Below are 72,089 nucleotides of genomic sequence, written 5' to 3'. Positions count from 1 at the left end.
ATCTATAAGTTGATCAACCTTCATTTTAAAAGACTCTGGCTATAACTTCAGGTGCATCAGCAACATCAACACCAGGCATATGTTTTAACATACGCTGAATTTCGGGCCATTTTGTATTAGTGGTCATAGTAAGGAACAATGAAGGATGTCCTAAAGTTCGACATATTGCTAATGAGTCTTTAAAATACTGAGTCATATAGCGCTTACATCCGGTGAATGAAGCGGGAAGAATGATTGCTTTACCAATATTGGATGGATTTCTATCTCCCTTTTGCATTGCATCTCTGATATTATGGTAGAGATCAGATCTTATAGTAGTTTGATGGTCTTTAATCTAGTCCAATTTGTACTGCTCAATTTCGGTGAAAGCATCCACAACATATTGCTGCCATAAACGACCTCCAAGATGTGGTGTCAAACCTGTTACAGTAAAAGGTATAAATGAATCGAATATAAACTAATTATCACAAAGTTGAACAGCTGAATGAGAAATTATACTTCTGTTAAATAGCAAATTTGTACCTTCTGAAAGACGTATCATTAGTTTATAATTATAAAACTCTCTCATTGTAATATACTCTCTAGCACCTTTTTCGTCATGATCTTCAGATTCGGTAACTTCTACGTCTCTCTTAGAATGCTTCACAGGTCTATTTAATGGGATCTCACGGTAATATATAATATCTCCGTGAGGGAAAAATAATGGATATTGAAGTTGCATGAAACGTGGATCGGTCTCAAAAATCCTCTGTAATCCGTCAACTCTAGAATCAATGACAGTATCTCGACAGCCTTTTGCCTAAGGAGAAGTAACAATCAATCCTGCTACCTCATTTGATGGAGCAATGTGATTTGGTCTGCCACCTGCTGAACTCGATGAAATCAGAACCAATTTAAACTCATCTACTGCATTTTGCCTAACCCTTTCACGAGCCATACGAAAACCTTTAACCAACCTGTTATGCTCATCCAACATATGCAACAAAGATTATACAAATTCTTCATTAACAGCATCACTACCACCATTAACTGTATTGATCATGTTGTTGATTTCTTCCTCTGTGTCATAGATATAAAGCTGACAAAACTTTGGAGTGTTATCGTCAGTTGGGACCAGACTTCCTATATTGTGGTAATTAACACCTTGGACCTTGAAGCAATATGGCGCACCACCTCTATTTATTGAATGGTCAATCTTTCCTCTAGTAGAACTCATGGCAAACATGCAGTTGTAAAACCTTATGTTTTGTTTCAAATGCTTAAAATGAACACCACCGGTAAGGAGAGTAGCCAGAGGTTCAGGAGGCTGTTTCTCCTTATCCAGTACGACTTGACCATTTTTACAACAAAGAGAAAATGTTGGTGGCTTATTAAGAGAACTCTTATTGTTTTTTTCGTGATTCCACATGACAGCATCACACTTCGAACAGATTTTATCAGAAGGGGGGTTGAATGGAATTCTTGAACCTTTTTCTTAAAATAAAAATGTTCAAACTCAAATACAAATATAAGTATTTTGATTAGCACAATGCGGAATAAAAGACTTAAGTGAATCAAAACATAAGTAATAAAAAACAAGAGTCTTTAAAAACTTTCTGGTGGATTTAAACAATTCCACCAGAGATATATATTATATCGAGAGAACTCTGTGTAATGAACACAGTTGCTTACAAATGTTGAACTACTGAGAATACAGAGAAATGCTAAGAATTCTGCTTACAAATGTTTCTCTATATGTATCTCAGATCCTTTTTTTATTTGCTACTTCTTGGTTTATATATTACCAAGATTACAAAGTCAAAAGATAGAATCATTATAAAAACTATCAGTCTTTATCCTTTGCTACTTTGTTCTCTATTACCCAGTTAATAGGCTTCCTCATTCCGTTTGCATACATCTCGATGGATGTGACCAGTTGTCACTGTCAAATGATGTTTGAATTCTTTATCCGTTAGGTTCATGATCATCCGTCGAGTTAATGATCATCCGTTGGATTGTTGATCATCCGTCGGGTGCTTTGTAGATTATCCGTCGGATAGCAATCAGGCACTTGACGTCATTTCACTTATGCAAAATTACAAGACATCATCTATGTACAATTAATCAACCTATCCTGCATATCTAGTTAAAGTCAACAAGACTTATATGCTACTACAGAATCTATACAAAGGTGTATGCAGAAATGTGCTACAGACTCATTATTACATAAGCTACTCACTCGATGGATAATAAGTCATCATCCGTCGGGACTATAATGAGTTATCCGTCGGGACTATAATTCTTATCCGTCGAGTGCTACATTATTTCACCAAGTAAAATCTACTTAGGTGTTTTGTTTATGTAATCATCAAGTACACAACATATGCACAACAATCTCCCCCAATTTATGTCTACTGGAATTGTAGCCATAAATTAAGAGATACTTGATGATAACAAAACATCCTAAACATATAGCCTTAAAGAAAAGTAGATAATACTGAAAGTGCTTCAAATAATCAAAATGTACAAAGTTTTGGCTCACAGTCATTTCAAGATGCTCCTCGAGCCTGAGCAGATTTTTCTAGTTTCTTGAAGGTCTGGATCTTCTTCCAAGCTTTCTGTTGTTTTCATCAATCTGATTTTAGAGCTGCCTGTGGAATTCCAGTTCATCAGATTCTGAGAGATTTAGCTTTCCTTGAATTTCCAAGAGAGTCTCATTGCTAGAGATGCTCAATTGGTCTTCAAATCTGAAGAATCTTCTCACACCTTTGTCATCCATGAACTCCATCAGCCAGTAGGGCCTTAGATGCACTATTTTCCCTGTGTATGGGATGATTAGAGTTTTTGGGAGTGCATCTTTAGCTCTAACACTCCTTAGTTCTTCAATCTTCTTCAATACTAGTCTTCTTGCAGTGACATTGAATCCAAAGTTCTTCTTGAAGGATGAATAAACTTTAATCAGTACAGCTTGGCTCTCTTGAAGAATCCTGTGAAGTGGCCACTGAATCTCCCTTCCTCCTTTGTACTTGAACACTAACCTTTCAGGTAGGTTTCTGTATGCATCAATTCCCCTCACTTCATCCAGTTCATCCAGATAGAGGTTTAGATCAGAAAATTCTTTGATGTCACACAAGTACAAGTAGTCTCCCTTGTTGACTTTGGGTTGAGCTTTAACTACAGATTTGGATTTGAGAGGTGACAGCTTCACTTTCTTGACTGCCCTTGACTTTGTTCTTTTTGGCTTGCTAAGGTTTGGTAGACTGAAGTCAGGAATTGGTATGTTATCCCTTTCTATTGGTTCATCCTTGGGCACAATAGGTTCACCATGAATATTCCTGTAGGGATCCACCACCCTTATATCTTCAAATACCACAGAGGGCTTTGATGCTTGAGTTGTAGCTGGTGTGGGTTCCTTAGGAAATTGATCTTCCAATTCCTTGTCAACAATATCCAGTTTCCTTTTTGTTCTTTTAGCCAATTCTTTCTTTCTTTGAGATTTCTTCTGTTCTTCAACTTGCTTTCTTGATTCAGTAGCTTCAGATGGTTGAGAGGGAATTTGTTGAGATGAATTCACAGCCTGTAGCTTGGCCAAGATAGCAATCTGCTCTTTCTTTTGTTTAGTCTTCTTTGCATCTAGAGCAGCTTGCTTCTTTTCCTGCTTCAATCTGGCATTTTCTTCTCTCTTTGCTTGAGCAAATTGTGGATGTCCAGCTACCACACAAATTTCCTACCCATTTCTGAATATTTTAGAAATTCTTCTTTTTAAAGCCGAATCAGCTGGATCTTTATAGAAGGTAATTGATCTTGACAGAAGCTTCTTTTCATCAGACTTGGGTAGGCTTGGGTGTCTCATACACAGTGTCTAAGGGGTTCTTCAAGGATGATTTTGAATAGTTTGCCCTTGGTTTAAGAATCATTTCAGCCTTTGGAGACTTGATGCAGGAAGATTGTCCTCTTTCCAGATAGTTCATGCTCATCTCATTCACATTGATTTGCTTGACTTGAGAGTGATGGATGGTTGACTTAACTGGCTCCTTGACAAGTTGGAATTTATTCTGTATCTCCTCATCAATCTTCTCCCAGTTGACTAAACTCAACTTTTCTTTCTCAGCAGCTTTCAAGTTGGCTGCTGCTGCTTGAATCAGATCTATACCATCTGCAACTGGTGGCTTTGAGACAGTAATTGAAGGCACAATTACCTTAGTGATTTGTATCTGAAGCTTTTCCCCCTCACTTGGTCCTTTCTCCCCCTTTTTGTTATCATCAAGTTGAGGAGTTAAGCCTTGTACTTTAGCCAGTTGCATTAGAAGATTGGTCTGAGACTGTTGATTTTGAAGAATGGTGACCACAGAGTTTTCAATAGCTTGAACTCTGTCCTCCAATTTGGTCAGCTTCTTTTCAGCATCAGATTCTCTTCTCGGTCTCAGTAGTAGATCTTGCATGGTACCATAGGGCATGATTGAATCCAGCTTCTCAGAATTGTAGGTCTTCAAGTCAGCTATATCATTTTTAAGCTCATCCACACTCAGATTCTGTCTTAATTGCTGTAGCTTCTTGAGATGTAGAGAATCTAGGTGAGCTTGAAGAATAGCCTTGGTACCGGCATTTGAGGTGTTCTGAATGGCCTTTTGGATAGACATGATTTGTTTGACTAAGGATACATTGAATTGTCCTGGTGTAGACTCCTTTGTCAATGCCCATTCAGGTAGATCTAGAATAGAACTTGGGCCTTCATCTCCCCCTAAGTTCATGCTTCCATCAAATGAAACAGAGTCATCATCATTAGAATTTACTCCAAATTCTTCAGATGGCTCACCAGCTATAGGAGGCATCAAATTGACAGCAGCTATATCCCTTTGTAGAGATTCTGAAGTATGGACTAGATTCAAAGTCTTTTCTGCCTCCTCATTGCCCTGAGCAGCCAACAGTTGATAGGCTGACACGGGATGAGTAAAAGTGTCAGCATCCAAGGAAATGTTATCAATTACAGCTTTGTAATGTTGCTAAAATTGTCTTCCCTTTTCAGCATCATCCACAATCATTGACTCATGAGCAATGGCTGGATCCACCCTTATACCCTCTGTACCTGCTTTTCTCTCATGTTCACTCTTTTGTTGCATCAGGGTCTCACCCTGGCTCCCCACCCTCACACCCTCACCTTCACCTTCTAAGATGGGACTCTTCTCACTCCCTTTTGCCAATCCTTGAAGAAATGGATTGCAGATTTTCACTCATTTCCTCTCATTTTGCCTGGGAGCAACCCATCCTCTCACTCAAGACACTCTCCTCTCTCAATCCTAAGAGTGACTGTACAACCACTAAATCTTCTGCACTTGAAATAATTGAAGTTTGAAGCTGTGCAGAGATACTCGACGGATGAGTGATATCCATCGAGTGAGTGGTTTTGCTATCCGACGGATAACTGCTGTTAGGCTTATCCGTCGGGATATAAGCACTACTCGATGGATGAGCAATATCCGTCGAGAGAGTAGAAATGAATGAGGTGGGAAGAGAAACTATTGTTGACTCTGTGCTGATTGAAGATATTTTGGGCACAGATGTCACAATAGTTTCTGAAAGAATTGGCAAGTGAGCCAACAAATCATCTAAAAGATGATGCTCACTTGCACTAGATTTTGGATTCCCCAACAGAGTTAAAGAAGGGGAATCAGGAATTGATGTGTTTATCATATCCACATCCAGAGAGTTTGTTGATCAGTATGGTGTACGAGGTGCTTCTATAACTAGAGATTTTGGCTGTGACTCCACATTTATTGGAGCCACATCAAACTGAACTTGAGAAGGTGTAGTAAATGTGTCTTTAGCACCAGTTTGCACAGTGTGTGTACCCTGTGCATCCCCAGAGGTTTTAGATTTCTTCTTTCTTGTATAAGTTTGGGGTGGGCTTGTGTCCCTAACCCTCTTGGCCTGTGCTCTTGGTTGAGAGCTTTGTTCAATAACTACATCCTTTTGGGAGGATGCAGCTACAAGTGAGCTTTTATCCTTTTTAAGCACTACAGTTTGTTGGGAAACTGCAGTGTGGCTAGGCTGGGATTCACTCAACTCTCCAACCTTATTCTTGGGGTTTCTTTGATGTTCACCCCTTCCCTCACCTGACTTTCCCTCCTTCACACTCCCCTCTTTGGCTTTGGAGGATTTTTCAAATGGCATCTTTTGAGAGATACCAGAGGGGGTTTTCTTTGATTTAGATTTGGAAATAGTAGTAGGTTTGGAAGCTTTGGTAGGCAACTGTTTGGTCATTGGCACAGTTACCATAGCTACTCCTGAATTCAAAGAAATTATGGAGGTTGGAATAGTTGTAGGGATGGATGAACTTACCTCACTTACCTGAGGTGCCTGCATTACAGGAAAGTAGAACATTGGCACATCCTTGTGATGATTGGCCCTGTTCAAATCTGCAATGAGTCTTCTCTCTTGAACCCAACAATCCAGTTTGTTGTTAGAGTTCTCAAGCATAATTTCTTCACAAATGTGGTTAGCCAATATCATGAGAAATCTGGCATAATACACATTTTTACCTCTTTTATTTAACTCTCCTAATTTGAAACCTAACTCAAACAAGACAAGGTCACTGAAATTATAAAATTTATCTGTAACTAGCATGTATAGCATGTTAAGCATGGAAATATTCACTGAATCAAAATTACTGATTTTTCCAGAGAAAACCTTAGTAACTACATCACACATGAAACTCCACTCCTTCCTAAGACCCATTCTCCTAATATCACTCAGTTTAGAAGTAGGAAGTGCATAGTGCATGGAATTAAGCATATTGATAATATCAGTGTCAGTGTGTGGTGAAGTCACATTGTTATCAGGTATTTTAAAACATGCTTTTATCACATCACTATTGATACAGAATTCTTTACCTTTGATGGTTAGAGTGATGGTCTTATCTGTAGAGTTGTAGGTAGCAGTGGTCTACATCTCTTCAACAACTTCACAGAAGATTGTGGGTGATTCCAGCATGGCGTAATTTAGCTTGCAATTCTTCACAAAGTCCATCATCTTGTGATAGTCCTCCGATTGCTGAATACCCTTGTTGACTAACGCAGTAAAGTTGTTCTTCTCATAAATGAACCCAGTTTGTGACATAATCTTTACTACAGGTGCCATTGTTAGAGAATGAAAGCTTAAAGAGAAGGAGAGTAAGTGCTTGAGAGAGAATAAAATTAGAGCAGTTGAATTTGAGAATGATAAAAGAGAACAATTGCAATGAAATAAGCTTTTATACTATCTCAAAAATAACTGATAAAAATAATAAAGTAAAGTAAATTAATCAATAGAAATTGCCTAAAATAGCCGTTTAAAAATAAACTGTAAAAATTCCACTCATTATCTGTCGTGTAATGCTTACAGACTGTAAGTATACTCGATGGATAATGTACAGGGAATTAACGGCTTAGATTAAGATAATTCGACGGATGAGGATAAACTGTTATCCGTCGAGACATTAAATATTCCAGAGAAGAAATTGATTTTTATTAGCAAATTGTATATCGACGGATGACCAAACTCGATGGATAAAGGTCATCCGTCGAGATGTAAATTTTTACTTAGCCAAAATTTCATCCAAGACTGAAAAATCAATTAAATTTCTGGCTGCATATCAACTTGCAAAATAACTCAGATAGATTTAAGAGTAATTAAGCATACCCAACTCACTTACCAACCTTGAAAAAGTGGATTCATCCAGTGGCTTGGTAAAGATATCTGCAAGTTGCTTCTCACTTGGAACAAAATATAGTTCCACAGTACCATTCATTACATGTTCCCTTATGAAATGGTACTTGATATCTATGTGCTTTGTCCTTGAATGCTGCACTGGATTTTCGGTGATGGCAATTGCACTTGTGTTATCACAAAAAATTGGAATCCTCTCAACTTGCAAACCATAGTCCAGCAATTGATTTTTCATCCATAAAATTTGTGCACAACAACTTCCAGCAGTAATATATGCAGCTTCAGCTGTAGAAGTAGAAACTGAATTTTGCTTTTTACTGAACCAGGACACAAGCTTGTTTCATAGAAATTGACAGGTTTCTGTTGTACTTTTTCTATCAATTCTACAACCTGCATAATCTGCATCTGAATAACCAGTTAGATCAAAACCAGAATCTCTAGGGTACCAAATGCCAAGGTTTGGTGTTCCTTTGAGATATCTGAAAATTCTCTTAATAGCTATCAAGTGAGATTCTCTAGGATCAGCCTGAAATCTAGCACATAAACAAGTAGCAAATATTATATCTGGCCTACTAGCTGTTAAGTACAGAAGTGAGCCAACCATGCCCCTATAACTTGAAATATCCACAGACTTTTCAGTAGTGTTTAATTCAAGCTTAGTTGTTGTGGCCATGGGAGTTTTTGCAGATGTGCAATCCATTAGATCAAACTTCTTTAAAAGATCAAAAATATATTTAGTTTAACTAATGAATATTCCATCACTAACTTGCTTAACTTATAAACCAAGAAAGTAAGTTAGTTCTCCCATCATACTCATTTCATACTTACTTTGCATCAATTTGGCAAACTTTTTGTAAAGTTTCTCATCTGTAGAGCCAAAAATAATATCATCTACATAAATTTGAACAAGTATACTAGAGCCATTAACATTCCTGAAAAATAAAGTTTTATCTACAGTACCTCTTGTGAAGTGATTTTCCAAAAGGAACTTTGATAAAGTGTCATACCAGGCTCTAGGTGCTTGCTTCAGTCCATAAAGTGCTTTCAAAAGATAATAGATATATTCTGGAAAATTTGGATCTTCAAAACCAGGAGGTTGACTGACATACACTTCTTCCTCCAAATCTCCATTCAGAAAGGCACTTTTGACATCCATTTGATAGACTTTGAAATTGGCATGGGCTGCATAGGCTAAGAAGATTCTGATGGCTTCAAGTCTTGCAACAGGAGCAAATGTTTGATCAAAATTTATTCCTTCTTGCTGACAATAGCCCTTAGCAACCAATCTAGCTTTGTTCCTGACTACTATGCCATTTTCATCCATCTGGTTTCTGAATACCCACTTGGTGTCTATTGGATTCTTTCCTTTAGGCTTGGGTACCAGCTTCCATACATTATTCCTTTCAAATTGGTTTAGCTCCTCCTGTATAGCTAAAATCCAATCAGGATCCAACAAAGCTTCTTCTACCTTCTTTGGTTCTTCCTTGGAAAGAAAGCTGCTGTATAGACATTCTTCCTGAGTTGCTCTTCTTTTTTGAACTTTAGAGGAAACATCACCAATGATAAGCTCAAAGGGGTGATCTTTTGTCCATTTCCTTTGTTGAGGTAGATTAGCTCTAGATGAAGAAACCTCATTGTTGTCTTGATGTGTGATTGAGTTTTGATTGTTAGAAACTCCCCCTGAGTTTGTGGATCTTTGATTTGAGAAAGGGGAACTTTCTATAGGTGATCTGTCTTGACACCCTGCTTCTTTTGATAACTCGACGGATGATGAATTTTGAGTATCGACGGATGAGGCAGGTTGTCTCCCGATGGATAACGCAGATTACCTCCCGACGGATGAAGCATTATGCAACTCGACAGATGTTGAGTTTTGTGCTTCATTGGTAGTAGATTTATCTGCATTATCCTTAGACACTGTTTCTTGATCACTTTCATCATCACTGTCATCACTAACCATCTCCACATTGTCAAATTTGAGGCTCTCATGGTAATCTCCATCTTTCAGTCCTTCAATCTTTTTATCATCAAACACAACATGTATAGATTCCATAACAATGTTGGTTCTTAGATTGTAGACTCTATATGCTTTACCAATAGCAAATCCAACAAAAATTCCTTCATCTGCTTTAGCATCAAACTTCCCATTTTGATCAGTTTGATTTCTCAGAATATAGCATTTGTAACCAAAGACATGAAGAAAGTTTAGAGTTGGTTTCTTGTTCTTGAACAATTGATAGGGAGTCATGCATCTTGCTTGATTAACCAGAGAAATATTCTGAGTGTAGCAAGCAGTATTTACAGCTTCAGCCCAGAAATATGTTGGCAGTTTAGATTCTTCAAGCATTGTCCTTGCAGCTTCAATAAATGATATGTTCTTCCTTTCCACTACTCCATTCTGTTGTGGAGTCCTTGCTGCTGAAAACTCATGCAGAATCCCATTTTCCTCACAAAATGCTCTCATGACAGAATTCTTAAACTCAGTTCCATTGTCACTCCTGATTCTTCTAACTTTGAAATCAGGATGATTGTTAACTTGCCTTATGTGATTGATGATGATTTCACTATCCTCATCTTTAGACTTTAGGAAATATGTCCAAGAGAACTTTGAGAAATCATCTACAATTACTAGGAAAAATCTTTTCCTTGAGATGGACAATACATTGACTGTTCCAAACAAATCCATGTGAAGCAGTTGCAAAGGCTCTTCAATTGTTGAATCAAGTTTCTTCCTGAATGATGCTTTAATCTGCTTCCCTTTTTGGCAGGCATCACATAGTCCATCCTTTGAAAACTCCACTAGAGGAATGCCTCTTACCAGTTCTTTCTTTACCAGCTCATTCATGGTCTTGAAGTTTAAATGGGATAGCTTCTTATGCCATAGCCAACTTTCATCTTGACTTACTTTACTGAGAAGACAAGTTACAGATTCTTCATTAGATGAGTTGAAATCAGCTAGATACACATTTCCTCTTCTCACACCAGTGAGAACCACTTTGTTGCTTCTTTTATTAGTCACAACACAGGCTTCTGAGTTGAAGGTTACTTAATTGCCTTTGTCACAAAGCTGGCTGATACTCAACAGATTGTGTTTGAGACCATCCACTAAGGCAACCTCCTCAATGATGACATTGTCCTTTGAAATCAAGCCATATCCCACAGTATAACCCTTGTTGTCATCTTTAAAAGTAATACTTGGGCCAGCTCTCTCCTTAAACTCTGTGAGCAGGGTAGAATCACCAGTCATGTGTCTTGAACAACCACTATCCAAGTACCAAAGATTCTTTTTATTTCCCTGCACACATCAAAATCAAATCAAGTTGATTTTGGTACCCAAGTTTCCTTGGGTCCTGCCTTGTTAGCTTTCTTTTTCTATTTCTTAGGTCTTATCTCATTTGACTTAGGAATTTCAGATTCATCCTTAGTCATTTGGGTTGGACCTTTGAAACCATTCATTGCAACAGAATTATCATGCATATTATGACTAACAGGAAATGGCATGCTTGGTGTAAACATGTTATTCCAGTAAGGCATGCTAAATGGCATTTGTGGCATACTATATGCAGCATAATAAGGATTAGGTGCAAATGGCATATTAGCAAACTGTGCATTCATGTTCTGTGTGGACATAGCACTGACTGGCATGGGAGGCATGGCATTCATGTTAGGAAATTGAGACTGAACAGACATGGGAGTAGGCATGGCAGATTTGTAATTAACAGATAAATGATTTACACTACCACACTTGACACAGATTTTTCTAGGAGCATATTTATCAGGTGTGTAGTTATTGTGTTTGTTAATCCCTACTTTACCATTCCTATTTTTTTCCTTTTAGTCTCTGTTTTTACCTCAATTTTCTCAAGTCTGTCACTTAACTGTTTGACAGTCATGTGACCAACATTAGCCTTTTTCCCTTTCTTAACTTGATTTGACTCTCCTGAAACAAAGTTCTTGGAAACAGACCCATACTTCTCATTCAGCTTGATTAGTTTGGCTTTGCTAATGGGCTTGCTCACAGCCGACGGATGAGGATTTTCATCATTCGATGGATAACACTTTTTGTTATCCGACGGATAGTCCTCATCATCCGTCGAGTCTACATCTGTTAGCAGCCCATCTACCAAATTAGGTTCTAGTTTCTCTTTGTTCTTTTTCCAAGCTTCATCACAGAAAGACTCAATTCCTTGAACTTTGGTGATTTGAGCATGGACATCCCTGGATGTTTTCAATGCTTTAATCACCTCTTGTTCACGCTCGAGCTGCTTCTTTAAAATCTCTTCCTTTTTCAAGGACTCAGTTAATTCCTCCTTGGCAATCTTACACTCAATTCTTAATTTCTCAAAATCAATAAACTGAGACTCAAGCACATTATTCCTCTCACTTAAAAACAAATTGTTTTCTTTGATTTTAGCATTTTCTTTAGTAAGAGACTTAAGTGTAACACGCAGATGATATAATTCTGTAGACATGTCATTTATAGCATCATTACACTCAGCTTTAGATAAATGTGCAAGGTTTGTAGTAATTACCTGATTGCTTGAGGAACTTGTCTCTGTCTCATCATACTTGGCCATAAGGGCTAGATTGACATAGCTGACATCTTCATCTTCATCCAGACCATCTGCTGCCCAGTCATTTTCTTATGTAATAAAAGCCCTTTCCTTTTGTTTGAGTAGATCAAAGTATTTTTTCTTATAATCCACAGACTCAAACTTTTTCTTACTAGAATCTGACTTCCTACACTCACTGGCAAAATGCCCTGCCAAGCCACATTTGAAACATTTGAATTTTGACTTATCCACCATGTTTCTATTTGGCTTGGCTGCTCCAAAGTTCTTCTTGAACTTGAGCTTGGCAAATCTCCTGGAAAGAAATGCTAGGTGCTCATCAATGTCCTCCATGTCATCTTGGCTCAATGAATCTTTACTTTCTACTGCAAGCCCCTTGCTTTTGTTCTCACAGACCTTTGAAGTTGATTCATCAGCTTCCATCTTCACTTTCTTCTCCTTTTCCAACTCAGCAACTAGTGCAATGGATCCTTCTTTCTTCTTTCCTCTCTCCATCATTTTATCCTGCTCTATTTCAAGCTCATAGGTTTTCAGGATGCCATACAGTCTCTCCAAAGTAAACTCCTTATAATCTTGTGAGTTTCTTAATGAGACTGTCATTGGTTTCCATTCCTTTGGAAGAGATCTAAGGAATTTCAGATTAGAGTCTTTAGTCTGATAGACCCTTCCATGCAACTTGAGAGCATTTAGTAGTTTTTGAAACCTACTAAAAATGTCAGTGAGAGACTCACTTTCCTCATTGTGAAAATGCTCATATTGCTGAATCAAGAGCTGCATCTTATTTTCTCTAACTTGCTCAGTGCCGTCATAGATTATCTGTATAGTATCCCAAACCTCCTTGGCAGTTTTACAGTTGATAATGTTGTCAAACATGTCTGCATCAACTCCATCAAACAGAATATCCATGGCCTTTTTATCCTTCCTGACTTGTTCAATGTCAGGATCAGACCATTCATGCCTTGGCTTGGGGACTGATGGCTCGTTTCCTGTTACAGCTCTCATTGGAGCATGAGGGCCTCTTTCTATGCAGTCCACATAGGCTTCATCTTGAGAAAGCATATGAAGATGCATCTTTACCTTCCAATGATGGTAATTATCTTTATCCAGAAAAGGAATCTTGACTCCAACATCTTTCTTGTTCATCTTGCTGTATTGTTTTGATCTTTAAACTCTTTGTAAGTTAAGAGCTTACTCTGATACCAATTGTTAGTCCCTTAATAATATAGCAAGAATTACAGAAGGGGGGTTGAATGGAATTCTTGAATCTTTTTCCTAAAATAAAAATGTTCAAACTCGAATACAAATATAAGTGTTTTGATTAGCACAATGCGGAATAAAAGACTTAAGTGAATCAAAACATAAGTAATTAAAAACAAGAGTCTTTAAAAACTTTCTGGTGGATTTAAACAATTCCACCAGAGATATATATTATATCGAGAGAACTCTGTGTAATGAACACATCTGCTTACAAATGTTGAACTACTAAGAATACAGAGAAATGCTAAGAATTCTGCTTACAAATGTTTCTCTATATGTATCTCAGATCCTTTTTTTTATTTGATACGTCTTGGTTTATATATTACCAAGATTACAAAGTCAAAAGATAGAATCATTATAAAAACTATCAGTCTTTATCCTTTGCTACTTTGTTCCCTATTACCCAGTTAATAGGCTTCCTCATTCCGTTTGCATACATCTCGATGGATGTGACCAGTTGTCACTATCAACTGATATTTGAATTCTTTATCCGTTAGGTTCATGATCATCCGTCGAGTTAATGATCATCCGCTGGATTGTTGATCATCTGTCGGGTGCTTTGTAGATTATCTGTCGGGTAGCAATCAGGCACTTGACTTCATTTCACTTATGCAGAATTACAAGACATCATCTATGTACAATTAATCAACCTATTCTGCATATCTAGTTAAAGTCAACAAGACTTATATGCTACTACAGAATCTATACAAAGGTGTATGCAGAAATGTGCTACAGACTCATTATTACATAAGCTACTCACTCGATGGATAATAAGTCATCATCCGTCGGGACTATAATGAGTTATCCGTCGGGACTATAATTCTTATCCGTCGAGTGCTACATTATTTCACTAAGTAAAATCTACTTAGGTGTTTTGTTTGTGTAATCATCAAGTACACAACATATGCACAACAACATCGTTGAACTCATTCATTAGATTTTTTTTCCTGGAACTTTCACCTTTTTCAAATGTACTCTTTACATTTGTTGTATTGAAAGACGAAGGACCTGGTGATAGTTTTCCACAAAACTTTTTTGAATAATTCTGTTCTTCTTCACTGTCAGCAATAATTTTTTTTGACACCTTTTTGTTTGTGAACGGTTGTCACACAGGATTCAGGAATTGAGAATATGAGAGAACTGTTTCCACTGCTGTTAATATTCTGAATATCTGCATTTTTACTATTATGTTCTGCATGATATACATTAGTAGATGTAGAGTATTAAACATGACATATTGTTTAAATAATCCTTTAGAGTTTTGTAATTCAGGAATAAGCCGCAAAATTTGATACCTTTGACAGGAACGTTTGGCGATATTATGCGTTGAAATTGATTTTTACTTTGTTCAGGTGTTTGAGAAGAGGAATAAATTCCTGAAAAAATATTTTTTTAAATACTGAAATTTTTAAAATTTGACATAATTTCGTAATCAACTGATACATCCGAAATTGCATTTTATTGTTTAAAAAATTACATGATGACTGTGTATTAGTTGCAGAAGAAAACTGAATATTAGGCGATAATGTACATTGTCCGGATATTTTTCTCAAATCTGGTAAGGTGCTACGAAATGCACCGAGATCTTCTTTGTTGAAATTATTTGGACGAATCCTAACTTTATGCACTACATAGAAGATGGGAAACATATTTTAGCATCTGCACTGATAAACACTCATACATAGACTGAAATAAGAAGTTAATGAAAGTAATGAAAATTAACCTGATTTTGAATTTGATGGAATATTAGGAGATATATTTTGATCAAATCTTGATAGAGGACTCTGTAGACACGATTGTGATTTTTTTACCGCAACAGGTTGCATCATAGATCTATTGTTCATTGCTGCAACTATTCACACAAAATCCATAATTTCAAAAGCAATTTTATAACAGATGTATCAGAAAAATGAGATATATCAAGAATTATACCATTAGGTTCTTCTGAACAAATTATGTGGCTTTCAAGATTTTCTGCAAGAGAGGTCTACGGAACACTTTGTGTCTACTGTGTTAACCGTGAATTCTGAGATGAAATACTACCTGAAGCATGTCTCCGCTATCAATTCTGGCAATTAGATGTTAAAAATAATAATCGTGAAATAAATCCAACTAAATTTTACCTCTTGACGATCTTAACGATATATTAGGCGGCACACGTTCATCAGTTCTTAATAGAGGAGTTCTCATTGGATGGCCTATATTATTAACTGAAACACAACAGATATAGGCAAATTGATGGCACAATTATAAAAAGGTATGATACATGTCAGAATGGAGTAAGAATGATACCATTATTGTGCTCGGGTGTCATTCTATTGATTTCTCCATCTGTTAAGGTGTTACGAAAAATACCGAGATCTTGTTTGTTCAAATTCTTTGAACGAATTCTTACTTTTCGCACTACATAGAAGATGGAAAATAAATGGAAGCATGAAACATGACCAACATCTCCTAATGGACTGGAATAAGATGTTGATCAAACTATTTTAAAATTAACCTGATTTTGAGGCTGCTGAAATATGAGGAGATATATTTTTATCAAATATTGAAAGAGGACTTTTTAGAACACTTTGCGGCTGCTGTTTTAAACGTGTAAACTGAGATGAAACAGTACCTGCATGAAGTTGTTAATAAAATTCAGAGAATTAAAGTTAATAATTAGTAGTAATGGGTAAAATCCATCCTTATTTTACCTATTGATGATCTTAACAATATATTAGGCCTAAATTATTAACAGCAACACAACAGATATAATAAATGATCGAAGATAAAAATGCAAAAAATGTATAATACCAATCAGAATGGATAAAGAATGATACCATTATTGTACTCTGATGTCATTCTATTGCTTTCCAGATTTGCAGCAACTTCGCTATGCAAAACACCTTTCGAAAACTGTCTTATTCCTGAGTTAATAGAAACTTCAAGTCACAATTATAAATGCACGTATAAAAAGAATCAGACGGATAAACAATGATACAAATACCTTGTTCTAGTGTCACGCTTTGATCAATCATTGATTGCGGAGTTGTTACAGAATGACCTATTTTATTATTAACAGCAACACGACACATATATGCAAACTGAAGACATCATTACAAAAACTGTAAAATAACAATCAGAATGGATGAAGAATGATATCATTGATGTACTCTGATGTCATTCTCTTGCTTTCCAGATTTTCCGCAACTCCGCTATGAAACACACCTTTCGAAAGTTGTCTTATTCCTGAATGTTAATAGAAACTTCAGGACATAATTATCAATCCATGTATAAAAACAATCAGGCGGATAAACAATGAGACCAATACCCTGTTCTGGTGTCATGCTTTGATCAATAATTGATAGCGGAGTTCTTACATAATGACATGTTTTATTAACATAAGCACATCAAATATATGTATAACAATGTACATTATCCTAAAGGTTTGAGAAAATTACCATTTGCGCGATGAACCAAAGTCTCTGGGAACTTTCTTAAATATTCTTCGTTGTTATGTAAATTCGGAGTAGTATTTTCTTTATCATTACTCATATGCTCAGTCGGAGAAGATACATGGTATGTTACATAATATGGTCTGTCAAACGTATATACACATCAACCAATCTGAAATTCTATAGAGAAAGCTTACGTGTATCATATCTGTTCGCTAAATTTGTGAGATTCTTGTCCACATTCTTCCCACGCGTACAACATTTGACGACTGAATTAATACATGAACATCATTATCACTTTCAATAAACGAATCAGAAATGGAATTAAAGTGTACACTACCTTGATTCTTTGGTTCTGATGGATTTTTAAACACATTATCAACATTGCGTCCACAAACACGTCGTTTTGAACCTATAAGAAAATCATGATCAAATCAGATATCTGCAAAACGATGTTATTATAAGTAAACTGACAAAGGAGAAGAATACATGATGTACTTGTTCCTCGAGAATCCATCTGGATATATTCAGTAAATCATGAACCTGGTTTTAACAGATGAACAACATATTTTGTAAACTTGTATGACGAACATGATACACATCAAATCTTCATTGAGAATTTTATGAAAATTAGGTCATGCTTGCAAAGAATGAGAGAGAATAAGGAAACCAATAATTATAATTGAATTAATGTTGTAACAGATGTGAGCAAATCATGCAAATCTTTCCTTAGATAAGATGTTTAAATTTTAAAATTCAAAAAAAATCCATGTTTAGTGTTGTGATGGGTAAAAAAATAGGTAAATTTATATGGATATATCCATGGATATATAGATTTTATACTTAATATGGATTATGGGTAAATTTATTACCCATTGGATAAATTTTGTAAATATATCCATGGATCTAGTGAATTTATACTTAATATGGGTTATAAGTAAAAAATTTACCAATTTAAAAAATGTGTAAATTAAGAAGTACAATTTAAGAATATATAGATTATTTACATGATACAAGGCCGATTTGGGTTGGATCGGTCAGTTTCTGACAACTCATTTTCACCCTAATAACAGCTAAACAATATTTGGGAGCATTCACGGAAGTCTACAATTTTTCAAAACAAATACATTCAGTCCCATATATACAGATATTGTTTGGAGAAAGCTTCTCAATATTAATGAACTTCAGAAAGAATTTGGAATTGACGAATTCCAAAAAATATATTTTTTTATTCAGAATTACGAAATTGACAAATAATTTCCGAATTTTTTTTAACAGGCTAAACGATTTAAAGTGCTTCAATGACGTTTATTGTGTTCAACTTTCACAAAACTTGCTTAGGCAAAAAAAAAAAAACTTTGTCAAAACTTTGATTTGTGAGTTCACTGGATTTGAATTCCATCACAGTGTAATTTTACATTTTAACCAAGCTGAGAGCTTTTTCATTATGCTTGGCCTTAATGACAAAGAAGTGTTTCACTGACATTGAACGATACAGCGGCTTGTCGAGTTCGTTCAAGGGCTCAACAAGTGAGTCCAGGCTAGGACCATGGAAATAAGCATATGATATCCGGTGCTTGTTTTCGCTCACCGTCACGCGATGATAAGCACTCAGAAATTTACCATTGGATAAAATTTGCAGAATGTCGCCCACATTTACGACAAATGCACCAGAGACTGGAGGCACGGAGATCCAACCAACATCGTCTCGAAAGATTTCAAGGCCCGAGATTTGACACTGATTGAGGATTGTGAGCAACAATGTGTCTGTGTGAGGCGCTAGGCCTAAGACATGACTGGGGTCTGGACAAGCCGGATATGAATTGAGTTGTATCGTCCCTTCAACCTTGTTCGTTGATGCTTCCCAGATTTGTATAACTTCTTCCGATATGTCTAGCGATACGAGGAGATGATGCAGTAGTTGATCCGCAACAGATTTTACCTTTTTCCGAAACTCCATCATCGTGTTGCTATACATTTTTGATTGTCCATTCAACAAGGAAACATATGGAATATTAGAATCGGAATTTACTTTTATAATGACAAGTAGAGTATAAATCTTCCAAATTTAACACTTGAAAACCATCACTACGATAAAATTAAATTTCATTTTAAAGTTCAGGGCCTTCATATTAATATTGTTTTGAGTTCGCAGTCTCACACTTGACTTATGGCCTGTGATCGACCAATAGGCAATAAGCATTTAAAAGGCAATAAGAATCTCACACGCTCCCTTTTATGGGATGTCGAAAATTTGAAACTTGCCCGAGATAATATGAATTGTGAGTGTGTTAAAAAACAAGTAAAAAACATTTACACAAAGATGACTTGTTTAAATTTTACCTGGGTCAATTATTACTTACTAGTTGGTAATCCGGGAGCCCAAAATTAAAAATAATACATAGTTAAAAAAATCGAAATTAAGTTTAATTCTAAAATTTCACCGTATAGTTCTACATGCACCTAATTATTTACTTATATAAATCTGACATGTTAACTTAATAATAAGATTATTTTAAAATAAACCGACGCGATGTTCAGCAACAAATAAAAATTGAAGGAAATAAAATTTACAGAGAGTGGAAGTTAATTTTTGTCAGTGGAGATTTTATTACATAAAATTTTAAAAATAGTTGTATAATTTTCTAGTGAGCACCAAGATTTAGTACCTAAACATGGTTTCCTTATTAGTATAGATAGTTAATAACGCGTGCGACACACGGGCCCCGAGACTAAAAATATCGAATTAATATTTGTAGAAAATTATTCATAATCCGTGCGAAACACGAATTAAAATTAATATATTAATATCAATATTAAATTGGTACTTGCAAAAAATAGCTATGTGGTTAAAAAAAATCGAATCAGTTATGAAATTTCCCCCTATAATTCTATTTTTGCATTGTTTTACTTGATATAGAAATCTAATATATTAGTTTTATTTTTGTGAAATGAATTATATCTCTATCTTATGAACCAAATATATCTTCTTTAGATAATTTAATATTAATTTACAAATTAAAAGTAAAGATATGTTATTAAACTTAATTTAATATTACTTAATATAATCTAATTTACAAATAATAGAAGTCGATTATAGTTAAAAACAAAGTTTACTGAGAATAGAAGTCAACTACCAAAATTTGGTATTTTGGTACTTTGCTACTTTTAGCATCAAATTATACATGGTTTCGATTATTAATAAAAAGTATAGATACCTAGTAGTTTGTAGTTTTTTTAAATTAAAAATAAATATAAGTTATTTTACTTAAGTTAACGTAACTTAATAAATTTTTAATATAATTTACAAATCGTTTAAAAAATATTTTTATTTTATAAAGTAAATAGACAATTGAATGAATACTAAATAAAAAGAAAATAAAATTTACAAAAAATAGAAGTCGATTTGTGTTAAAAGTAAAGTTTATTGAGAATATAAGTCAATTTAAGTCAGGTAAGTACCAAAATTTGGTATTTTGGTACTTTAACACCAAATTATACATTATTTGCTTATTAATAAAGAGTATAGATGCAGTGGGTAATTAAGAGTTAAGATGGACAAAGTGCATTGTTTTATTAGATTTCTTGAAATTCTCTGCAAGTAAAATATAGATTAAAATATTATAAACATATTCTTTTTGGAATGATGTTCTACGACAATCACTATTTTATTGAAAATCTTGCAGATTTCATACATTTTACAAGTTTAATATTACAAAATATATTATTTTACAAAACATGTTTAGTTTATAAAATATAAATTTTCATATTGCAGAACATTCATATTATACCTTATAAATGTACGAGATTTGCATGATTTTATTGAAATAATAATATTTATGTAACATGTTTTGCAAAAAAACACATTTTATAAGATATTTTATTTGCAGAATATAGATGCACTCTGAAAACTCCAATTAAAAGGTAGACTACATAAATTTTTTTAATGTAGTATAGACATTGATAAAAATAGTATGTCATTCACACTTAATTTCGTAGTAAAATTATGAATCAACCTATAGTGTTCATGAATCAATGCTTAGGGCATTTGTAGGAAATGAATGCAATAAAACTCACCAAAACCTCTCATAATCATGGGGCCAAAGTATCTTAGCATGATCAACACAAGATTCATGAATAGTGAACCCTTCATGCCACATACACTTGGCATAAAAAGGTGCGATCCGAGCAACGCCATAGCCTGACAAGTTCTCCGATGACCGTAAAACCTTCATCTTGTCATAAGTTGGAAGATTGAACAACCTTCTTGCCTCATTCTCAACATTTTGCATCAAATCCAAGGGAATGCCATGATTAACAATTTGGAACATTCCCCAGGTTGTCGCTGCATTGGCTACGAGTTCTTGCGCATCAGGATGTTCGAGATTAATTACAGGTAACATCATTGCTTTAGCATCAAGAGATTGAGTAAAGGATTCCAGAGGCCATTGATGCGACTCCGGAACGGACTTGAGAGTATGAAAATCAAGGGGAATAGCAGTATCATGGTGAAGAGGATCATCTTTTAAGACTTCTGAAATGCTACCCATTGTTGGTCTTTTGTCTACAATCAACACTTGAGAACTATGGCATAAAATGCAGTCCCACATTTATATGCATATATACCTAAACATTCACCAAGAATACATGCATATTAACTATTACAGTAAATTATCTTATATGCATATTGCATTATTTATTTCTTAATAGGAGTAATACACGAGGATATCATATCATATTCTTTTCCTTATCTGTTCTCTGTATACATAAACAATCTTATCTCTAAGTTTTATTGACAATTTCTTTTTCTGTCATTTTTATGTACTATTTATCTGGTGACATGCAATCTATATCTAATGTAATAACGTAAGTTTTGCATTTTCTAATCATTTGCAGGCGCATACATGTGACTGGTCTTTTTCCCCCATACATGTATGCAGAAAATTTAAAGAAATAAAATCAAGAAACGCTAAAGATCCCAAAATAATCATATACGTAGTTGGTTATTATTCCGTAATGAAACATATGCCCGTGCATTAATTTGAACTAGCTTTACAACGGTTTTTATTAATATTTTTATATTATTTAGTATATTTATAAATAATAATATAAATAGCTTTACAACTCGTGCAATGCAAGGGTTTTCATTAATATTTTTATATTATTTAGTACTTTTATAAGTAATAATATAAATATTTTTTATTGAAGGGATTCGAACTTGAATTTTGGGTAGTGTATATATAATAATATAAATATTTGTTTTTGATGGGATTCGAACCAGAAAGTTTAAGTAGTGTAGAAATAATAATATAAATATTTGTCGTTGAGCTTGAGGGAGCTTAAGTAGTGTATATTCTTAAGTAGTGTATATAACGGTTCTGGTCACTTGATTAAAAAAATCCGACAGTCATAAATTAGGATAGTCATAAACTAGGATAACCAAACCAACCAAAAAAAATATAAACCAAATTATACCTCAGTCCGGTTATTATAGTGTATATAAATATAGATTCCACAAAAAAAAAATTACCACAGGTACTTGGGGGGAGGCATGCAGCATTCCTCAATTTCAATTGTATTTTGCATAACATGACTGTGTATCAAAATATATAGATAATATAAATGATTGCATCAATACTATTTAATATTGATACGGCATATCGCACTCTAATTTGACTCTAGCATGACCTAAAGATACAGTACAGTAATTCAGCACATCAGAATTTGAAAACAGATCAGAATTATGCATGCACTGAAATTGGCTATTATTTAATTGAGAAATATCTTGGTGTAAAAGCCAAGGAATAATTATATCCAAAATTTCACCAACCTATTAATAGTTATATTAGGACAAAAAATCCCACTAAAACAATGCAAACCTTTAATCAGGTACTGAAAATAGGATGATTGAATGAAGACATAAGCGAGACCGGAGTTAGAAACATAAACTCATATCCCCCGAGGAAAACGAAAAAACATGTAGACTGCAGACTAGAGTTAAAAGATAAGGGATAAAGCTGTTCAAATATAATACATTACCACCCTCCTAACTTTTAGGTACCAAACAAAGGTACAATTACCGACCAATTAAACAGGGTCAGTTACCAAGTTTCAGGATTAAAGAGTTGTGTCAGGGCGCTAAAAGAACAAAGATGTCATTTAAACTGCTGTCATTAGGGTTACAAAGTACGGGAAAACTAGTCTACGATACTAATACATTCAAAATTACTTCCAGAGTTTAACATACTTGTCATGACTAGCTGAAGCAACCAAACCGGTCACTGTTGACACAGCCAAGCCGGCAATCAACCCATCATGTCCTGACAGAGTCATTGTCTTGTTCTCCGACATGTTCCATAGCTCCAAAGACTGCCAGAAAAGACTTGAACAGTTATCAAATGAATTTACACATTTTTTTAGTGAAAACGTTCTAGTCAAAATATTTACTTAAGCATCAACTTGCAAACAAAAAAATAAAATTACATTCAAAGTAAAGAAGGTTACTTGCCTGGTAACAGCCAATAACCAGCAAAGAAGAATATGTAGGATGGAAAGCACAGGAGTGAAATTTGTTGCCATTACAACTCAGCTCATGAACACAGTCCCCGTCACTTCCAGATCCCAGATTCCAAACTCTAACAGAATCCTCACTAACAGATGCCAGTAACTCACCAGTCGGATCCCAGCAAACAGAATGAATTGGTTTTGTATGCCCCTACAAAATACCATATCTTTATTTAAGGGCAGGGGAAACATATTTAACCAAAATTTTCCAAAGTTTGTATGAACAAAATATTATCAATCAGCCCTTCTTTACATTGCTATATATGCAGTATTGCAGTCTAATGGGGGCTAAAAACAATATTTGCAATCTTCTTCGCAATCACAACTTAATCCAGTCTCTTGTCATTCCCATATTTCAGATACACGGCCTGTTAAGATAACAAGCCTTCTTCATTCAGTTTTAATAACTTCAGAAAACGCCTCTAGACTTCTCTGATCACCCTCACTTCCTCGACTATTATTCTTTTCTGCTTTTGACCCCGATAGCCACATCTAAGATAAGGTTTGATAAAAGATAATGCCTACATAACTGATATGTATTAAATGTGACCTATTTCCATCCAGCAATTTTCCAAACCCTATATTCATCCGGAAAGAACCAAACACCAATCCCAATTCCTTGTCATAGTAAAGTAGTGTTAAAGCCATTACGCCATTTATAGGGATACACTTATCATCTTTTAATTGCATAGCATAGTCTATAAATTAGTGGCATATTAAGATGCAGGCAACCCCATCTTTCATGATCCAGGCATACCCAAAGCCATGGATGCCATCAACAAAGCATCTGGATAATGGTTCTGTACCAGCGGTCCACTCTTTATCCCCATGCTTATTAAACATGGGTTGCATACATATGAATAATATTTGTACACAGGAAAGAACTAGACTAAACAAACTGTAGCATACTGCCCCCTTAACTGGTGAGAGACGGTTCAATGACATTTTCAGTGACAGAAGAAATTTAAAGCCAAACAAAGACAGGTAAGGGAATTACAGGCAGCCAGGCAAATCTTACAGGAAACTGTGCTACATTGTATGTGCAAGTAAAAGCCAACCTGTAATGAGTGCCGACATGCTTGTGTCTCCACATCCAGTATGGATACCACATTCTCTGCTGCGGCAGCAAGCAATCTTCCATGACGGGGTTGAAATCTCATCTGAGTCGTGCCACCCTAATTTTACAAACAGCAGGAAAGATCAATTAACACATGAACCAGGATGCCTCACTTCTCCAGCAAGCATAATAACAGTGGATAACTGAAAAAGTAAAACGCAATTCCATGATCCATATTCTTTACCTTGAATACTCGTGCACAGCTACCTTTGTTAATGCTCCAGTATCTTATTTCACCATCACCGTCACAGGAGCAGATCAACTCATCCTTGTTTGGATGGAAGTCCAAGGACATCACAGATGCAGAGTGACCCGTAAAGGTACGAAGTGAGTAGCCAGGCTGTAGATGTCATTGATTAGGTTACAAAAGATCAGAAAGAACTAGATACCCGAAAACACAAACTTATGATGTACATTATAGAGGACAAAAGTAATTACTGTATATTGTTGTGTATAATAGCATGTAGTCCATAGGTAATACAGTAAGGGTTTGATAAAAGGGGAGTGATAAATGCCTATTTCCGCACAGCAATGGAAAAAATATAGTAAAATCCTCAGACTTAGTACCAATTCAATCTTTAATATCTAATAAGAATGAGAGCATTACATCTCCTTAATAGGAGTTACTGACTTAACTTCAATTAAATAATAATTCAGATTGATAACAGCCAAGTACTACTACCATTCCAAATTCTAGAAAATCGATGAAGACAGGGAAGTTAAATACGCTTTACATCTAAATTATATCTCTTGCTTCTGCATAGATAGGGTCTCCGATTTAAATGGACTACTAAAGAGTCAGTGTCTGGTTTTCCAAAGAAACATCCGACTCAAATTGTGTCAACATAATATGGGTATGACATCAAAAAATGAAGAATTTGGGTTAACCAAAACGATCTGTAACTCTACTGTCGGTAAAATTATAGCAATAACACATGTCGGTAAATCTGACCTCAAGTATTTATTCTAACAGCTACTCTAGGAGGAATGTTTTTATGCGGTGCTAACGACCCCTATTTGTTTTTCTTTTTGGTCTCAATATAAAGCAAATCAATTCTCCTCTGTATATGTTAAATAAAGTTTACTGTAATTCACCTCCATCTTTCTGGAGGAGTTCCAGGCAAACTACGTGATTCGGATTCCACAAAGTACTAGAGAGTCGACTCATACTAAATTTCAAAAACTGACTAGCAGCACTTATAAATGCTTTAAAAAGCGAACTTTAGTACTTTGCATTACAGTTCAACTCATGACTAAAAAATTAATTCTATCCTGGCTAGGAATTGATTTAAGAAACTAAAGAAGTCATAAACAATTGTCAACTCACATTGTCAGCATCCCAGACCCTGACAGTCTTATCAAAAGAAGATGTTGCAAGACGTGGCATACTGGGACTAAAGCGAACATCTGTGATTAATGCGGAGTGCTCTTCAAGTGTTGATTTTGGCTTTAAGGTATCCGAATACCACAACACAGCCTGTACAACAAAGGCTTAACGTGAGCAAGTTATAAATTATTTTTTCCATAAACTATATCTTATAGGAGGATTCATGCTCCATGAAGATGAGTTGTAATAAAAAAAACAGTGCATGGTATTCACCTTTTTATCGTGACCACCGCTTGCAAGCAGTTTACCATCTGACGAGAAGTGACAACAAACAACTTTGCTAGTACTAGCGCGAACGGAACTGACTTCTGAAAATGTGAATCCTGTAAAGAAGTGAAGGCAGTGATGTCATTATAATAATCATGAATAACATCCAAAAATTATCATAGCCCATTTGACTAACATAACTTGCAAGTTTAGGTCAAGTTCACTACTCAAAAAGTGGCACACTTTTTTGTAACAATCCTTTACATCTGACGTTGAGAATTGAGAAGCATACATACATATAGGAACAGAGTCGACATTATACAAGGCATAAAGATAAAATTTACAGAAAAATTGAAAAAATTACAACACATCAGTACGTCTTTGCTTGTAACATTTTTCATGACTCTTTTACCTGCTAGTTCAAATATATTTGGTAATTTTGTTTGCAGTGTATAATTATAATTCCACAAAACATCACTTCAAAGAATCGTAAACTTCAGAATGTCCAAATTACTAGGGCTAAAGTAAATGTGAGGAAAGGAATTATGGTCACAATGCTATGATGGCAGAGAATGTGAACTTTGACATCAGAAAATGCTTGTACAAACAACAGATTATGACTTCTATATTATACAAATTTACTAAAGCTCCTATTGAAATTGAAAAGAATCAGTTTCCACGAGTAGTAAAAAATAGTTTGACTAACCTTTGCTCACATCCATACGACCAACCGCATCCCTAGGATCTGTATCATCATGAGATAAAAAAGACTCGACATTATCATCAAGAGACCCGTCTTCCACAAAGCGATCCATATCAGCCTGGGCTATATCCTTATCATCCCACTGTAGGTTTACAAGGTCAGTTAGTACACAATAGAAATCAGTTCACTGTGTGTTGCAAGATAAAAAATAATTTACTAACCAGTTGAGTTGATGGTGAGGTAAGGGTGCCAGTACCATCACTGCCAAACATCATTAATGGCTTCGAAGAAGTACCATTATGCGCCAAAGCAGGCATTGAGATTACATCCCCTGGTGTATGGGTTGATGGTGTTGATGGTGCCGAACTTGGGGAGGGTCCTGCCGTATTTGCGGTTCCTGAACTATTAGCAGGCCCTGAAGATGATACAGGCTGCTTTCTTTTTCTGCTAGTCTGGTTTTTGGAAGCCTTAATTCATTAAAAACCATGTTAGGAACCTACTAAACAATTAAACTGATAAATTTTTCATTGTCTTATAATAGAGAGCATCTATAACTAAAAAAAGGCCAATACTGGGCTTTTGTATGCTCAGAAATATCACAATGATATTAACTATTCCTTTAAGTTGAAATGCACTAATTTCTAGTAATGAAATGATATATCCAACACCAAAATGAGAAACTTTGAAATACATGGCGGATAAAACATATAAATAGTACGTAATATGTGAACAAAGCAAACATCTAATAGAGATTAGAAATTTTGAACTTCCAATACACATCATAGGAGCACTTATATGGTGAAATAAGTGAATGCAAGGAGACTGACTAAAGTAAGAAACAATACACCTACCCACACCAAATTCCTAGTCCAAACAGTAAGCCTTGGCCCACTTATATCACAGAACTGGCCCCAAAGGCCAATCAACAGGTCACACAGTTTTTGTTGCACTTGTACAAGTTCCATTTGTTATAGAATTAAGACACATATGCACACACCCAAGAAACCCCAAGTTCTGATATGCAACAGTGTTTAACAGACAAGACATCCAATAAAGAACAAAGTACACTGAGTTTTCATCAGGACTCTAATAACATTTCAGAAAAACTTATTAATTCAAATATATATACACAACCATTTGCACCCCTAATAAATATTTCAAACCAAGGAGAAGCTACCAGACCTGATCATTTCCTCGGAAAGAATTCGACATGCTACCATCCCCCGTCACACTACCAGCACCCACAATTTTATCTTGCTGAAGATTGTGAGCAGCATTCTGAAGCTGCTGACTAGAAAGAGAATGCTGTTGAAGCTGCTGCTGGAGCTGCTGATTATTGTTCTGTTGTTGCTGCTGCTGTAACTGGGCCATTTTTAACTGCACAAGTACAAAACATTAAGAGCTATAATAATTTATAAAAGACATCGACATCAAATCCAAATAACAAAAAAAGCACCTTTAGTAACATATCAGGATCTCCACGAGGCAAAGATGGGTGCTGCAGAGCGGAACCAATATTCGGAACTACATCTCCAACTGAATTTGAAAGACCGTCCTTCCCCAGATTCATGCTCCGGCTGTTAAGAAGCATTCTTAGCCTTCTGCTCTCTACATCACTGGCAGAAGGTGATGTCAGATTTTGTTGAGCTAGCATAAGTTGCTGCTGATGCTGAGGAGATAGCATCTGGAGTTGATGAAAGGGTGGAGAACCCTGCATAAATGACTTCTGCTGCTGGATAAGCCCAGAGCGAAGCTGATCAAGACCCTAACACACGAGCCATAGAATAAACGATAAGATAAAAACACTTGAATGGCAAGGGAATACGATTTTTTTTGTTTTTGAAGACAACAAGAATATAAATTATCACCAGTATGCAAAGGCATGTCTCTACTTCTATGACAACTAATCATAAGCACTCCTTACATCATATGCAAGATGACAAGACGACAAAGAATCAAGCATCTATAATTGGTAGTTACTTATATATGCTATTGAGAGTTGGTTGTGTTAGGGAGAACTTGGTGGGGACCTATACAATTTTGAGTTGTCACTAGTCAGTAACTCAAATAGTTTTGCACTAGTCAGTGACTCAAATAGTTTTGCTTCCCCCGGCACTAAATAGAACGCCAAATTTAAAAACTTTGGGTATTGTTGTCTTGATCCTCAGTTAAAGCTAGTCTGAAATAGTTGAGTAAAATTCAACTTGCCAGTTACTTTTTATTTACAGCAAGTTCTCTCTAATGTTAAGAAGCACATAATCATGTTCCATCAAAAAACATAATTCTTTCTGAATTCATAATTATAAATAAATAGAAATTCTGCTTCACCATCTCAAAATCACATGTTTGAAAGGTTGCAAAAATAATATAATATAATTATACAATATTAGAATACTATAACAAATGATATGCATTGGTTGATATTAACCAAGCCACAAAGCTAAGAGTAGTTGGGGCCGTAATGCTGTAGTGAGTCAAAAAAAAGTCGGTCATCTTTTTGAAGCAATATTCAAATATTTTGAAATCTCAAGACTCAAATTTTCAGAAGTTATCTTATTCTGCATGTTTATGTCTGTTTATGTCAAGTGAAAAATGACTGTTTATATCTGCAAACATGAATAAATTTATACAAGTTTATCGTCATTTGCAAAATGAAAACTGCTTCTTACTGCCACTATAGATAACAGAAACAAACTTACTGTGAGAGGCCATCCTTTCAGAGTCAGATTGTTGCCAGCTTGATTCGATCCTATTAAAATAACAAAGAAGAACAGAATGCTAAATGCATCAGTAAACCTAAAAAGCGCATGAATGAGTCTGGTAACTAGACTTAATGCAATGATGTTAACTCCAACCACTTTTTATCTACCTAAAGTATTTTTTATTCGTGGGCAACAGGCCTTAATATGTGTATAACAACAGAATGTCAAGAAAGAGTACCAGGAATACCAATCAAGGATCCTTCTGGACCACCAGTTCTTGGATTCAGAACTGAACTCATTTCAGTCTTTATGTCCTATATGCTCAAAAAACATACAAGTTAGTAGTATATCTGCTGCAACTATCATTAAGGCCATTTTAAATTAAAAATCCTCACCTCAAACTATGAGTATGTGCGCGCGTGCTAAAGAAACACCAAGAAACATGAGTTTAAAGGTAAAAGAATTAAGAAAGGTTGAACTTACAGGAGTAGACCCTGGAAGCTGCTGGTTCCGAGCTTGTGCTTGAACTTGGGAGGACATACCCCCAGCTGTCCCATGCAGTACTTGCCTGAATATTAAACATGTAAAGTAAGCTTGTCGGTGGTAGCCACTGATTACAGTTATCTATCTGAATAAAATCATACAAGTGCGACATTTTAGCTCCACGGGATTTTCAATCATAAATGCTCAACCAAGGAGCCCCTTGCTCAGAGTTAACCATGGCCACTTAAAACCGATGGAACAAGGAGATTGATTTCTTCACTGCTAATTACAGTATGTTAAACATTGATCAAGCCAACTTGAAAAGATACAGAGACTTGCATTAAAATATAGATGTGCTGAGATAATATGTGTACTCTCTTTTTTGACATGACACTTTGATAAGTTGGCTTTTGACTTCATTTAAGCATAACACTTTATAAAACATTTCTACTGTCACCCGTCATAATTAAATTAATATTTTGGTATGTAGAAATTTACCCAGAAGGTTGACCAGCTGCAGCAGCAGATTTCAGTATTGAGGCATGATTGGGATCCAGAAGCTGGCCAACATTATCACCAAATCTTTGCTGTAAGAGATAAACAATCAATTTTGGTAAAAAGGAAGAGAGATTATAATATGATTGCAACTAGAGCACACTTCTCCACAAACATTAATAGGTGTCGTAATGCTTGTACCTTCATGGCTGCATCATCCAGAGAATCTCTCTGAAGCGGAACTTTTAATCTCTCCTCGTACATTTTTGCAGCCATGGCATTAGCAGTCCCCGTGTTTTGTCTCATTAGAGGGTCATTTCCCACAAGCCCATTAGCAGTGCCATTTAGGAGGTGTGCCCCTTCTCTACGCTGCTGCTGCTGTTGTTGCTGCTGCTGCTGTTGCTGCTGCTGTTGTTGCTGCTGCTGTTGCTGCTGTTGTTGCTGTTGCTGTTGTTGCTGCTGCTGTTGCTGTGCTTGTTGCTGTTGAGCTTGCTGAGCATGTCTCTGCAATAACAGCTGCTGCATATGTAACTGTTGATGCTGCTGCTGTTGTGGATGCTGCGATTGTTGAGGTTGTTGTTGTTGCTGCTGCTCTCTTGCTTTAATTAACTGAGTCTGAAATATCAACACGGTTACATAGTGTGATACATACAATTGCAAAGTAATAACACATACATCATGGTATGACCTTGATCACACACTAATGCCATACAAATTAGAAAACTGTTACCAGCAGTAATATTTATGCAGGGAAACATATATCAGGATACTCGCTAGTAAACCCGAGGAGGCAGAGACAAAAATCTGTAAGTTCCTGTTCTTGTACAGCAGAGAAAGTGGGGATTTCATATCAAACATCACTCATGAAAGAACAGCTGAAGATACCATGCCTAAGTAAAATCTGGAACCAGGAATCCAGTTACACTGAAGGTGTATAATTGTGATCTTACATTTAAGTACTTATCAGTAACTGTATGAAGTGACTAGACATTAAGTAGATTACATGTATGTAGCATCGCATCGAAGAACCTCAAAAATGGGGGCTGACCAGAAGAGAAAGTTCACTCCTTTCACTTCTAATCAACCATCAGCTATTTTTAAAACTATTATCCTACATAGATAGTTCACATCTACATAATCATTTTACTGTCTGTTTTTGCAGATAAACCGTACACTACTACACCAATTATCTATTAAAAGGATGAACAGAAGAAGGTAAATATGACAACTGAAGAGACAACAGATAAATAATGCATCTAATAAAAACCTCAAACTTCAAAACTGCGAGTAATTAGCTACCTAAACAATTGCTTCCTCAATTATAAGAACATAATACCTCAAATAAAATTAAATACAATATGCCAATCAATACATTTGGAAAGTGAAGAACTAGATTTACATCACCAGTTCCAATTTTACTAAACCGCCAATATTTAAGCAAAATTTCTATACACAAAATATAGATAGTAAGCAAGAGAAAATGTGAAAAACAGAAAGGAAAAACTGTTTAGATAACGTAACATTAAAGCACCACAAGAAATATTATGAACCCTGACTGCTAAAGTTTGTTAACTCATGATACTTCCGAATTTCTTAGGGAATTCATATCAAATTCAGGAAAGTAACTTCTCCAATCCATCAAAGAAAACAAATAGACATGATTCAGAACATGGAGATTTAATCGAATTATACACTTATCCCTAGTGAAACAGATTTAAAGTCAATAATGTGGAAACAAATGGGTCCAAAACCAACCTCTATGTAAGATGCAGCAACTTCTGAGTGTTTCTCATTAGTTCTCGCAATAAAGATATCCCAAAACACAGACCACCATTCGAATAGAAACCCACCAGGAGCATCAATAGCTGACATTCAACATGCACAAACATTTAAATCTAGTCGGAAAAAAATTACTTCTCAGTAACTTTTTCTCCTCTATGCAAAACATCTTACCAACAGGATCAGATGAAACTTTTCCCTCGGCTTGAAAAGCTTGAGCAGAAGCCTTCAAATCCCTTTTCACTAAATAATCATGTATATAAACATCTAGCCTGCAATTCAAACAACAAATAAAATTCACAATAAAGATTAAAACTTTGGCCATAAAAAACCCTTCTTTTAATCACTAAAATTCCCAAAAAAAACAAAGCCCGACCATAAAATCCCCAAAATCAAGAACCCTTTTACAAACCCTAAAAACCCAAAATGGGTCAAGAAAAAAACCCATAAAGATTCAATCTTTTTAACAAAAAAAAACCGAAAAAATTGAACTAAAGAACATGTAAAGATGCAACTTAAGTAAGAATTAGTAAAGTCCTTACATTTTATCAGCTTCCCAATTTGTCTGTGACATTTTGTGAATCTGAAAGTGATAGATCTTTGAGATAACAAGTAGCTTGGAATTTACTTGAAATGGAAATTGAACATTCTTGTAAAATTTAAGAGCTTTAAAACAAAATATATATGAAAGTTGCCAAAAGTTGCAACTGGGGGAAGGAGGAGAAGATAGACACGAGTCTATACAATATACTTATATAGGCACCAAGTAAATGAGAAGTCTCGCTGAAATTGGAGTATGAAATTTTTTGTTGTTTTTGTCGGGGATAATTTATACTCCCCCTCCCTTTCAATAGTTTAGATTTCTGAGTAAGTGTCCGTTACGCATTTTAAGGTGCATAAAAAGTCCGTTACGTATTTTAAGGTGCATAAAAAGTATAGTTATGTAACTTATTTTTACAATTTTCTTTTTCTGAAAAAAAGTTGAATGTTTTAATTTTTATTTAGAAAAATAAAATTGTAAAAAAAAAGTATAGAACTATACTTTATATGCACCTTAAAATGCGTGTCGAACACTCTCTAAAAAACGTAAACAATTGAAAGGGACGGAGTGAGTAATTAATATCAATTTAACTATATTAATTCTAAGAATAGCAAAAAATATTCTCAAAATTTTCTGAAAAGATTTTAATTTGTGATTGGTTGATTTTCTCGTCAATATAATGAATGTCACGTCGCATCAATTAAAACATGTCACATATGTTGTGGGACTTTATTTATCTATAATATTATATGTTATTCTTGGCAATTTGTTTCATTATTTGTTAGATATATAAAACAATATTTAGTTAAAAATATATAAACGAGAACCGTGGAAGGTGATCCTAATAAATATTTTTTATTTTAATAATTTGTTTTTATTCTAATTTATTAGATCGTATATCATGATTAAATGTTTATATTATCTTATTTAAAATTTATAAAATATTATTGTTCAATATTCATGAATTTTATGGATCGGAACTAAGATGTATATGTATGGCCACGCCTATCTTATTTTCAAAAATTGGCCAAAAATTTTCTGAGTCACATCAGAGTGATGAGCAATTTCGTCTATCGTTATCGCTAGAGCTGTAAACGAACCGAACTCGAACGAACTCAAACGAACTTTTAACGAACTCGGACAAAATCTTAACGAACCGAATATTGTTCGATAAGCTTACCGGACAAAATTTCTTGTCTGAACTCGAGTTCGGTAATATTCGAACCGAACACGAACTGTTCGCGAACATATCGAACCGAACCGAACCCGAGCGGACACGAACTGTTCGCGAACATCATTTCTATTTTTTTTAAAACAATAATTTTAAATATTATTTTAAGTAAAAAATTGTATCAAACTATTAATTATATATATGTTCACGAATAAAATATTTATTTGAAATAATTATAAAATATAATTAATATGTATTATTAATAATAAATATATTATTTATACACATAATATTATAAATATACTATTTTTTCGAACCGAACTCGAGCTTAACGAACGAACCGAACACGAACCGAACTCGAGTCGAACACCTTAAAAGTTCGGTTCGGTTCGTTAAGATTATCAGACAGGAAATAATATTCGAATTCGAGTTCGATAAGCTTATTGGATGAGCTTATCGAGCTCGAACTCAAACGAACAGGACGAGCTTAACGAACAGCTTAGTTCGTTTACAACTCTATCTATCGCATCATACTAGTTAGTTGTTACATTGTTTTTATGCCTTATTTAGAGTTTATTGCGCCTAGGGGTGTGTTAAGTGGCATTTATGTCCACTTAGAACGTCCCATAAAGACTTGGAATGGTGTTTTGTACTTAAGTTATTTGTGTTTTTGATGTGTTTTGTAGTGTTTTTGTATTTCAGGCATAGTCGGAGGAACAAGAGGTTTAGCATTGCAATGATGCTAAAATAGTGTTAGGAAGGTGTCTTGAATAAAAGCTCGTGGATCGCCATCTCAAATCAATCAGGAAAACAAGCAGAAAAACTTTTTCTAAAAGGTCGGCGCGCCTGTAGTAGCGCGCAGCCACGCCGAAAAAGCAGAAGGACAGCGCTCCCGCGCTGATGAAGCGCGCAGCCGCGCCAGGTTGGGATTTCAGAATCTTGTTTCAAGTGCAAGAGTGATTTTTTGTACTTCTCTTCTGATTGGGTTGCTATATAAAGACAACTTAAAGACGTTTTTCATAACGGAGCTTAAGGAGAAGACATCAAGAAGATCGAGGATCACAAATACAACCAAGGCGGAGAGGATCTAGTTTATTCTTGTTATTCTTTGTTTTAAGTTGTAATCTTGGATGCTAGTTTTCTTGTTTTGTTGAACCTATACTCTTGTTTAACGTACTTTGATTATTATTCGTATTTATAAAGACTTTGTTTATTATACCATGCTTTCATCGGAACCCACGGTGATGATGAGTTCGGTTATGGGCTAATCGTTATCGTGGAATTCTAGCGGATTTACTTATGGATTTCATTAGTTAATATGTTTTGATACCTTAGTGTGTGGTGATTGTATGATATCCTAGTATTGGTTGTGCTTATTCGTCTTATGAGCGTCGCGGACTTATAAGATAGCGTGTTAATCTCTATTAAAATGAAAGTGAATATAGGGATTTAGAACTTGTCATGCTAGCATAGGTTCATGTATTTGATATGCATGATTCATAGGTAATTTTAACCATCTTACTTGCCCTATGTAATCATGATAGATAACTTGTGCATTAAACCGTTATGTTGTCAAATTTATAGACATTTAAGGTCTCAATATAATTGGTATATATTCAGCTTCTATCTCTTTTGTTGATGTCTGGTAGTAGGGTATACGTACAACGAAAGTTGGTGTTTACTAGTTTCGTGTTGTTTGATTAGTGTCATTACCATTGCATGTTAAGGTTAAGAACAAAAAGGCTATTGAATGAAGTAGTAATGAAGTTAGAATTTCATGTTTGTGTTATATAAGTAAATCAACCTTTTAATCTCTTAGTTATTTACATGTTGGTTAGTAATCTTAGTTATAAACAATCTCAACTTATTATCATCTTAGCATTTGTTAGGGGAAAACACGCATTAAAATTACACGCAAGTATACGTGATCACAAGTAATATAGAATTATTTCTAGTTCGTTCCCACAGAGACTGGTTTAGGTTAATTTCAATCAATGCACTTATGTAATAATGGTACGGTTATTATCCAATGCTAAGACGAATAACAAATTGAGATTGTTATAACTACGATTAACTAAGAGATTAAACTAAAGAACATTATCTAAGAGATTAAAAAAGAATTGATTACTATATGACACAAACATGGGATTTTATCTTCATTACTACTTCATTCAATAGCCTTTTTGTTCTTAACCTTAGCATGCAATGGTGATGACACTAATCAGATAACACGAAACTAGTAAACGCCAACTTTCGTTGTACGAATACCCTACTACCAGACATCCACAAAGTAGATAGAAGCTGAATAGACACCAATTATATGAGACCCTGTATGTCTATAGAATTTGACAACATAACGGTTTAATGCACAAGTTATCTATCCTGATTACATAGGGCAAGTAAGATGGTTAAAATTAACTATAAATCATGTATAACAAATACATGAACCTATGGTAGCATGGCAAGTTTGAAACCCTTAAATTCACTTTCGCTTCATTAGAGATTAACACACTATCTTATAAGTTCACGACGCTCATAAGACGAATAAGCACAACCAATACTAGGTTATCATGCGATCACCACACACTAAGGCATCGAAACAAATTAACTATAGAAATCCATAAGTAAATCCGCTAGAACCCCACGATAATGATTAACCTATAATCGGACTCATCGTCAACGTGGGTCCTGATGAAAGCATGGTATAATAAACCTAGTCTTTATACAGAATAAATAATAAAACCAAATATGTTACACAAGAGTATAATTCACAAATAAGAAAAATAGCATCCAAGATTACAACTTAAAATAAAGAATTACAAGAATAAACTAGATCATCTTCGCCTTGGTTGAATTGTACTATACGGTCTTCTTACGCCTTCTCCTTAAGCTCCGGTACGTCTTGTTATGAAAAAGGATCATAAGTTATCAATATATAGCAACCCATGCAGATTAGAAGTCCAGCAGATCAAAATTGTAGTAGAATCAGGATTCTTGAAACCCGACCTGGCGTAGACGCGCGCTTCACCAGCGCGGGCGTGCTGCAATTCTGCATCTCGACGCGGCTGCGCGCTACTACAGCGCGGGTGTGCTGACTCTCTGGAAAAAAAATCCTAAATTCTATTTTCTTGGCTGGTTTGAGTTGGCAATTCTCGAGCAATCTTCCTGAGCACCATCATAACACCAATTTAGCACCAAAACAATGTTAAATCTCCTAATTCTTTTATTTATGCCTGAAATGCAAAAACACTATAAAATACATCAAATACACAAATAACTTGAGTACAAAACTTCAATTCAAGCCTTTATAAAGCATTCTAAGTGGACATAAATGCCACTTAACACACCCCCAAACTTGAATCGATGATTGTCCTCAAGCATAGCAGACTCAAAGACAAGAAATAAAAATGCATGAATACAACCAATATGAATGCAACGATCCCCTCAGATTAACTAAACCAACCGATGAGCAACATCTCAACAAATGCAATTATTCGCACTAAGATCAATCGAATCCCACAAATTAATTTACAAGCCAGAAACGTGCGTGTGTGCAAATTCTTACAGATATACTATCGCAACTAGATCAATAATCATGACTCATTATTCGTCAAAGCAATCACAAGGTTATAAATATAATAAAAGCTAAACTCAAAATGACCGACAACACTTCAATTCTTATATCGGAGTAATTATATGGATTCATGCTTTTATTGTTAACACATAAACAACACAAATATGCTTATTTGATCGTGCAATGAGTGAGCTCCACAAAAAATTTATACAATAATACCCATGTAGCGAGCGTTATGTTAGTAGATCCCCGACTATAAAAGCCTTAGGTCACTAGGCACAAAGTCCCCTAAGAACTTAATAACTCGAGTATTAAAGAGCCCACTCGTGATCAATTATGCATAACACATTTTTTTTCTTTTTTTTCTTTTTTTCACAAATATTTGAACAAGTGCGTTTCACTCCATCTCGTTCAACCCTGGACTACTCATATAAAATGAGTCGGCTACTAGCCATTTGACACCTAGCCATAACAACTAGCAATGAAATCCAATTTTTTACTCCAATTTTTAAATATCAATGTTATTTTATCATTAAGATAATATCCTAAATTTTAAATATAAACATGTGATTAAACCTCGACAAACAAACAAACCATGACCATGATCTAGCCCTCAAGCAACCTATAAGCCTTAGTGAAATTACAATTGCTTCTAGAATGCAAATCAACTCGATAAGACTTAACATCACTAAATACGACATCACTACACTAGCATCAATATCACAAATCAATCGAAAAAGCAAACTTAAGGGATCATGTTATAATGCAAATGCATAAACTATATGCAACAAACTATAAAAATAAAAAAACTATTATATGGCAAATATGCAACTATATGAACTACACTAGCATGAATAAACAACTATATGCGACTCACACAAAATATATAATCCTTAACTACTACCCCCAAACTTAAAATATTCGCTGTCCTCAGTGAAGGTAATAGTAAGGAATCAGACATACCTACTCAGAATCAGGGTCATCACCCTCAATGGGTGGTGTGTCAGGAGTGTCTGGAGACGGATACTCAGAGTCCTTACCGAATACTGGCTACTGGATGTCAACTTTTGTGGCTCTGAATGTAGTCCCTAATGCCTGGGTAAGGTCATGTGCAAAGTGACTATGGATATCATGCATCGCATCCATCCTCCTCATCAAGCGCCTATACTGCGCTGAACCCATACCAGCACTGCCCTGTGCTTCCTCCTGCTGCTGCTGCTGCGATTGACCGGCCTTCTCACCCAACTCAACTCTCCAAGATGCTCTACTCACCTGAGTCGTGCCACCAGTATATGTCTGAGGAGATGACCTTCCACCTGGCAGATGGTCATCAGAATAATCAAGCCCCTTGGAATCGGGCTTCACACCATAACACTCATGCATACTCAACAACATCGGACTATCAATCGAGGCACTCGGGAGTTGCAGCTGCTCGTGCGTGGGCCAATGAACGCCAACCGCCACACACAACTTCGTCACAAAGGACGCATATGGTATAGAACCCGTAGTACTCGCATGAAAAAACCTTAAAATACCCTGATAAATCACCATCCCGAGATCCACATAGTCTCCATGAAGAATCCCCCACAACAAACGTGTACGCTCCACAGTAATATCATGCACATGAGAAGATGGCATGATGTTGGCACAAATAAAAGATTTCCATGCACGTGCAAACTTGTTCATGCACGAGGCAGGGAAAGTGGCATACTCATTCGTGCCCTTCTTGAACTTCCAGTGTGTCTTAGGCACACACAGGGTAGCAGCGATCAAATCCAAGTTAAAATCATCCCCCGTCTTCTCATTCTAATTTTCCTGTTATGGCCTTCTCTCGGGCTGCTCAATCGCCCTCCGAATTACCTCAGCACTATAGTCTACAGTCAATCCCCTCACCACAGTAAAACTGTTCTTCTCAGCCTTAGCATTCGCGTAGAACTCGCGAACCACACTCATAGGCACCGACGCAGGCGCGTCACAAAAAGTTATCCACCCCATCTCCATAATCATCTCCAACAACTTACCATCCCTTCCCATTGGAAGAAAACCTCGCTCTTTGGCTATAGGCTTCGAAAGCAGTCTCGTATACTCCACCTCAGCCTCCGGAGTTGAAAACCTAGGCCTCACACCACCCACACTCGAAGAATCAGTGACGCTGCTGTTAACTTGGATTCATTATCTTTTGGGTGCCATTGAGATTAAATAAGAGAGAATAAGAGATGTGTGTATAAGAAAGATTTATGTTTGAGAATTTGAGAAGTGATGGAGAAGTTTGTGTATAAGTGTATGTATATATAGGATATTAGGAATAGAATTAGTTATGGAAAAGAAGTGGGATTAATGGGAGTAATGGGGGTAATGGAATTGATTTGGAATAGAAATTATGGGAAGTGGAGGAGGGAAATTCGGGTAGAAATTGATTTTGTATTGAAGTCCCCGAAATTCTGTTTATTTCTTTCTTCTTTTTTTTCGACTGCAGGGACTCAGCGCGGCCGCCCCGCCTGGCAGCGCGGGCGCGCCGTGCTTCTGGAAATCCAGCGCGACCGCCCACATGCCAGCGTGGGCGCGCGCGGTTACTGACTTTTCAGTGCGGCCGCCCCGCTTCTCAGCGCGGGCGCGCCGTGCTTCTGTAGTTGAACTTGAATTTTTTTTGTTTTCAGATTTTTTTGTGTTTTTCTCCTTGTTTTCTTCTTCCTCTATCTACTAATATACAACAAACTTGGGTTGCCTCCCAAGAAGCGCTTGCTTTACGTCGTTAGCTTGACGTAGAAACTCGAGATCAAGTAGACAATAAAATGGCACTAACCACCTCACGGTTTGCCGTATCCCCATAGTAATGCTTCAACCTCGATCCATTCACCTTGAATGCTTGGCCTGGATCATTCTCAAAAATCTTCACCGCTCCATGTGGAAACACAGTATTGATAATAAACGACCCTGACCACCTCGACTTCAACTTTCCAGGAAAAAGACGGAGACGAGAGTTGAATAACAGAACTTGTTGCCCCGGCACAAATGATTTGAGCACTAGACCCCTATCGTGCCACCTCTTGACTTTCTCCTTATATATTTTGTTGTTCTCAAACGCTTGAAGCTGAAACTCGTCGAGTTCATTCAATTAAAGCATTTTTTTCTTACCAGCTGCATCCAAATCAAGGTTCAACTTCTTCAAAGCCCAATAAGCTTTATGCTCGAGCTCCACAGGTAAATGACATCCCTTAGCTTCAAAGAACAATCCTTGGACACACAACTTTCTCTAAAATACACTCGATCTCTCTGCTCGACACCTCAGCTTGACCATTAGTCTGAGGGTGATAGGCTGTAGCAATGCAATGATTCACATTATACCTTTATATCATGGCAGTGAACTTGCAATTGTGAAAATGCGATCCCTCGTCACTGATTATGACTCTTGAAGTCCCAAACCTTGTGAATATCTGCTCATGAAGAAAATTCAGCACTACCTTCGCATCATTTGTTGGTAAAGCCTTGACTTCAACCCATTCTGAGACATAATCAACCGCCAACAAGATATATAGATTATTGCAAGATGAGACAAACGGCCCCATGAAGTCAATTCCTCCAACATCGAAGACCTCAACCTTGAGAAGCACATTAAGAGGCATCTCATCCCTCTTAGACATATTACCCACACGCTGGCAGCGATCACACTTCAAAACAAATTGATGCGCATCCTTAAACAATGTAGGCCATAAAAATCCTGCTTAAAGGATACGAGCTATTGTCTTTTCTCCACCATAGTGGCCTCCATACGCAGTCGAATGACAATCTTACAATATCCCCCCGTTCCGCTATACGGAATACATCTCCTGATGACCTGGTCAGCTCCTTGCCTAAATAAATATGGCTCATCCCACATGTTCCACTTGACCTCATGAAGAAATTTCTTCCTTTGAGCGAAAGACAAGTCTGGAGGCATGATATTACTCACAAGATAGTTCACGATATCTGCGAACCACGGTTCTTCTTCTTGCACCCCAAACAGCTGCTCGTCGGGAAAAGACTCATTTATCAATGTCTTATCCTATGAAGCTGCACTTGGATCTTCCAAACGAGAGAGATGATCAACGACTTGATTCTCAGTACCCTTTCTGTCCTTGATCTCTAACTCAAATTCATGAAGTAAAAGAACCCATCGAATCAGTCTAAGCTTCGAGTCCTTCTTTGAGACGAGATAGCGAACAACAGCGTGATCAGTGAACATTTTCACCTTCGTCCCAAGCAAATAAGATTGAAACTTCTCAAAACCGTAGACAATGGCTAAGAGTTCCTTCTCAGTAGTAGTATAATTCAATTGAGCATAATTTAGGGTCTTACTAGCATAGTAGACTATATGAAATATGTTGTTATTTCTCTGCCCAAGAACTGCTCCAACTGCATAGTCACTTGCATCGCACATCATCTCAAAAGGTTCATCCCAATTAGGTACAGTTATGACAGGTGTCGTGATCAAACTCTTCTACAAGAACTCAAAAGCAGCTAGACACTCGTCATCAAACTTGAACGGGACATCTTTCTAGACGATTGCATAAAGGTTTGGAAATTTTTGAGAAGTCTTTGATGAATCGCCTATAGAAACCCGCATGACCAAGAAAATTGTGAACTCCCTTAACAGAAATTGGTGGAGGAAGGTTTTCAAAAACCCCCATCTTGACTTTATCCACCTCAAGACCTTTACTAGAGACCTTGTGCCCAAGAATAATGCCCTGTCACATTATAAAATGATATTTCTCCCCGTTGAGAACCAGATTGATCTCAACACACCTTTTAAGAACGGTGCCAAGATTTTGCAAGCATTCGTTAAAAGAATCACCGAACACAGAGAAATCATCCATGAACACCTCCATTTTCTGACCAATCATGTCAGAGAAGATAGCCATCATGCATCTCTGAAATGTGGCAGATGCTCTACACAACCTAAAAGAAACTCTTCTGAAGGCAAAAGTTCCAAACAGACAAGTGAAAATAGTCTTTTTTTGATCCTCTATAGTAATGCAAATATGATTATAACCTGAATAGCCATCCAGAAGACAATAGTACTCATGCCCAGCCAATCTATCAAGCATCTGATCAATAAAAGGAAGAGGGAAGTGATCTTTTCTCGTGGCCTTGTTCAGCTTCCTGTAGTACATGCAAACTCTCCACCCCGTGATTATTCGAGTATGAATGCGCTCATTCTTCTCATTAAAAACAACTGTGATACCTCCCTTCTTCGACACACAATGAACTGGGCTCACCCAAGAACTGTCAGAAATGGGATAGATGATCCATGCATCTAGCCATTTGAGGATTTCATTCTTCACAACTTCTTTCATGATCGGATTAAGCCTTCTATGTTGCTCAATAGTAGGCTTGCTACATTTCTCTAGCAGAATTTTATGCATACAAATAGAAGGTCTGATTCCCTTGATATCTGCTATAGTCCATCCAATTGCCGACTTGAACTCTCTCAGAATTCTTAAGAGCTTTTCCTCATCACTACCTGAAAGGTCAGATGTAATAATAACAGGCAAAGTAGATGCATCACATAAAAAATATACCTTAAGTGTTCAGGCAATGGTTTAAGATCAATTGTAGGAGCTTCCTCAATAGATGGATTGAGGCGCTTTGGAGATTTGTATAGCTCCTCCATTCCAAGAGATTCAAAAGGCATATACAACCTTCACTTCCAGGGAGAAGCATTCAGATACTGCAACTGCTCATCCCCTTCGTCATTTTCACTATCTGAATTCCCCAACAAAGCCTTCTCTAAGGCATCAGACCTTAGCATTTGAACAAGTTCTGAAGTAACCACATAATTGACCAACTCCACTTTTAAGCACTCCTTGTTTTCAGTCGGGAATTTCATGGCATTAGAAACGTTGAACGTCATATCTTGATCCAGCACTCGCATAGTAAGCTCACCCTTCTGTACATCAATTAAGGTTCGACCAGTAGCCAAGAATGGTCTTCCCAAGATTATGAGAATCTTCTTATCCTCCTCGAAATCAAGAATTACAAAATCAGCAGGAAATATGAGTTTATCAACCTTGACCAAGACATCCTCCACAATGCCCCGTGGATATGTAATAGATCGATCGACCAACTGCAAGGTCATATAAGTAGGCTTTGGATCAGGTAAGTCCAATATCTTGAAGATTGACAAGGGCATCATATTGATGCTAGCCCCCAAGTCACATAAGCATTTGTTAAATGACACTTTTCCAATGGTACAAGGAATAGTGAAGCCTCCAGGATCTTTAAGCTTCGGAGGTAACTTCTGTTGCAGCACAGCGCTGCATTCCTCCGTAAGAGCAACTGTCTCTAAGTCATCAATCTTCACTTTCTGGGAGAGAATACATTTCATAAACTTCACATAACTAGGCATCTGTTCAAGAGCTTCCGTGAAAGGTATGTTGATATGAAGTTTCTTGAACACCTCCAGAAACTTCTCAAACTGCTTATCCAGCTTTTTCTTCTGCAGCCTCTTAGGAAAAGGAGGTGGAGGATAGATCTGTTTCTCCCCTATATTACCCTCTAGAGAATTGTGTTCAACAGTAGTCTTTCTTGATTCCACTTCTGCTTCCTTCTGCATTTCTTCTTCAGTCATAGCTTCATCTCCCGAAACTTGAGATTTTTCTGGGTTTGCAACCTTCCCAGATCTCAATATAATTGCCTTCACCTGCTCCTTAGCTTCCCTCTTTCCTGGAACTTTAGTGTCACTAGATAGTGTACCAGGTTGACGATTTAGCAAGGCATTGGCAATTTTCCCAATTTGATTCTCCAAGGTCTTGATAGAAACTGCTTGGCTCTTGCACATGAGCCTCAACTCCTCCAATTCAGATTTTTCATTATAATGTTACAATTGGGGTTATTGTCTTGGTGCATATTGCAGTTGCTGAAAACCAGGAGGGTTGTATTGCTTTATTACATACTGCTGTTAAGGTTGTTGAACCAATTCTGAGTATTACTTCAGCCGAAGTTAGGATGATTGCGGTTGTTGGGATGATAAATGGCTGGAACTGGCTGCTACGACCTCTGAAAGTTGCTCACGAACTGAGCTGATTCGCTAGAAATAACACACTGCTCCGTCTCATGGGCACCAACACAAAACTCACAGACACTAGTGATCTGATTAACTCCATAATTAGCCAAAAAATCCACCTTCATCGTCAAAGCCTTAAGTTGAGCAGCTATAGCGATAGCTGTATCTAACTCTAGAATTCCTACTACTTTGCCCTGAGGTAGTGTCTGAGTTGGGTTCTAGTATTCATTGGCAACCATCAACTTAATCAATTCATAAGCTTTATTATAGCTTTTAGCCCATAAGGCTCCTCCTGATGCTGCATCAAGCATAGGTCTAGAAGTAGCACCCAATCCATTATAGAAGCAGTTAATGATCATACAGTCAGGAATCCCATGGTGAGGATACTTTATAAGAATCTCTTTGTAGCGATCCCAAGCCTCACATAAATATTCTATAGATTGCTAAGCAAATTGAGTAAATGCATTTCTGATTGCAGCAGTCTTCGCCATAGGAAAGAATTTAGTTAGGAACTTTTGAGCAAGATCCTCCCATTTAGTGATAGACCCTAGTGGTAGAGAATGTAACCAACACTTAGCTTTATCCTGAAGAGAGAATGGGAAAAGCCTCAACTTAATAGCATCTTCAGAAACTCCATTGAACTTGAAGATGTCGCAGATCTCGATGAAATCTCTTATGTGCATGTTGGGATCTTCTGTCGGAGAACCCCCCAAACTGAACTGAGTTCTGTATAATCTGAATCGTGCTAGACTTGATCTCAAACATCTTAGCCAAGATGGTTGGGCGGACAATGCTAGACTGAATATCATTAATCTTTGGTTGAGAGTAATCCATCAAAGCCTTCAGATTCGCTTCTAGTTCTCCCATTGCAATAAGAGACTCTTCTTCAACTTTCTCCTCGACAAGAACTTCCTCGAAAACTTCCTTAGCTACTACAACTTCTTCCTCAGCTTGATCCAGTGTTCTCTTCCGAGACCGGGAATGCATATGCATACACACTCGCTGGAGTACCTGAAACACGACAAGGAAATAAGTAAGTAACAATGTCCGAGTCAATGAACTTTAACGACCACTGATGACAAACACATAAACTAAAAATTAACACCGAGTCCCTGACAGTGGTGCCAAAAACTTGTTAGGGTAAAAACACGCGCTAAAATTACATGCAAGTATATGCGATCACAAGTAATATATAATTATTTCTAGTTCATTCCCACAGAGTCTGGTTTAGGTTAATTTTGATCAATGCACTTATGCAACAATGGTATGGTTATTATCCAATGCTAAGACGAATAACAAAATTGAGATTGTTATAACTACGATTAACTAAGAGATTAAACTAAAGAACATTAACTAAGAGATTAAATAGAATTGATTACTATATGACACAAACATGGGATTCTAACTTCATTACTACTTCATTCAATAGCCTTTTTGTTCTTAACCTTATCATGCAATGGTGATGACACTAATCGGATAACACAAAACTAGTAAACGCCAACTTTCGTTGTACGAATACCCTATTATCAGACATCTATAAAATAGATAGAAGCTGAATAAACACCAATTATATTGAGACCCTATATATCTATAGAATTTGACAACATAACGGTTTAATGCACAAGTTATCTATCATGATTACATAGGGAAAGTAAGATGGTTAAAATTACCTACGAATCATGTATAACAAATACATGAACCTATGCTAGCATGGCAAGTTTTAAACCCCTACATTCACTTTCACTTTATTAGAGATTAACACGCTATCTTATAAGTTCGCGACACTCATAAGACGAATAAGCACAACCAATACTAGGTTATCATGCAATCTCCACACACCAAGGCATCGAAACAAATTAACTAAAGAAATCTATAAGTAAATCCGCTAGAACCCCACGATAACGATTAGCCCATAATCGGACTCATCATCAACGTGGGTTCCGATGAAAGCATGGTATAATAAACGTAGTCTTTATACTGAATAAATAATAAAACCAAATACGTTACACAGAGTATAGGTTCATAAATAAGAAAAATAGCATCCAAGATTATAACTTAAAATAAAGAATCACAAGAATAAACTAGATCCTCTTCGCCTTGGTTAAATTGTGCTATACGGTCTTCTTACGTCTTCTCCTTAAGCTCTGGTACGTCTTATTATGAAAACGATCAAAAGTTATCAATATATAGCAGCCCATGCAGATTAGAAGTCCAGCAGATCAAAATTGTAGTAGAATCAGGATTCTTAAAACCCGACCTGGCGCGGCCGCGTGCTGCAATTTTGCATATGGCGCGGTCGCACACTACTGCAACGCTACAGTGCAGGTGCGCTGACATTCTGGAAAAAAAATCCTAAATTCTGTTTTCTTGGCTGGTTTGAGTTGGCAATTCTCGAGCAATCTTCCTGAGCACCATCCTAACACCAATTTAGCACCTAAATAATGTTAAATCTCCTGATTCTTTTATTTATGCCTGAAATGCAAAAACACTACAAAACACATCAAATACACAAATAACTTGAGTACAAAACATCAATTCAAGCCTTTATAGAGTATTCTAAGTGGACATAAATGCCACTTAACAGCATTGAATAATAATCATACCATTGTTGCATAAGTACATTAATTGAAATTAACATAAACCAGTCTCTGTGGGAATGAACAAGAATTAATTCTATATTACTTGCCATCATGTATACTTGCGTGAATATTAGCGCGTGTTTTCATCCTAACAAGTTTTTGGCGCCGCTGCCGGGGACTCGGTGTTAATTTTTAGTTTATGTGCTTGACATCAGTGTTCGTTAAAGTTCATTGACTCGGACATTTTACTTACTTGTTTGCTTGTTGCTTTTTCAGGTACTCTAGAGAGCGTTTATGTTAACACGTTCTCGATCTCGAAAGAGAACACTGTGTAAAGCGGAGGAAGAAGTTTTAGTGGAGGAAGAAGTTCTTGTTTAGGAGAAAGTTGAAGAAGAAGCTCTTATTGCAATGGGAGAATCAGAAGCGAATACGAAGGCTTTAATGGATTACTCTCAGCCGAAGATTAATGATATTCAGTCTAGCATTGTCTGACCAGCCATCGCGACTAACACTTTTGAAATCAAATCTAGCACAATTCAGATGGTGCAGAACTCAGTTCATTTTGGGGGTTCTCCGACAGAAGACCCCAACATGCATATTAGAAATTTCATCAAGATCTGCGATACTTTCAAATTCAACAATGTGTCTGAAGATGCTATTAAGCTAAGGCTTTTCCCATTCTCTCTACGGGATAAAGCTAAGTGTTGGTTGCATTCTCTACCACCAGGCTCTATCACCAAATGGGAAGATCTTGCTCCAAAGTTCCTTACTAAGTTATTTCCTATGGCGAAGACAACAACAATCAGGAATGCTCTTGCTTAATTTGCGTAACAGTCTAGAGAGTCTTTGTGTGAGGCTTGGGAGCGATGTAAGGAGATGCTTCGAAAGTGTCCTCACCATGGGATGCCTGACTGGATGATCATTAACTGTTTCTACAACAGGTTGGGTGCAACTTCTAGACCCATTCTTGATGCAGCATCAGGTGGACCCTTATGGGCTAAAGCTACGATGGAACTTATGAGTTGATTGAACTGATGGCTGCTAATGAATATCAGAACCCAACTCAGAGTCTACCTCAGGGCAAGGTAGCAGGAATTCTGGAGGTAGATCCAGCTACTGCTATAGCTGTTCAACTTAAGGCTTTGATGATGAAAGTGGATTCTTTGACTAAATATGGAGTTAATCAGATCACTAGTGTCTGTGAGCTTTGTGTTGGTGCCCATGAAACGGAGCAATGTGCTATTTCTAGTGAATCAGCTCAGTTCGTGAGCAACTTTCAGATGTCGCAACAGCTAGTTCCAGCCACCTATCATCCCAACAGCTGCAATCATCCTAACTTCATCTGGAGTAATACTCAGAATGTGGAGAACAGCTTTATCATCAGTATGTTGTAAAGCAATACAACCCTCATGGTTTTTAGCAACCGCAATATGCACCAAGACAACAACTCCAATTTCAGCAGTTACCACAATCTAATGAAAAATCTGAATTGGAGGAGTTGAGGCTCATGTGCAAGAGCCAAGCGGTTTCTATCAAGACCTTGGAGAATTAAATTGGGAAGATTGCCAGTGCCTTGCTGAATCGACAACCTGGTACACTCCCGAGTGACACTGAAGTTCCAGAAAGGAGGGAAGCTAAGGAGCAGGTGAAGGCAATTACATTGAGGTCTGGGAAGGTTGTAAGCCCAGAAAAAGCTCAAGCTCCAAAATCTGAAGATGGGGCTGAAGAAGTACAGAAGGAAGCAGAAGTGGAACCAAGGAAGAAAACTGTGGAAGAAACTCCTCATGAGGGTCATATAGGGGAGAAACAGATCTATCCTCCACCTCCTTTTCCTAAGAGGCTGCAGAAGAAAAAGCTGGATAAGCAGCTTGAGAAGTTTCTGGAGGTGTTCAAGAAGCTTCATATCAACATACCTTTAGTTGAAGCTCTTGAATAGATGCCTAGTTATGCGAAGTTTATGAAAGGTATTCTCTCTCGGAAAGTGAAGCTTGATGACTTAAAGGCAACAGAAGTTGCCTCCGAAGCTTAAAGATCCTGGAAGCTTCACTATTCCTTGTATCATTAAAAAATTGTCATTTAACAAATGCTTATGTGACTTGGGAGCTAGTAATGCCCATGTCAATCTTCAAGAAATTGGATTTACCTAATCCAAAGCCTACTTATATGACCTTATAGTTGGCCGATCGATCTATTACATATCCATGAGGCATTGTGGAGGATGTCTTGGTCAAGGTTGATAAACTCATATTTTCTGCTGATTTTGTAATTCTTGATTTCGAGAAGGATAAGAAGATTCCCACAATCTTGGAAAGACCATTCATGGCTACGGGCCGAACCTTGATTGATGTACAGAAGGGTGAGCTCACTATGCAAGTACTGGATCAGGATGTGACGTTCAATATTTTCAATGCCATAAAATTCCCTACTGATAATGAGGAGTGCTTAAAAGTTGAGTTGGTCGATTCTGTGGTTACTTCAGAACTTGATCAAATGCTAAGGTCTGATGCCTTAGAGAAGGCCTTGTTGGGGAATTCAGATAGTGAAGATGACGAAGGTGATGGGCAGTTACAGTATTTTTATATGCTTCTCCTTGGAAGTGAAGGTTGGATATGCCTTTTGAATCTCTTGGATTAGAGGAGCTGAACAAATCTCCAAAGCGCCTCAAGTCATCTATTGAGGAAGCTCCTACACTCGAGCTTAAACCATTTCTTGAACACTTAAGGTATACTTTTTTAGGTGATGCATCTACTTTTCCTGTTATTATTGCATCCGACCTTTCAGATATTGATGGTGAAAAGCTCCTAAGATTTCTGAGAGAGTTCAAATTGGCAATTGGATGGACTATAGCAGATATCAAGGGAATTAACCCTTCTTATTGCATGCATAAAATTTTGCTAGAGGAGGGTAGCAAGCCGACTATTGAGCAACAGAGAAGGCTTAATCCGATCATGAAAGAAGTGGTGAAGAAGGAAATTCTTAAGTGGCTAGATTCAGGGATCATCTACCCTATCTCTAACAGTTCTTGAGTGAGTTCAGTTCAGTGTGTGCCAAATAAAGGAGGTATCACTGTGGTCGCTAATGAAAAAATGAGCTCATTCCTACTCGAACGGTCATGGGATGGAGAGTTTGCATGGATTACAGGAAGCTGAATAAAGCCACAAGGAAGGATCATTTCCCTCTTTCTTTTATTAATCAGATGCTTGACAGGTTGGCATGAGTATTATTGTCTTCTGGATGGCTATTCGGGTTATAATCAGATTTTTATCGCTCCAGAGGATCAGGAAAAGACTACCTTCACTTGTATGTTTGGTACTTTTGCCTTCAGAAGAGTTTCTTTTGGGTTATGTGGTGCACCAGCCACGTTTCAGATATGCATGATGGCATTTTATCTAACATGATTTGTCAGAATATGGAGGTGTTTGTGGACAATTTCTCTGTGTTCGGTGATTCTTTCGACGAGTGCTTGCAAAATCTTGGCGCCATCTCAAAAGGTGTGTTGAGACCAATCTGGTTCTCAACTGGGAGAAATGTCACTTTATGGTGCAACATGGCATCATTCTTAAGCACAAGGTCTCTAGTAAAGGTCTTGAGGTGGACAAAGCCAAGGTGGGGTCATTGAAAACCTTCCGCCACCAATTCCTGTTAAGGGTGTCAGCAGCTTTCTTGGTCATGCGGGTTTCTATCGACGTTTCATCAAGGGCTTCTCTAAAATCTCTAAACCCTTGTGCAATCTGTTAGAGAAAAATGTTCCTTTTAAGTTTGATGATGAGTGTTGAGCTGCTTTTGAGATCTTAAAGAAGAGTTTAATCACGGCACCTATCATAACGACACCTAATTGGAATGAACCCTTTTAGATGATGTGCGATGCAAGTGACTATGCAGTTGGAGCAGTTCTTGGGCAGAGGAAGAGCAACATATTTCATGTGGTCTACTATGCTAGTAAGACCCTCAATGGTGCTCAACTGAACTATACTACAACTGAAAAAGAACTCTTAGCCATTGTCTACGGTTTTAAGAAGTTTCGATCTTTTTTGCTTGGGACGAATGTGACAGTTTTCACTGATCACACTGCTATTCGCTATCTCATCTCGAAGAAGGACTCGAAGCCTAGATTATTTCGATGAATTCTTTTACTTCATGAATTTGAGTTAGAGATCAAGGACAAGAAAGGTACTGAGAATCAAGTTGCTGACCATCTCTCTCGTTTAGAAGATCCTAGTACGACTTCACAGGATAAGACATTAATAAATGAGTCTTTTCCCGATGAACAGTTGTTTGGGGTACAAGAGGAAGAACCGTGGTTCACAGACATTGTGAACTACCTTGTGAGCAATATTATGCCTCCAGACTTGTCTTCTGCTTAAAGGAAGAAGTTTCTTCATGAGGTGAAGTGGTACATGTGGGATGAGCCATTCCTGTTTAGGCAAGGAGCTGACCAAATCATCAGGAGATGTATTCCATATAGTGAGATAGAGGGTATCTTGCGAGACTGTCATTCGACTGTTTATGGAGGCCACTATGGTGGAGATAAGATAACAGTTCGTATCCTTCAAGCGAGATTCTTCTGGCCTACATTACTTAAGGATGTGCTTCGGTTCATTTTGAAGTATGATCGCTGCTAGCGTGTTGGTAATATGTCTAAGAGGGATAAGATGCCTCTGAATGTGCTTCTCGAGTTTGAGGTCTTCGACGTTTGGGGAATTGACTTCATGGGGCTATTTGTCTCATCTTGCAATAATCAGTATATCTTGTTGGCGATTAATTATGTGTCGAAATAGGTTGAAGTCTAGGCTTGGCCAACGAATGATGCAAAGGTAGTGCTTAAATTTCTTCATAAGCAGATATTCACAAGATTTGGGACTCCAAGAGTCATAATCAGTGACGAGGGATCGCATTTCTGCAATCGCAAGTTCACTACTATGATGCAGCGATATAATGTGAATCATCGCATTGCTACAGCCTACCATCCTCAGAATAATGGTCAAGCTGAGGTATCTAAGAGGGAGATCATGCGTATTCTAGAGAAAGTTGTATGTCCATCAAAGAAAGATTGGTCTTTGAAGCTGGATTAGGCTGTTTGGGCGTATCAGACAGCGTACAAGACTCCGCTAGGCATGTCACCGTTTCAGTTGGTTTATGGTAAGGGATGTCATTTGTCGGTGGAGCTAGAGCACAAAGCGTATTGGGCTTTGAAAAAGTTGAATCTTGATTTGGATGCAGCTGGGGACGGCAACCCGTGAGGTGGTTAGTGTCATTTTATTGTCAACTTGATATCGGGATTATACGTCAAGCTAGTGATGTAAACTAAATGCTTCTTGGGAGGTTACCCAAGTTTGTTGTACATTAGTAGATAGAGGAAGAAGAAAACAAGGAGAAAACTATTAAAAATTCAGAAAAAAAATTTAGTGCCAACTACAGTAGCACGACGCGCCCGCGCTGAGAAGCGGGGTGGCCGCGCTGTTTTTCCAGTAGCACGGCGCGCCCGTGCTGGTATGCGGGGCGGCCGCGCAAGAATTCCAGTAGCACGGCGCGACCGCGCTGACTCCCTTTACCTGAAAAAAAGAAAAATCGAAAATCAAATACAAAATCAAATCACACCCGAATTTCTTGCTCCCACCTTCCATATTTCCCTCTCGAATTCAGTTTCAAACATCCCATTACTCTCATTATTCCCTTAATCAAATCCCACTTCTATTCTAAGCCTAATTCTCATCCTATATATACATAGACTTATACACAAATCTCTCCATCACTTTTTAATTCTCAAAATCATACATCTCTCTTATACACATCTCTTATTCTCTCTTATTCACTTCCAATGGCATCCAAAAGACAACAAACCCAAGTTAGCAGCAGCACCACCGATTCTTCAAGTGTTGGGGGTGTGAGGCCTAGGTTTTCAACTTCAGAGGATGATGTGGAGTATACGAGGCTGCTTTCGAAGCCCATAGCCAAGGAGCGAGGTTTTTTGCCATCAGGGAGGGGTGGTAAGTTGTTGGAGATGATTGTGGAGATGGGTTGAATTGCTTTTTGGGAGGCACCAGCGGCGGTGCCTATGAGTGTGGTTTGCGAGTTTTACGTGAATGCGAAGGCGAACAAGAATGGTTTTATTGTGGTGAGGGGGTTGACTGTGGATTACAGTGCTGAGGCTATTCGTCGGGTGATAAATCAGCCCGAGAGACAGTCTGAGCAAGAGGATTGGAATACGAAAACCGACGAGGATTTTAACTTGGTTTTGATTGTTTCTACATTGTGTGTGTCCTGAGACTCACTGGAAGTTCAAGAGGGGCACAAATGAGTATGCCACTTTCCCGGCTTTGTGCATGAACATGTATGTCCGTGCATGGAATTCATTTATTTGTGCTAACATTATGCCTTCATCACATGTGCATGATGTTATGGTGGACCGGGCAATGCTGTTGTAGGGTATTCTGCAGGGTGATTATGTGGACTTGGGGTCTGTGATTTATAAGGGTATATTGAGGTTTTTGTGAGGTAGCACTATGGGGGCTATTCCCTATGCGTCTATTGTGACGAAGCTTTGTGTGGCTGTAATAACCCCAATTTTTGGAAAAATTTGAGACCCTGATGAATAGTAACTTTTGCTGATTTTGATGATTGAGTAAAATTGTCATACCACCCTATGTATGGGTTCTTTAATGGATATTTTGAGATCATATTAGAACTCCATAATGTATATGAGGGTATGTAAAGATTGTCAGAATTGGAATTCAGACACTTTGGTTTTTCCCGAAAATCCACCAGATACCGAAAGAATTGAGTATAAGGTAACATGATTAAAATGATTTAAATTCAAGGATTATAAGAGAGGATCATAAAAGGAATATAAAATAATGAGAAAGGTTTAGGGGAACCCAAGTAATAAGATCCTGGATATGATCCCTCAAACAACGAACGAGAATAAAAGTTAAGCGAATTGTATAACAGATAAACGGTCATTAGCCAAGTAATTAAGGTTTAATTAAAGAGTTTAGTGGATGGTGATGTCATCACACCACAAGGAGGAGACATGTGTTAGAAGATGACACAATCAAGATGACATAAGCATGACTAGTAGATATTTTTAGTTGGTTGATTATTAGCCAAGTATTTTTTTTACCATGGTAAATTCTAAATTAACAAAGCCAAAAAGAGAAATCAACCAAACAATTCATTACACAAAAAGCAAAGTTGACTTCTTGTTCCAAGAACAAGAAGCTCTCGGCCTCCCCCATTTCAAGCAAGAAAGAATTTCAAAACTCAAGATCCAAGCTTTGTTATTTTGTAAGGTAATTATCCTAGGTCCTTTGTATTTAGTTATGACTATCCTAGGAATCTAAGCCACAAATTACTTCACAATCTTTTTCAATAAATCATTGAAGAAGAGAGTGAATAGTGTTTTCAAGAATTATAATTGTTTGATCTTATGTTTTTGGTTAGATCTAGCCTTGGTAAGACTTTCAAGGGCTATTTCAATCTTCTTAGTTACTTCTACTCACCAAGGAAGGTAAAACCTCATACCCTAGCTTTACTTTTGAGTATTTAGGAGTTGTTATGCTTAATATAGTATATGAGAAGCATGATCCTTGTTTGTTAGAAGTTTGGTTGGATTTATGGTGATTTTGGATATGAATCTTGGTTAATGGTTAATGAATCTTAAGTTATGGATAGTAGATCATGTTTGTGGTTGAATAAGTTGGAAAACCTTGATATTATGGATTGACTTTGCCTTGATCTAAGTTGTGTTTGATGTATTGATGATATTTGGTGGTTTGTAGTGAATTGGTAAGGAGTTAGTGTAGTTTAAAATTGGTAATCGCGTAAACATAAGCCGTCGTAATGCCCATTTTCACTCAACTGTTTGTACTTAGTATTCGGGACAGAAATCTCACTGACCAATCTGTAACTTTGCCATTTTTATTTAGATAGTGTCGTAAGCTTCATTTTGGTATGTGGTTCACTTATATTCGATTTACGGTTTAGGAGAAACGACCGTTTTAAGTTACGGTGTTTCGTGAACGAACCTTACCCCTCCCTTAATTTTGAAACCTTGTTTAATGCCCTTAAAAGACTAAATGGATTACAAAACAATTATGTAAGGTGGATTAGGCAGTTGGTAAAGTACTCGCGAAAGAGTCCCCTTAAAATTCATAACGGTTAATTTATTAAAATTGGTGGAGCTGAGGGTACGCAAGCGATTAATGCAAATCGTTAAGCGTATAAGCGACCGTAAGCGACCGTTATGGTATGAGTGAGTTTTAACTAGTTTCTTAAGTGTCCGTGGTCTAATTTCGGCTTATGTTGTTGTTTATAGGTTACCAGACCCACTCTAAGCTTAAGTCTACCCCCGGGACACTCAGGCAAGTTTTCTACCCGTTATACTGTTGTTGTGATGTAATATATTGATGCATTATCTTGAGATAAGTGCATGGTTATTATTAGAAAAGTCTTGCGATATATTGGAGCATGTTGATATGATATATATATAAATATATATATATGCATGCCTATTTCATAATCTTGATATCTTGTTATCGATTCAATTGTTTATAAACTGCATAATACCTATGCGAGAGATAGGCATTATTTGCGTATACCCTTAGTATAGGGGACCCCGAGTTAAACATTTTCCTAAAACCGGGAGGCGAGGTTCCCGAGTATATATTATATAGTTTTCTATAACTATTAATCGAATAAGGTATATTCGATGGTTTTGAATGATAATCAAACTTATTTTCGATTATTCAAATAAAGATCGTACTTTCGTATAAGTATATCTTTTGTTATTTATTATTCGTTTCAAGTATGAGTTTTAAAACTTCTACTTCAATTATTTTTATAAAGATTATCCAGTATGGGAATATTATTTAAATAATAATATTCAGATATTTTCTAACATATCGGGACTGATTTATTTTATTAAATCATCATTACTCTAAACATTATTTACAATGTTTACGAGTCTTCAAAATGATTTTAAAACTTAGAGCGGATCCCAAAACTCATTTTCAAATTTAAGATCTTTCTTTCGAGGGGGATTTAAATACTCGCTCAAAACCTAAGGGATCTGGCTCTGTGGTGTATTTTATATTCACAACATGGTTGCTGATTTGATAAAGAGCTTTTAATTACTTGCCCAATATTCAGGATGTAAGTCCTTCTAAATGAGTCGGCATAAACGACATGCCGGGATACAGTCTATCAAAGTGTAAGTGGCTGGATGGTAGTCCATCAACGCGTAAGAGGCCGAGTGGCGGTCCATCACAAGGTCCTAATGCGACCAGGGTGATGATCGGTGGGGGATTCATCCATATACTAGTAGAAAATGTTACTTAATGGGTATCTTTGCCTGATCAACAAGATATTGGGTTTATGCCAAAATTTTCTTCTTTCCAAATTCATTGGGTATTATAACTCTGTTTATACTTTTCATAACATAGGTTTTCAAGGAAAGTATTATATATATAGGTATATATATATATATATATATCGGGACTTAATGAAGTATCTCGTAACTTCATTCTTTTGAATGATATTTCAAAGATTGAATCCATTCAAGTCTTTTCTTGTAGTCTCATCTATGTGATGAACCTTTGAAACTGATTATACCTTGAACGGTGGTAGTTCAAGTAGTATTCGGAAAAGATATAAGTATATTGGAGTATCTTGTAACTTCATCTTTTCAACTTATATCTAGTTAATGATTATCTTATGCATGACAAAGATTTTCAGAAAAATGTTGGGACAAGGTTAGATATATGAGATCACCTTGTAATGATATTTTTATACAGTTATAAACTGGAACTCTGTGTATATTATGCATGGAAGAGGATTTCAAAGATTTTCAAAATTATATATACATATATACTGAATATTTTGCGACTTGGTCGCGTTAAGATATCAAACTTGGTTCATTTCTTCTTGACCAAGACTTTCATGAGTACTATGAGAATGCTCATATATTGTTAATTATTATACATATTATTTCGGTGGGCTTGTTGCTCACCCTCGCTTTCTTATTTCATCACACAACAATAGATAGACAAGATGAACAAGACCAAGCTCCCAATTCGCAAGAGGATATGAAACGTTCCGCAGTTTCCTGGAGGCGTTGATGCCGCTGTAGCTGAGGTAGGAATTACCAATAGGCTAGGCTTTCAACTTTTGATGTACCAGACTTATGTATATTTATGAATTGTAATAATGGAAAAGAATATGTAAATTTATTATGAAACCCCCTTTTGAGGTGTAATGACTTATAATTGTGGAATAAAATGACTTGTGTTATTTTTGGTATTCAGCTCTGAGACTATAACTTGTGGTGTGTGTGTATATTATGGGGTCATCGTACGCAGTAGTTGGTTGTCTATTAAGATTGAGTGTTATTAAGGGAAATGGAACTCGTGACAACCCGAATCCCCGACCCCGGATTTGGGGGTGTTACAGAAATGGTATCAGAGCCAAGCGTTATAAACCTCATAGATGATGTGTCGTTAAAATAATAAGTTCATTATGATAATAAGAACTCTTGCCAAGTTCATAGTCGGACTACCTAACGTAGTACTGAAAGTTAAAACCCTTACAAGAAACCTTATGAATATCGTGATAGAAGCATAGTTCGTTATCGTATATGGTAGCGGGAATCGGAACCCTGAAGTTTAAGAGAAATAATACGATGATGTTTTACTAAATATTGGGGATCAGCTTGTGGATCTAATGGAGCACCCTAACGAGGGACCAGATGATGTTCATATTAAGGATATAGCGGTTGAGGATGTTATCCCAGAAGGGATTGTTGTTGAAGAGGGTCCCGTGGAGGATCCTGACAAGAATGAAGAAATGACCGCTGAGGATTGATGACTATAGTCAGGGTGACTACCAGAGATGGGATTGGTCGCAGAGATGGGATTGGCCGGTTACTACTGTAGGTTCATTCAAGTTTGCAAAGATCGCAACCCCTTTAACGCGGCTTACTCGTAAGACTGCGAAGTTCAAATGGATAGAGAAATGCGAGAATAGCTTCCGAGAACTAAAGAAAAGATTGGTGACGACCCCTATGTTGGCGTTTCCAGATGGAAAAAGAGATTTTGTGATTTTTAGTGACGCTTCGCATGAGGAATTAGGGTGCGTTCTTATACAACACGACAAGGTAATCGCGTACGCGTCAAGACAATTAAGGAAATATAAAATTTGATATCCCACACATGATCTTGGTCTCACGGTAATAGTTTTTCCCTAAAGATTGGAGGCACTACTTGTATGGAGAGAAGTGCGAGATTTACACAAACCATAAGAGCTCAAGTATATTTTCACGCAGAAAGAGCTCAACATGCTCCAGAGGGGTGGTTAGAGCTAATCAAGGATTACGATTATGAGATTCTTTATCATCCCGGGAAAGCCAATGTGGTGGCTGATGCCTTTAGTAGAAAGGAGAGACTCAAGATGATAATATCTTCGGAAGAGTTGATAAGAGATTTCGAGAAAATGGAAATAGAAGTGAAGGTAACCGGAGCCAGTACCGAAAAGCTGTTTGAGATTGCAATGTAGCCCAAATTATTGAAAAAGATCATATTATGCTAAGAAAAAGTGATGAATGAAGGCAGAGAGACAATGACCGGAGAAGAGATTAATACCGAGAAAGATGATAAGGGAATAATGAGGCATTCCTACAGAATTTGGGTTCCAAGCGTTCAAGAGCTTAAAGATGAGATCTTAGATGAAAGCCATAGTTTGAGAAATAAGATTTAGGGCAAACCCTGAATGTGATAGTCAGGGAGGTCGCCATCAAGAAATAAGGAACCCATAACATAATGAAATGGAAAACAAGGATGTTAACGTATAAGATAACCCTGATTATGGGAGAAGGATGAAATATTTCATATTGAAAAAACAGAAGTCGAGCAAGATAGGGAGAACCAGGACGGTACTCCTATGGGGAAATTCATGGACCTGGCTAAACAAAAATTATACTTTTATCCCCAACCACCACCCTGAGGAAACAATACAATAGGAAATTCGTTTAAGACCTTTAAGTCGCTAAGCTCTCAGAGTTCCAAGGAACAAGCTGACCTAGTTGAGGCAGATGCCTGGCTAAAGGAAATAGAGGAATCATTTGAGATTCTAAATGATTGATGAAGTGCAAAAGGCTGTTTTTCCACTTACCTTCCTAAGAGAGAGGTCACCCACTGGTGGAAGGCTAAGGAAGATAGAGAATTAGTGTAGAAGTTTTAGAGCCAGACCAGAGGCGGTAACGTATAATGAATCATGAATCTAGGTTGATGAAGTTATCAAGGTTCGTTTGAAGAACACGAATCCAGATTAACGAAATGTTTAAAATCAGTGATTATGTTGTGTTGGTTCACGAAATGGTTGCAACAGAAACAAAAATAAAAGACTGAAGGGGCAAGGAGTATAAAGGGATATAAAGGAAACATAGTTGAGAAGCGATAAGGGAGTTAGGTATATAAAACCCTCGCAATAAATATAGAGAAGTTTGTCATCATCAGCGCGATGGTGACTGATCATGAGATAAAGTCAAGGTTTGAAGGCATAAACGATACGCATAATTAGTTCCCTTTAAGTTGAGAGTATTTGATGAAACTCTGAGATAGACCGATGGATTAATAAGGAAACACAGATGGACTGAGGAGACATGATAACAAGAAATTAGGAAAATGGGATGAAGGAAGTGACCTTCAAGAATGTGAAGTGTATGTAAGACCTGTGGCTTGATACCCAAAAGGGTGACACCAAATATAGAAGATATCTCAATATTGAGATGACTGTTGAGATAAACAACAAAAGTAAATGAGGATTTAGTAAAAAAGAAGTTCACGTTGAACACGACCAATATCTTCCAGAACATCCATGTTATCATTACCAAATCAGGCAAGAAAAGCGGATAACCGTTGTTATCTTTTGGAGGCCATATGGATTGACCGAAGTTTGAATAAGGATGCTATTGTGAAATTAGGTATAGACTATCGAGGTGGCAATGATTGAATAAGATACCCTTATCAGGGATATATGACTTGATTCATCCATGGAAGGATGTAAGTACCTTTTTAAAGGTGGAATTAAGAATAGAACCTCGATAACTTGAGATGAACTATGGGGGAATGCATAAAGGTTGGCATTTCACCCTTAATGGGGACATTACGAGTTTGGGTGGTATGGAATGAAGGACTAAGCAACAACAACCTTTAAAGATCAGTGGAGAAAGTTTTCAGAACTATATAGACAATGGTTCTAGTATCAGTAAATGGTATCTTGATATGCCATGGACCTAGGGAGTACATGATGAATATAGAGACTCATGTATTTTTGAATTATTTAAATATGTAATTGTGGAAGTATTAAATAAATAAAGTATGTGTGTAGTTTTTGTCAGCTCAGTTTTATGTTATTATTATGTATGTGTGAATTATGGTGTACCGGGTTGTCCCCGTAATTAATTATAGAATTGTATTAAATGGTTTCCACTTTTAAAAGTAAATTTAATGCCAATTTATTTATATAAATCTGTGAATTATCTCTAAAATTGTTTTAATGGTTTTATAATTACAATAATTATTTTTGGGATTTTATAAAATTTAGAAATCAATATTTCATCAATTATTTATCTCTATATGATTTTCTGATTGCAATTATTTATAAAATCTGCATTTAATTCCAGCATTTTCAAAAATTATAAAACTCATATTAATTTAAGTTGGGAATATTCCGAGAATTTTAAAATTATTTTGGTAATTTTGGGATTAATTTCACCCGCGCGTTGTTTCGTTTAATTTTTAAAAAGCGGATATAAATTGTGTTTCAGAAATTGTTTTAAAATTATGAAATTTACATTTTTTATTAACTTCGGGTTATTCATAACATTTTAAGACTATTTTTGTGATTTTTTGAATTCATTTTAAGTGCAACTCGTTTCGTTAATTGTGAATTGCGGGACAAAACCAGGCTTGCAAGTGGAAAACCAGACACTTGTCAAATTGTCATAACACTGCTATACACCTGTTGCACACAGATTTTCTGGTTTTGCTACAATTAAAAATAAAATAAAAAAAATATATATAAATAACAGATGGGTACAATCGAATTTATCTCCAGATTATTCATATCTCTCCCCTAATATCTCTCCCCTAATATCTCTCGAGTCTCTCACTTCGATTTTCACTCACTTCATTCTCCCTTCAATCCATTCTCTCCTCCCCACTTCTTCTCTCCCTGTTCTGTATTTTCACCATTGCCTCCGCTCCCTGTGCTTGGGTAAGTCGCCGGTTGTTTTTCCGGTGAAACCCCATCCCTGCGTATTCCTGTTTGCTTTGCAGTTAGTTTCGATTGTTGCAAATATATATACATACGTATATGTGTGTATGTACGTTCGGCTGATTAATTGGTTATATGCTTCTGCAGTTTGTGATGAAAATTGGTTCAAAGGCTTGGTTTTTCCTTTTTGTTTTCTGAAAAGCCGAAGGCTTGTTGTTGATTATGCGAAGGAATTGCTGATCATTCGAAGGAATTCTATTAATGTTTATTCGAAATAAATTCTAGAAAAAAAAATCTGAATGACTTTTATCTTGTTTACTCGGATTATTTTAGGAAGAATTCGAATAAGTTTTATGATTATTCAAATATTTTAATGGGTAGAATTCGCGTTGGAAACCCGAATTTAATCGAGCACCCGCGAATTTTATCGCCGTCGGCGATGAGCTTCGGCGAGTCGACGGTGGGCGGTGATGAATTAATTCTGAGTCCTATAATTATAAAACAATTCTTAATATTTGATTCGTACCATTATTTTCGAATTATAAATAGTCGTATATAATTATTAAGGTCCGAATTGGAAATGCGAATAATAGTAATAATTAGGTAGTTGAATCGGTGATTGGGATTTGTGACGTGGATTTCGGTTATGGTATCAGTTGAATTAATTATTGGGTTGTTTGTTGTTGAATTGACGTCGAATTGTTTCGACGAGTAGTCCGATAAACAAAAGAGACGCACGATTATCGGGACATCGAGTGGGTATATAGATACATATGTGTTTTTATAAGAAACTTGACTGCACGATGTGATGAAATAATTTGCTAAAACCCATAACCCTGATTTCGTAAAATTACGAGTATACATATTTCTTGAAAACAAACACCGAACCGATTTCGAGAACGTAAACCCTAATTGTTATTTGTGTTATTATAATCTGAATGATTACGAGTCGGAATATGCTATCGTATGGGTAGGTTATTAGCAAGGATATGTAAAGCATAACTGGGTGACTAACATAGAGTATTTCAACCCTGTAGGTTCTAGTCGGGCAACCGAAAGTGGACGTTAAACTAAAGATAACCTAGTGGTCAGTCGACGAGCTCAGTAGGGTTTCAACCGAAAAACCTGAGTGTCGAAGTCGAATCCAAGGTGATCTAGTGGTTGGACGTTAAAGTCTGAGCATCACAGTCGGCTCAGAGTCGTTCAGTAATAGTTATAAATCCCTGCAAGGCAAGTACTTCTAAATTTTTCTTGAGATATATTGCAAATATTTCTAAATTCTCTTGTGACAAATTGTTAATATTCAAATAGCACTGTTTTATATTGTGAGTACTTCAAATCATACAGCCTTAAAACCGGATCACATCATTTAAACTTTGAGCCTTAAGCCTTATTCTTTGTAAACCATAATTTATTGATTTTCAGATACCAAACCACACAAATATGATACTACTCCCCAAATGTATAACTACCAAACACCAAACACTGGAACAAAATTGTTTAAAAACACAGAAACTTTTATACCCCAACCATTCTTTATAACATCAAAGAACTTAACCTTGAAAAATTATTATTCGTCTAATATTTGATCCTCTTACAGGCCGAAAACCATTTCTCATACATACCCTGATATACCCTTGTGATACCCATGAATTGTATTACGCTTTTATTCAAGTGTTTTATCATCATTGATTATGATCCTGTTCTATTGAATTATATTGTTTATCATACGGAACTGCTTTAGAATTGGATAGTTTTCTTTATGTGGATCAGATCCGTGGTCAGACCAGATTTGTGGTTGAATTAGGCCAATGTGTGCCTTGGATCCAGAATATAGAGCAGAGCTGTGTGCCTTGCTCGGGTTTAGTGCGTGACTGATCAGCAGCCTAACCTTAGTTTTAAAATTTAAAATGAATGTCCAATTCTAATGATTATTTAACAAGAAACTTAATTCTTCTGAATCATTTCCATTTGAACATTGTTTAACCTCAGTTATTGTTATTACGACTTGCTGAGCTAGTTAGCTCACTCTTGCGAATCTTTTTATGTATTCTACAATTAAAAAGGATATGGTTGATAGCGAGGTTCCTCAGTTCAGAGTACGAGCTAGAATTCCTGATGAAGTTGGATTGAGCTAGTAGGAGCTTATATTGGTAGTGAGATAGTAAGATTGTAAGAATAATTTCATTATCAGTTGCAAGTTAAATTAGTTGGGATTTGGTACGTTGTAATAAAAGTTAAGGTTGTGGCTTGTTTTCATACTTTAACCTGTTGTGATCCGTGGTTATGTAAAGCAGGGTCATTTTAAATAATATTTCTTATACAGGTTTATATATTGTGTATGTGTTGTAGACCCTAAACTTCTGACCCGGGTTTGGAGGGCGCCACAGGTTGGTATTAGAGCTACAGGTTATGAGTCACTAAAACAAGCCTAGATTGTCGGGATTGGGTAGAGGGTTAGGATTAGGAATAGGAGATAGAAAAATCAGACATCGTAAGGTTGAGTGCGGCTGTATAGTAGGTTTTCGGTACGATTTGTGTTGCCATTCGAGGTTCTTAGCTTGCGAGGTGATTTCCAGACAACGGTAATGGCAGATCCTGATTTCCCTGTATCATCTGATCATATGGAGCCTTCCGTACGAGGATCATCATCTTCTATCAAATTTGATTTGCACCTTGTTCTTCCATCTGTATTAATGGTATTACCTTCTATTATAACAGTTGCACCTCTTCAAGTTATTCTACGCTATTTTACCACCTCTTGATATGAGACTACCTATTTAAGAAGCTCCAGCCATTTATTCTTGTTTTACTGGATATTTAACTATAAGTGTATCTTTTCAGTTTACCCTACACTCAGTTCTATACCCCAATTTAAAACTTGTCCTATAAAGCAACAGTACTTACGAGGATGGATTCGAGAGCTACAGTAAATGGCGAGTACTTGAGATATAAATAAAGGTGAGAAGAAGTTTAGAAAGAAGATTTAAGTGTTCCGGAGGATAGCTGTTGCCAGGTTACAAGAAGCCATTAGTGAATAGGCCACCCCTGATTAGCCTGTGGAAGGGATTATATGAGTTTTGAAAGAGAATTAGAGAAGAGTATGGATCTGGAACTCTCTTGAAGTTAGATATTGGTGTTATGGCGATGGGATATATATATTATAACCATGTGATGTGACATCAGCCGACTTGTTGACTATTGGATAGCCTGTCCTATTTAACGACTGCAAAGATGATGATGGAGTTATTACTGGTACGGAAGTTTTAATGTGAAGCTACGAATGAGATAACATGCAACAACCACTAAAGTTTTCGTCGGTTAAGAAAGATAAATGGAACCAATAAAGGAGAAAAGTAGATTGAAGTGAATGGACCTTCTTGTGATCGTTTTTTTAATTTGGTACCTTGTTATAGGTAGGAAGGACAACAATCAACTCATATAGTAATGACAACCAGATGTACGATTTTCAAAATTTTTAAAACAAGTTTTCGAAAAAGATTTTCCCTTACAAAATTTTTAAAAGCCTTTTTGAATAAAATAAGTTTTAAACATTCATTGTCAAGTTACTACTTGAGTTTCTTGTTTGTTAAAAGACCCAGATTACCTGAAAGGATACTTTTTTTAGACTTAGTATTGTTAATTCAGAGAATAAAGTGATCTGCGATTATGAAGAAGTTAATTATTCCTAACAGAAAGGTACAAATATTGTTTGATAAGATTAACAACAGAATCAGCGTACAGAGCAATTACTCATCCAATTACCAGGACTATCAAAGTTCAAAGAATTCATTGATCTAACAGAAGCCTGAGTATGATCAAAGAGGATTCGGAAGATTTCCAGACTTTTCTAAAAGAAGAATATTATTAACAAAAGGATCGTTATGGCGTATGATTAGTGGTTATTTTAAATTAAAAAGAGGAAACTCGAGGTTATCTGGTAAGAACGCCATTATAATCGAACTGTTAAAATATTATACGTGTAGATGCGATGTTAAATACGCCAGACTTAGTAAGTAAGAATCTACCATAATGCTTAATTTGCGAAGGCATTTCAGCGTACTTTCTAAAATTGTTATATGAAACAATGGGGATATGATCGAACAAGCTCGAAAGATGAATACAAGTGAAATGCGGATGGTGACCATTAGTATCATTCTTTTCTGCAATATTACAGTGTATATCCTCTTTTTGAATCCTAAATATGTATGAACTTCTTTCCTCGAAAATTCTTTACGGTGATAAGAAAAAGGAGGATGTTTCATTCCTTTTAAATTTAATTCTTTCCCTCAAGTTTGCTCTCTGATTGGGATGAGCAGTATTATGGTGAGACACTTTGTCAGGAATGACAAAGAGTCGGGTGGGACGCCACCTAATCATGTGATGTATGCCATATGGTACGAAAGACTGGCCATCTTAAGTACCAATGTGGTTGACTCACTCATATTCAAATCATTACATCTTCTTTCTTTTCAACTTCAAGTTTATTGAATTGTGAATCCTTCTAGTTATATCGTTATACCGTCGTTCTTTGCAAAAGTTTTTCAAACAAAAATCAACGTATTATGAACCAAGCAGGCAAAGTTCCATCTACCTCTCATGCATGGAAAGAAAACAAGGGCATATGGCGAGGATTGTAAATCACTAGCACAGTCAGGAATGCACTAAGAGTCAAGGGAATCTACTCTAAGAAGGAATACGTCTCCGAGAACGAGAGTTTGCGATTTTCCTGTGAAATATGTTATTTAGAATACATATGTGATGACATGAATGATTATTGTGGATACCTTATGCATTAAAGTATTAAAAGATGTGAGAGCAACTTGATTGTTATCTCTCAAGGTTTTATTGATAAGATAAGCTACCCTGTTTGATTGATAAGATTATGACTAAAGAACTAGCAAATCAAGAATGTGTAATTGTTAAATAAGTGAGAATCAATGGTGGAACTGAGATTTCTGGCAATAAGTTTATGAAGAATTGATATCATTTAAGGTAAGAGAATTTGACATTATTTTAAATAATGGATTAACTATTCAAGCGTGATACCCCGATAGGCCGTTGTGATGAAAAGATAGTTCTGAAGACGCCAAATGAGAATGTGACGAGGTTTAGAAGATGAAGGAAGGTAAAGAATTTTTTAGCAATGACTTAAGCTAATAGGTTATGGTGACCAAAAGGTAAGCACTACGGTGATTATGGATTGAAGTCAGGAGTACACAGAATTTGAAAATTTTATAGTACTTAATGAGTTTCAAGATATGTTTCCAGACGAGTTACGAACATTTTCTCCTGATAGAGGAATTAAGTTCATGATTGCCTTAGCATCTGAAATGAAACAAGTGTCTCGGGCCCCGCACAGAATGGCGCCAATTAAAATGAAGGAGTTAGCAAAGCAAATGCAAGAGACGTTAGAAGAAGGAGCGATTAGACCTAGTGTACCCTATATGGTGTACCGGTATAATTTGTAATAAGAAAGATGGAAGTATGAGATTATGCGTCGACTAGCGAAAGCTCAACCAATTTACTATCAAGAGTAAGTATCTGTTATCTTGAACTAATGATTTGTTTGATCAAACAGAAGAAGCAAAGTATTTTCTAAAATTGATTTAAGATTTGGGTGTAACCAATTGAAGATTAAACCTATGGATATATCAAAGATAATTTTCAGAACTAGGTAATGTTGTTATAAAATTCTAGTATTGTCATTTGGATTAACCGATATACTAGTAATATTTAAACTTGATGAATAGAATCGTGAAGGAAGATCCGAATAAGTTGCATTTATGTTACTTAAAGTCCAAGGATGACCATGCAAGGTATTTAATGATAACTGGGAAGTCGAAGAAGAAAGAAGATGTATGAAAATTTTACAAGGTGAAAGTTTTGATGGTAGGAAGCATAAATAGTCAGTGAGGAGGAGACAAAAGGGGATCCATTAGAAATTAAAGTTACTATGAATAAAGAAAAACCAAAAGTACCAGCAAAAGTAAGAAGTTTTATTATGGACCGGTTATTATCGAAAATTTGTTCAAGATTTCTCGAAAGTTGCAATACCTTTGACGAAGCTAACCAGGAAAAGCAAGAAGTTTATATGAAATAAAGAAGGGTGAAGAAAGTTTTGTGGAGTTAGAGGAGGGAATGGTTACATCACCTGCTTTATCACTTTGAAAGTACCAAGGAGATTTTGTAATTTATAGTGATACTTCTCACTAGGGAATAGGATGTGTGTTGATGCAGCACAATAAAGTTATTGTATATGCATCTATACGACCGAAACCTTATGAGCAAAAGTACCCTACTCATAGTTTGGAATTAGCAGTAATAATAATATTCGCTTTGAAAGATTGGGAAACATTACATGTATGGAGGAAGGTGTAAGATCTATACGGACCATAAGAGTTTGAAGTATGTATTCACAAGGAAAAGCAAATCTAGTGGAAAGCGATAAACAAAAAGGAGAAAATAAACATAGAGACTGCACCGAAAAGAATTACCTATGGAATTTCAGAAGATGGAGTTGGAAGTCAGATATATAATCCAAAGGAAACAAGGATGGGTAGTATGACCTTTCAGTCAGAGTTGTTAAGAAAAGATACAGAAATGTCAAGAGAAGATAATGGATCACGATGTTAACAGTTAGTAAGAGGAAATTTATGCACCAAGAAGAACGATCACCATATTCTCAGGTTCTCTTCCAGCACTTGGATGCTACAAGGAAAAGAATTAAAAAATGAGATCTTACAGGGAATTCACAATATAAAGTATTTAATTTATTTAAGAAATGCCAAGATATACGTAAATTTAAAGAAAAAAGTGATGACTAGGTATGAGAAGGAAATTTCAAAATGGATTAGGAAGTGTTAGACATGTCAAAGAATTAAGGCGAAGTATCGAAGGCCTAATGGACAAGGCAGACCAAGGAGTGGTTTTATCAGAAGTGAATCATAAAGTATATCAGTGATGTTGTTGGAGAAAAGGAATGAAATTATGAGATTGTGTACTAATTATCAGGAGTTTAACAAAACAACGAATAAGAAAAAGTGACTCCTCTAAAGAATTGATTACTTACGAGACCTAAATCAAGAAGTATGTTATGTCTCAGGGATTAACTTAAGATCCGACCTGAGAACATATCAGAAATTATGAATAAAATGAATTATGACCATTACAAGCTCTGGTGGTATTAGGTGAAATAACAAGTGTATCAATTGTCTATACGGAATTAAGGAACATGTTGTATAAAGAGTACTCAGATAAGCGAATTGTATTTATTGATAACATCTTCAGCTATTCAGAGAGTAAGAGAGTCTGTGTGGAATGCCCAAGGATTTTCCCCCAAAGGTTAGAAGGAAAGCAACTATATGTTGAGTTTTCAAGTATAAAATTTTGACCGAGGTTAATAAAAGATTCTGATTAATCCGTTAACAACTACCTAAACAAAGCCATATGGTAACAGATGCCTTGTGCAGAAAGAAAGGATTGGATGTAATTAAGACCCCTGAGGAGTTAATAAAAGAATTGGAAAAAGTGGAATATGAAGTTCAAATACCTAAAGGTGATAAGAAGTGAATATATGAGATTACTTTTCAGCCTTAACTGATGGAAAAGAGTAAAAGATGTTTAAATGTTTGGATACTAAGTTGAAAATGAGCACCGCCTATCATCCTTAAACAAAGGGTCAGAGTGATGAAGCGATTCAGGAAATATAAAGTATGTTGAGAGGTTGAATTTTAAGGAAAATTGGGATGATCATTTATCATCAATGTTAGCTTTAGAATGCCACTTTAGCAAGCCTTATGTGGATGCAAGTGTAGGTCCCCACTTTATTGAGATAAAGTGGGAGAAAGGAAGTCGTCAATTCCTAAGTTAATTCAGCACACCAAGGGTGTAGTGATATTGATTGAAGCAGCTCGGAATAGACAAAGAAAGTAGGCGGAGTTGTATCAAGAGAGAGTATGAATATAGAAATAGGACCAGTAGTGTTAATAAAAATTTTACCTTGAAAGAGTTTGGATAGGTCTGAATAGAAGGGACACGTTGAGTCCTAAATTAGTGAACCATTCGAGGTATTGATAAATATAGATAGAGTTGTTTATGAGTTGATGTTACCGTTACAACAGTATGTACATATAATGTAGTCTGTGTGTCAAGGTTAAGGCGATAGTTATCTGATTCGAATCAAGCGATTGATCAGGAGCCAATGGGCTCTTGTTCAAGGTTGTTTTGCGTATAGTGATCGATCCAAATTCTTGATCGTTAAAGGAGAGTCCTTGGAAATGAGTGTATATTTATAGTAAGTACATTTGAGATCCTCGAGTAGGAAAGTCTATTTGGTAATTAGAGTCAGATATGCTTGACAAATATCCTCATCTTTTTAGTTAGATCAGATTCTGAGGACAGAATCCTTTTAAGGGGGGCAGGATATAACGACTCGTGTATTTTTGAATTATTTATATATGTAATTGTGGAAGTATTAAATAAATAAAGTATGTGTATAGTTTTTGTCAGCTCAGTTTTATTTTATTATTATGTATGTGTGAATTATGGTGTACCGGGTTGTCCCCGTAATTAATTATAGAATTGTATTGAATGATTTCCAATTTTAAAAGTAAATTTAATGCTAATTTATTTGTATAAATGTGTGAATTATCTCTAAAATCATTTTAATGGTTTTATAATTACAATAATTATTTTTGGGATTTTATAAAATTTAGAAATCAATATTTTAACAATTATTTACCCATGTATGATTTTCTGATTGCATTTATTTATAAAATCTGTATTTAATTCCATCATTCTTCAAAAATTATGAAACTCATATTAATGTAAGTTGGGAATATTCCGAGAATTTAAAAATTATTTTGGTAATTTTTGGGATTAATTTCACCCGCGCGTTGTTTCGTTTAATTGTTAAAAAGCGGATATAAATTGTATTTCAGAAATTGTTTTAAAATTATGAAATTTATGTTTTTTATTAACTTCAGGATATTCATAACATTTTAAGACAATTTTTGTGATTTTCTGAATTCATTTTAAGTGCAACTCGTTTCGTTAATTATGAATTGCGGGACAAAACCGGGCTTGCAATTGGAAAACCAGACACATGTCAAATTGTCATAACACTGCTATACACCTGCTGCACACAGATTTGCTGGTTTTGCTACAATTCAAAATAAATTAAAATAAATATATAAACAACAGATGGGTACAATCGAATTTATCTCAAGATTGTTTATATCTCTCCCCTAGTCTCTCTCGAGTCTCTCACTTCGATTTCCCCTCACTTCATTCTTCCTTCAATCCAGTCTCCCCTCCCCACTTCTTCTCTCCCTGTTCTGTATTTTCCCCATTTCCTCCGCTCCCTGTGCTTGGGTAAGTCGCCGGTTGTTTTTCCGGTGAAACCCCCTCCCCGTCTATTCCTGTTTGCTTTGCAGTTAGTTTCGATTGTTGCAATTATATATACATACGTATATGTGTGTATGTACGTTCGGCTGATTAATTGGTTATATGCTTCTGCAGTTTGTGATGAAAATTGGTTCAAAGGCTTGGTTTTTCCTTTTTGTTTTCTGAAAAGCCGAAGGCTTGTTGTTGATTATGCGAAGGAATTGCTGATCATTCGAATGAATTCTTGTAATGTTTATTCGAAATAAATTCTAGAAAAAAATCCGAATGACTTTTATCTTGTTTACTCAGATTATTTTAGGAAGAATTCAAATAAGTTTTATGATTATTCAAATATTTTAATCGGTGGAATTCGCGTTGGAAACCCGAATTTAATCGGGCACCCGCGAATTTTATCGCCGTCGGCGATGAGCTTCGGCGAGTCGACGGTGGGCGGTGATGAATTAATTCTGAGTCCTATAATTATAAAACAATACTTAATATTTTATTCGTACCATTATTTTCGAATTGTAAATAGTCGGATATAATTATTAAGGTCCGAATTGGAAATGCGAATAATACTAATAATTAGGTAGTTGAATCGGTGATTGGGATTTGTGACGTGGATTTCGGTTATGGTATCAGTTGAATTAATTGTTGGGTTGTTTGTTGTTGAATTGACGTCGAATTGTTTCGACGGGTAGTCCGATAAACAAAAGAGACGCTGCCCGATTTTCGGGAAATTTACCTACGAAAATACGGGAGCGTATCCGACGATTATCGGGACGTCGAGTGGGTATATAGATACATATGTGTTTTATATGAAACTTGACTGCACGATGTGATGAAATAATTTTCTAAAACCCATAACCCTGATTTCGTAAAATTACGAGTATACGTATTTCCTGAAAACGAACACCGAACCGATTTCGAGAACGTGTACCCTAATTGTTGTTTGTTTTATTATAATATGAATGATTACGAGTCGAAATATGCTATTGTATGGGTAGGTTGTTAGTGAGGATATGTCAAGCATAACTGGGTGACTAACATAGAGTATTTCAACCCTGTAGGTTCTAGTCGGGCAACCAAAAGTGGACGTTGAACTAAAGATAACCCAGTGGTCAGTCGACGAGTTCAGCAGA

The 72,089-nt window shown here is 36.4% G+C and overlaps 2 protein-coding genes and 2 non-coding genes across 5 annotated transcripts; 1 reads left to right on the top strand and 3 right to left on the bottom strand.

Annotated features, from left to right (window-relative positions):
* Nucleotides 1-18,297: 18,297 nt before the first annotated feature.
* Nucleotides 18,298-21,697, bottom strand: LOC141665848 (gibberellin 3-beta-dioxygenase 1-like). Its single transcript, XM_074471834.1, has 3 exons — nucleotides 21,026-21,697; nucleotides 19,112-19,181; nucleotides 18,298-19,007 (listed from the first exon to the last, which is right to left on the bottom strand). Exons 1-3 carry the CDS (start codon nucleotides 21,556-21,558, stop codon nucleotides 18,363-18,365), a joined length of 1,248 nt encoding a protein of 415 aa, XP_074327935.1. The 5' UTR covers nucleotides 21,559-21,697; the 3' UTR covers nucleotides 18,298-18,362.
* A 1,243-nt stretch (nucleotides 21,698-22,940) lies between these two features.
* On the bottom strand, nucleotides 22,941-33,160 carry LOC141666959 (transcriptional corepressor LEUNIG). 2 transcript variants are annotated; one of them, XM_074473222.1, is made up of 18 exons: nucleotides 32,928-33,160; nucleotides 32,560-32,657; nucleotides 32,362-32,471; nucleotides 30,808-31,221; nucleotides 30,610-30,698; nucleotides 30,112-30,196; nucleotides 29,867-29,942; nucleotides 29,626-29,675; nucleotides 28,383-28,691; nucleotides 28,109-28,303; nucleotides 27,148-27,393; nucleotides 26,930-27,068; nucleotides 26,230-26,339; nucleotides 25,957-26,106; nucleotides 24,814-24,969; nucleotides 24,571-24,687; nucleotides 23,457-23,663; nucleotides 22,941-23,317 (listed from the first exon to the last, which is right to left on the bottom strand). In XM_074473222.1, the coding sequence occupies exons 1-18, from the start codon at nucleotides 32,957-32,959 to the stop codon at nucleotides 23,174-23,176; spliced, it is 2,727 nt and encodes a 908-aa protein (XP_074329323.1). In that variant the 5' UTR covers nucleotides 32,960-33,160; the 3' UTR covers nucleotides 22,941-23,173. The 2 variants fall into 2 exon arrangements, with proteins under 2 accessions (XP_074329323.1, XP_074329324.1); XM_074473223.1 differs by having other exon boundaries at nucleotides 28,383-28,658.
* An 11,922-nt stretch (nucleotides 33,161-45,082) lies between these two features.
* Nucleotides 45,083-45,189, top strand: LOC141669192 (small nucleolar RNA R71). The gene has a single exon (XR_012553483.1). It is a non-coding gene; the product is annotated as a small nucleolar RNA R71 (small nucleolar RNA).
* Nucleotides 45,190-48,090: 2,901 nt separating this feature from the next.
* Nucleotides 48,091-48,197, bottom strand: LOC141669099 (small nucleolar RNA R71). The gene has a single exon (XR_012553395.1). It is a non-coding gene; the product is annotated as a small nucleolar RNA R71 (small nucleolar RNA).
* Nucleotides 48,198-72,089: the final 23,892 nt, after the last annotated feature.

This window comes from Apium graveolens, chromosome 6, assembly GCF_009905375.1.
Source record: "Apium graveolens cultivar Ventura chromosome 6, ASM990537v1, whole genome shotgun sequence".
In the NCBI taxonomy this organism is placed as follows: domain Eukaryota; kingdom Viridiplantae; phylum Streptophyta; class Magnoliopsida; order Apiales; family Apiaceae; genus Apium; species Apium graveolens.
Note: the sequence above shows the minus strand (reverse complement) of the source record. Positions and strands in the feature narration are given on the sequence as shown.

Bases quoted from the DNA above. Each gene is read 5' to 3' on its own strand.
- LOC141665848 (XM_074471834.1), bottom strand. From the start codon at position 21,558: ATGTGGGACTGCATTTTATGCCATAGTTCTCAAGTGTTGATTGTAGAC. The intron at 19,182-21,025 runs GTGAGTTTTATT...ATCCCATAAAAG, and splicing joins CATGATTATGAGAGGTTTTG to GGAGCGTGTGAGATTCTTAT. The intron at 19,008-19,111 runs GTGTGAGACTGC...TAAATTTGGAAG, and splicing joins GATCACAGGCCATAAGTCAA to ATTTATACTCTACTTGTCAT.
- LOC141666959 (XM_074473222.1), bottom strand. From the start codon at position 32,959: ATGTCACAGACAAATTGGGAAGCTGATAAAAT. The intron at 27,394-28,108 runs GTCTGGTAGCTT...TAATGAATTAAG, and splicing joins CTTTCCGAGGAAATGATCAG to GCTTCCAAAAACCAGACTAG. The intron at 26,340-26,929 runs GTTAGTCAAACT...ACTTCTTTACAG, and splicing joins TCGTATGGATGTGAGCAAAG to GATTCACATTTTCAGAAGTC.